Here is a 72,089-nt window from a genome sequence, read left to right on the forward strand (position 1 = left end):
TAATGAACCATTTGTAAATCTTTATATAAGAGCAAGAGCTGCTCTTCTCTGCGTGAATGAGAGAGAGAGAGGGAGTACCCATCATAGACATAGGTTAGTTTGACGGGACCACGCGTTAAATCTTGTGTGAGGTGTGTGCATGTGATTTTCTGAGTTACCTGATCCAAACAAATTTTCAGTTTTAAGTCAACACAAGTCCTAATCTGACTCGAATATGCATTTTAAGATCATATATTTCTTAATCAACCCTTGACTAGCTCCCAAATTGGTTTCACTCATCCCTTAAGTCATCCTTATCTTGGTACCCTCAACGGGATTTTATTGATGCAGGTTGTTTTGATCAAATCAGACTACACAGACTACATCATTCATTTTAGTGAAGAAAGACAATTAAATCGCCAAAATCTAATTCGTGTACTGGATTTTTTGGTGATTCAAAGGTTGACAAAACACAAAAAATTATGATTTAAGAAATCATATTTTTTAGTTGAAAAATACAATCCAAGCATGGGCAGAGCCATGTTATGGGGATGATGGTCACGTGCTCTCCCTGAACCACAAAAACCCCCAAGGGGGGCAACCCCCGATTCTCATGGTATATGGGCAGTGCCCACACCGACTGGTGCTCGACCCAAAAGGGGCCGACGACCCCCATCTCTCTCTCTCAACGACCCCCCACACACACTCTCGTCCTCCCTGCAACCCCACAACCTCCACATGCCCAAGTCGAGCAGCCTGACCATCTAATCGTCCGGTGGTACGAGTGGTGGTGCGTACACCTCTCTCTCCCCTCTCCCAAAACTCATTGAGATTGTGCTCCACAATCTGCCCTTTAGCGGCTTCTCCGGTGGACACCCCTGTGTTGCTGGATCTTCCTCCTACTCCTCTTCTTCTTTTTCTTAGATGGGTCCCAAAAATATTTGTTGGGCCATCCATTAGTTTTGATAGAGTTTTGATTCTGAGTTTTTTTTTATATTTAGCATAATGGATGATGTTTGTTAGGGTTTAAGTTATTTATCTATTTTTTTAATAGCATGAATGTTTAATTAGGGGTTTTGTTTTGTTTCTTAAAAATCATGAATGGTTTTTATTTTGGTTTTACAAATTTGCTGGGCTTTTGTTTGTTTTTTAGGAGCATATCTATGAAAGATGTTTGTTAGGATTTAGGGTTTTAATTTGTTTTTTTTATAATGATATAAATGTTTAGTTATGGTTTTAGCCTTTTAGGTTTTTTTTTTGTGTTTTGTTTTCTAATTACCATTAAGCATGAATTCATTAATAATGAATGATTTATTTTGGTTAAAATATTAAGATTTTTTTTATCAAATAGAAAAAGTGCATAATCCATGATGTTTTTAGGAATTAGGGTTTTGATTTGATTTTTTTTAAATGGCATGAATGTGATTATGGTTTTGGGATTTTTAAGTGTTTATTTTTTAATTAGTATTAGGAATGAATACATGAATAATGAATGTTTGATTTTGGTTAGAATATTAATATTTTTTATTAATTAACATAGATGATAGATTATGATTTTGGTTAGGATTTAGGTTTTTGATTTGCATTATTTTAAATGATATAAATGTCTAATTAGGGTTTTGATTATTTTCTCTATTTTTTTCTTTTCAATTATCAATAATAATCATTCCATATTTGATTTCTATTAGGTTTTTAGGGCTTTCTTTGTCTGTTTTTCAATTAGCATTAATCATAATTTCTTGTTTGATTTTTATTATAATTTAGGGTTTTTTGTGTGATTTTTTCTCTTTATTGTGCATTTGTGCCCACCCTAACTTAAATTCTGGGCTCCACCCTTGGATCCAAGAGTCGATTCTGATTAAATGGATCACGTTGAATCCATTCATAGGGACAGATTTTATCAAAACAACTTGCATCTTATTTAAGAGAGGTATGAAGATGAGTGGAACTGCTCCCAACATGAGAGAGAGAGAGAGCCAAACTATAACCATCAACATTACGATACGAAAACAGGTTCAACCAACATTGAACCTACCGGGAAACCAAACACGGGCCCAAGACATGCCAAGGAGCCCCAAAAAAAGAAAAAAAGAAAAGTAGAGATGCAAGGAGAAAAGGAAGAAAGAAACAAGAAGCAAATACAGTTAGGCGACGAGCATCACCCAGGATCATGAATGGTCCCTGGAGGCAGATGGTGTTGCAGATCAGGGATGTTGATGTGGAGAATGGCGTATACGTCCGCCAAAATAAGGTTCACCATTTTGTTGAACACTGCCGGAATATGCAGAAAAATAGCGTTGTTGCGAGTCATCCATACGGCCCACCATGACGAGAGAAGCCAAGTTCGCCAAATAATACGCCATTTGTTGCAATGACGAACTGGTTGAGGACCCCACAACAAATCATTGGCGAACGATTCCTGGCGCACGCTGACCCCCGGCTTATTTCAAGTCACCTTAAAGATGTTTTGAAAAACAGAGCACTCCCAAAAAAGGTGAAAGGCAGATTCTTCAGCCGCCTCACACAACACACATTTACTCGGCAGATGAAATCCGATGGATTTGAGGAAGTTGTCAGTCTGCACTCGATCGTGTAAGATTAGCCAAGCCAGGAAACATGATCTCGGAGTGGGACCCTTGCCCCAGATCAGGTTCGTCGGAAACCGGTCCACCCCCGACGGAAGGAGAGCGAGGTAGCCTTCTTTAGAGCGGAAAGATCCGTTCGGAGCAAGGTTACGACCAAAGAACTGAGACTGCGATTCAACATTGCCATTATGAGACAGAACTGCAGACCATGCTTGGATCCATGATCGCCGAAGCTTTGACATAGATCGCTGACGCACGCTTGTGGCCCCCACCAATGATTCCACACCACCGTATTTAGCTAGAAGCACGCTTGCACACGGAGACCCAGGTTGGTGTGCAAGTCAGCTCTGCTTCACGACAAGAATCATACTCCTCAACCGGGGGTCCTTGATTCCCAACCCCCCTATTTTGGGGTAGTCGAAGAGTGTCCCACCCTATTAGGTGGCGCTTGTTTTTGGGACCACGCCTAGACCACAGGAAGTGCGTCACTACCTGAGCTATCTTCTTACTAACCCCCATGGACATCAGGAACATAGACATAAAAAATTCTGGCATAGCAGAAAGAACGTGCTTGATGAGAGTTAGTCTACCCGCGATAGAAAGGTAGGACGCTTGCCAGCCCAAAATTTTTTCCTGAACCCTTTGGATAGTGGTGCTCCAGGCTGCCGTTGATACACGACTGATTTGAAGCGGCAGACCCAGATAAGAGAAAGAGTTATCCGAAACCGAGCATCCGAATATCCGCTGGCCCAAGTCCAACATTGAAGCAGGGGCGTTGACCATGGAAAGACAACACTTCTCGTAGTTCAAGGATAGACCTGACATCGATTGGAAAAAAAGAAGGACAAGCTTGAATCTTAACATTTGTTGGATGGAGGCCCTTCCGAAGATAATTATGTCATCAGCGTATGTCAGGATCTGACTACGACACTCTTGAATACCGAGAGATTCAATTAGATCACCCTCCACTGCCCTCTTAACCAAGACCACCAGGCCTTCAGAGATAACGTTAAAGAGTAACGGAGACAGAGGACATCCTTGTCGAAGACCACGACCAAGTTTGAACTGTTTTCCATTGACCCCATTGATCTGAAACTGTGATTGGGCATTGGTTACCAGCTCATGCACCCAGCTAGAGAAACACGTATCGAAGCCCAAGTTTGCCAACATGTTGAAAAGGAACGACCAATGAACCGAGTCGTAGGCTTTATGAAAGTCAAGCTTCAGAGTGAAAAAGACCCCCCCGCTGATCTTGAGAGAGTGCAACACTTCTGTGGCCAAAATGAAGGAATGTTGAAGTCTTCTGTTAGGAATGAAGGCGAACTGAGCCTCTGAGAAAATCCTAGGAGCAATTGACCGCATCCTGTTAGCTAAGACCTTGGCGATAATGCGATATAAACTCCCTAACACTGATATAGGTCTAAACTGCGAGATATCCGATGCGACTTTCTTCTTAGGAATAAGCGACACAATTGCTAGGTGAGAATGAACCGACAATCGGCCATTTCGATGAAACTCGGCGAAGACAGTAAGAATGTCACTCTTAACGCATTGCCAGAATATGCGAAAGAAATCCACAGGATACCCATCAAATCCTGGAGCTTTCCACCCAGACGACTCCCGCACCGCCGAGACGATTTCTTCTTCGGTGAACAACCCCTGAATCGAGTTGGCTAGCGCTTGATCCATGGACAAAAATAAAGTTAAACCCATATTGCCACCTACAGCTTGGTTGCAGGAATACAGGTTAGAAAAATAGTTGGAGACAACATTGATTACCTGGTCGCCCGAAAAGGAGACACCATTGATATACAGAGTGTGAATCGCATGTCTTCGATGCCTGTGAGATGCTAAAGAATGAAAGAACCTTGTATTCTCGTCACCCGCTTTAAGCCAATTCACCCTTGACCGCTGCTTCCAACGAATTTCATCCTTTAGACGCCACGATTGCACTAGAAGAGTCAACTCGGCCGATCTAGCATTGAGACATTCAATATCTGATTCATTCATATAGGATGTATCCAAGAGAGACTGATTGATAGAAGCCAGCTCTCGCTCTCAATCCCCCAGATTTTGGAATTTACTTATTCTATTGGAGATAAGCCAAGATTTGATATCGCGGGATAGACGAAAAAGCTTAACCATGCATCTTGTAGCCGCCCGTACTGCAAAGCAAGGTCTACTCCAAGAGAAAGAGAGAGAGAGAGAGAGGAATGCAGCCAAACTATACATATTTTAACTTTGCATATATACAAAGTATAACAGGTACACATATTTGTTCAATTTCATCCTTGCTTAGGATGTAAATTTTTACATAAGAATAAAGCCAGACTATGTACGATACAACTTCCTTGCAGTTTAACATACGTATAAACGAAACAAACACACACATCAATACCTACAAACATATCTTCAGGCACGCATGCGTGCATGCATGAAGAGGTAGATCATAGGTGGGAAATTGAACAAATTTACGCAGTTGGATAGGAAGCCATCATGGCTATACCACAAAGGCCACTCTTATCAGCGACATCACGCTTCATCCTTATGTATCCTCGCTCACCCCAGCTCGTGCCCCACGAGTTCTTCACCAGCCAGTACTTGGTGCCGTCGCTGGTGGTCCCGTAGCCCACTGCAGTCACCCCATGATCGAGGTTGGTGCTGCAAACGCCGGTGAAGACGCCACTGGAGTAGAACTGGAAGGCGTATCCGCCGGCGTCTATGGCGACGGACACCGGCTGGTTGGCTACCGCCTTCAGCAGCGCGCCCTCGTTGTTGGCCGGCACGTCTTCGTAACCACCGATCATCACTGCCCGCGATACCGCCTTTTTGGCATTGCATTTGCCGTCGATTCCGTTGTAAGGGTAGTTGGCCTCGGTCGTCAGGCCATGGTTGCTTCGGATGAACTGAAAGGCGTTGTCCATGAAACCGCCGCTGCAGCCTTGGTCCGTTCCATGGACGTCGCAATCCACCAGTTGTTGTTCGGATAGAGAGATCAGCTTCCCTGTCTTCAGTTTGTTGACACCCTCTATGGCTGCTACGGCTGAGAAAGCCCAACAACACCCTGTTTTGGGAGATATTTATGGATTAGCCAAAGAGATGCTAGCAAAACTCTGTGTGCAGTTCTGAGGAGAAGCTGCTGATCCCTTCGGCCCAGGTTCTACTCCCACCGGGTGTGCCAGTACCTTTAACTGGTGGGTTCCCTAAGGGCTTGACTGTCAGTGACCCCACCCGGTGTTTACCTCGCATGGGACAGGCACATTATGTGACTCAGTTCTAGTCAAGGGTTCCTTATCATCCAAAAAAAACTGTGTGCATGCTTGTGTCTATATGTTCATGCGTATGCGTGCATGTATGTAAGAATTATGTTTTGTTCAATCTACTGTACCTACTTCCCCTCTCTCTCCATGCGCGCACACACACAAATATTCAATATTTTGTTGATTTTTTTAAAAAAAAATCAAGACGAGACCAATATGATCTGCATGGTTTTTTTAGTAAAAAACATGTTTCAACATTCACAAAAAAATCAAACTTCATAAATATTGGAAAAATTATTTTCTGGGTCAAAGGTTAAATTCACTAGCTAGATAGCGCTTGCACCAGCGTTTTTTTTTTATCGAGAGCACGATACAATCGTTGTGTGTGTGTTTGTTATTGCACGCGTCTATGTACCTTTCACAGCCTGTTGGCTAAGATCAAACGTGCGTGTGCGTGTGTGTGTGCTACTGTCTACCGCATCTATAATCTAGTTCAAAAATCATAAGTTGCAAGTTGTATACACTATACACTCAATTTGACCTCATAGATAGTATTCGACATGGGTTTTTCCTATGTAATTCACCTTGCATCGTAAGTAAAAATATGATTTGGTGATGAATTTTTGCTATAGTGTAGGCTGTTGATTTTTGAAGCCCTTGAAAAACCGGCTTGCATGTTGTAAACATATCATCCAAAACCTGTTTCTCACTAAACAAATTACGTAGATCATATACGCAAGTTAGAAACACAAAAAATAAAATAAAATAAATGAAAAAAAACAGTGTTTTCTACTTATAAGATTACATGTACAAATTAAACAACCGTACCATAGCAACACAACTAGATGCAAGTCTCCCTAAGGCCTAGTCATTTTACATATTATGTAATCAAACATGACCAAAGTCAATGAAGATTTCTTCTCTAGAGTCAGAGCAAGACTTAAGGACAACATAGTTTACTTACCACAATGACCTTGGTCCTTAACTGGGGTGACTGCCCCTTTCTTCCTCCAGTCCACGCTAGGTGGAACCACGCTGACACCCTCATACATGAAAGAATCTTCACGTACCCTACCCTCTATTGGTTTGAGACCGTTTCGGACGGCCCTGAACTCCTCATTAGACAGGTCTGCAAATTCGTTGACACCTAATTTGTAAGACAGGTTCTTAGAATTGAAAGACTCGATGAAAGCAAGATTGCTCTTAAAGATGTTGAATCTCATCTCCCTCTCAACGTCATCAGCATACACACGACCGTGCTGTGCCATCCACTGCATGTGCTTGGCTGCCATGAATGTATCATCGAGCACTCTAGACACAGCTTGTGAAGCCATGAGAGCCAAGAGAAACATCAACAAGCAGTTGCACACAAGCATGGAGGCCATTGTGTGAAGGTCGTTTGAATTGTAGGCTGAGACACACATGGAGCAGTATTCTTTGTAGTATATATAGAGGCGGTCTTCGATGATGCATCCAGATCAATATAGTACGTGTCCCACTCGAGCAGGAGTGCTTGCCGTGGCAAATATATTGATTAATACATTTAACAATGAGTCACTTGGATGTTTAGAATACCTGATGATTCCGTGCACGTCCCTCCTAATACTACCTTTGCCTTTGTTTCTGTCAACATGGAGTTGGCCTATGCTGTTTTGTATTACATCGTTCGTTTACTGGAAATGTCACCATCGTAATGAATCATTGAGTGCTAAACCTTCATATGAAAATTAAATGCACTCATGATTCCAAACACAAGGGAGAATCGTAAATTATTAAGAGAGAGAGGATTAGTTCCAAGGAGAACCGTCCAAGGCAACTGGATGCTGTCCATCATGGAGATGAATGGCATCAAAACCCATCCAAAAGGTCGATTTTAACTTAGATGGACCCCACAAAAAATCTAATGTCGCTCACAATGACATATAAATGGACGGTTGAGAATCGTCCATAACAGATTGCTTTTGGTAGGTGTTCGGCAGTGGCGGAGCCAAGTAGGTGCCATGACCCAAAAACCCCCACAGGAGGGTTCGGGCCAGGTTAGGGTGGGTCAGATACATTTTAAGCATATATTTGGATTCGGATGTGAAACCTCTGATTGAATCTGAATTGGATTATTAATATGATGCTTCATTCTTTACCAGATTTGGATTCAGTTATACGCAAGTGTGGGCATTCGCATGCTCACACACACATCATATATGAGAATGAAAACCTACCCACTAGAAAACCTACTAAACCTATCCACTAAAAAACATTTTATCAGATTTTTGGTATTTTTTTTTTAAATTCTGACCTTACAGATGTGATCTATGTGCTTGTTTTTATAGAAATCAGTTCTTGGAGCATTTGATTCCAATGCATGTATAGGTTTTTATAAAGTTTCAAAAATCAATGACCTAAAATTTTCATAAATTGTTTAGGCTCCAGATACTGTTTTTTTCATCCAAAATGCATGATTGTATCAATTTCTAGGAAATTAATTATGTTGAACACACCTGTAAGGTCATAATTTAAAAAAAAAAACACAAAAAATCCCATAAAATATTTTTTAGTGGGTAGGTTTCCATTTTCATATATATATAATGAAAACCTCCCCAATGGAAAACCCTCCCAAACCTCCCCAATGAAAGTTTTATTACATTTTTTTTTAAATTATGACAGTATAGATGTGCTCTATATGTTTGTTTTTATATGAATCAGTTCTTGGAGTATTTGATTCGGATGTAGGGATAGGTTTTTATAAGTTTCAAAATCAACAACGATTAATTTTTATAAATTTTGGAGACTCCAAATACCATTTTTCTATCCAAAATTCATGATCCAAGTGTTGATTTATAGTAAATGAACACATTTGTATGGTCAGAATTTTGAAAAAAATACCAAAAAATTTCCATTGGAGAGGTTTAATTGGTTTTCTAGTGGGTAGGCTTTCATTTACACACACACACACACACACACACACACACACACACATATATATATATATATATATAAGAGACGATAGTAATGTCAGACAGGATTTAGTGTCGCAACCGTGTCCACTCGAAAGGGTTCTAGCGGTGATCTCTGCTACCGCTAAAAGCCCTGCAGTTATGTTACAATATAACTGCAGGGTCTTTAGCGACCCTGGCTCCATCCTGGTGTTGGGTGCCGTTCATTTCTACGATGAACTGCATCCAGGTGCCTTTAGACGATTGTTCTGCCCAAGGCTCCTTGAACCTGATCCTCTCTTGAAAACCAAAAAAGGGCTCCTGCCAAAAACTTGGCGTCAGGGTGTGTTTTGTGTGTCCCATAGGCTACTCTATCAGGGCAAGAAGAGGACAGAATCACACACAAAAGTGCCTAGCCAATTGAGGAGGCACAAATCTTGGTCATGTCGTTCGACTTGTTCAGTTGTGGGCGCTTAGCAGTTGAATAGATCCAAGCAGTAGAAGTAGGCCCGACCTTGGTCCTAGCCCACCGACTAGAATGCATGCATATAAGCATATTATCAGCTTTGATCATGACAATGGGTGTGCCACCAAGTTAAAGATTCTTAGTATCATTAGTCCAAAGGAAATATTCTTAAAATTTCTTTTCTTTCTTTTTTCTATGACGAGTAACCCTTGTTGAAGCAAGGAATACCCCGGGTGGGGCCCTATGATCACCTACTTTACGTGACCCACTTCTGAAAGCTACGAACACACCTGTGCACCAGTGGGGTTTGATCTGGTGCCGTCATCACACCAGTTTTCTTTTCTTCTCGTTCTTTTCCTCCTTTTTTTGGAAGGATCTTCTATTTCAAATAATGGAATCTTGGCCAGTCATATCAAACGTTGTAAAGCACCTGGCAGGGGCCAACTTTGTTACTACTGTACTATGTGGTTGTTGATAGTTGAACAGTGACTGGATGAGCACAGACAAAAAACTGAAAAACAAGATGTTAAGAGAATTCTCGATATTAAGAAAAGGCCAAACCGTAGAAGAGCTGTGAGAGAAGAAAAAAAATCTGTCACAACTCTACAATCACTCAAAACTCTCGTTCTTGGGAACAAATCTGCTGGGAAAATCACGCGATAAAATTTCTTTTTTTCAAAAAAAAAATTCAAGAACATATATGCATATATCAAAAAATCTTGTAACTATGAATTCTCTCAAAAAAATATCTTGTAACTATAAAAAACATATAAGTATTTTTTCGAGTTAATATTGTGATAAAAACATTATTTTTTTTTTAAAATAAGTATTTATTATATTTTCTGAGATGATGTCAGCTTTGAAAGCATGTGATAGAACCATAATATTTTCAAAAATTTGTGAGCGATATATTGTGCATGTCCTAAGTGTCTGTTCTACACTAAAAAGAGTTCTGAACAACCCTGCAACATGCACAGAGCAAATGGTAGTTTTTAATTAATGAAAAAGTATATAACATCTTCGGATTAATCAAGAGACCTTAATTTTGGAATAGGTGAAACCATAGCCTTGCGCCTTGTTTTGATCCCATCTGATGGTCAAACTGTCCTAGGTTCCAGAATTTGTACAAATAGAAATTCACATAATCTTTGGAGTTCTTGATTTGGAATGCAATTTACGTAACAATAATTGTCTTAAGGCATCGTAGTTCGAAACCATGCATCTGAAAGGAAAGAAAACGCTGAAGAGAATGAGTTGGGTGCTCAAACAAGGTGAAGCATTGCAGTAGCTACACTCTAGCGTAGGATGGCCATTGTAGCTAGAACACTTTATTTTGGTTCTTTTTCCTAAATATGATGGAAGCATATGTTATCATTTGGACTATTTCTTTAACAAGATTGTAAAAGGATTATGACTATTTGGACCGTGTGTTCAGCTTACCTTTCCTGGTAAAAGATGGGCCAGTAAAAATTTGCTATCGGCTGCCTTTGATCTAATTGCTAGCATTCCATCTTTATCAACATCATGGTCAAGCCTTATCCCAACTATATGGGGCTGGCCTTAAAGTCAAATTCGTTCATATTATTTCCCTATTTAAAGTTAAACTTCATGTCATCCCATGACTTTTATATTCCTTTTCCCAATCTCTAAATGGTCATAGTCTTTCATTTGCATCCACCAACCTTTTCATTGTTGCCGTGAAGGGTTTTAATGCAACACATGCCCTCAATCATTTTAGAGATGCTCCTTTTCTTTTTCTTTTTCTTTTTTTTGTTAACAATGATTTTGAATGTCTTCAATATGATTTTTTATTTTATCTTGCTTCGTTGTTCAATATATTAAGTCGTTCAACATTATTGGCACCCATTTTAACTTGGTATTCTTTTTTGTGATATTTTGTTGCAGTAGTGTCAGAGCAGAGATTAAAAGGTTAATTTCAAGAGGAATTGGCCCTTTTTTCCTTTATATTGCATCTCACAAAAATAGTATTTTCCATATAAAAAACTAACTGTTAGGCATGATAGACATTCTCCTTGTTCACTATTGTGTCTATCTTCGATCATCAAAATCCTGGCCATGCTACCATCTTAATAAGTCACAAATCCCTTGAACATTTGCTGCAGACGCGCCCTCAAATAAACACCTAAACATAACTGATAGCATTTAACAAAGTAAGAATTTTACTCAAGTTCCTGAGACCGACAAAGTCAGAGACAACCACACTGAATAGCTTCTTAGTCTTTAGATAATTCATTTTGGAACTGGGGCCCAAACTAAATCACGTGTTGAGGATATCCAATCTAGCAAGTAAACAGAATGCAGTTTGGGGACACTAGAAGATGGCAGGTTCATCACCCTTGCGAAAAGGATGTATGTGCATATCTAGGTTAGCCTTCCGTATGGGCTACCACTTATAGAATTTTGCAGCCTCGACCTCAGAAATAATTTAACAATGAAGAGAAGGGGTTCATATGTTTTTTGGCAAATCTGAATGCATTGACCTGATTTTGATGGCTGAAACATATGAATAAACTCTTGGGTTAATGCTTTTTGATGTATAAGATTTTTTATTTTTTGATAGGCAAGCTGGGTTATGCATAACCCCACCAATTATAAATCGTACGGGATTTGAACTTGCAATGTCCCAACACAACTGGCACTAACAGCTCCTACCAAACAATCAGAGCCCCCATTGGTATATAAGTAAGATTTTATAATGAAAAATGACTGTATTGTAGGGCTAATTTGACATGTTTTTCTAAATGCTTTACAATTTTTGCTATTCTCCCTATGTGCAAAATTACAAATATTTGATTTTAAAAAGTTTTTTTTACCCTTCGCACAAGCAAACTTCTTAAATATATGTGAATTTCTTTTCAAATATCTGACTATTTTCTGCAAAACAATATTTGTTCTCAGATCTATATCTTTTCGATCTGACATCAAAAACTTGAATTTTTATAGTCGTTGAAAAGCTGAGACATAGGTATATATTTTTTTTGTTTTGAGTCAGAACTAAAAACCCCGCTAGAGTTCTCATATTTAGTTTCAAAACTGAAATAAAAGCTTGCTCTGCAGACTATAACAACTACAATTACGCATTTTTGTTTGTTTTTATACTATTTTTTAACCACTTGTATTGAAAATAAAAAAAAAAAGAAAAAAAAAAGATAGATCGCGACATTAGTTTTCCAATGCCACCAAGATCACATTTATCTGATGATTGTTGGGGGAAAACATTTGTTAAAAGATAGACTATTCATCTATTCTAGTCTACATAGCATGCTTTTATTCCAGTTTTGAAACTCAAAAACAGGAACCCTATAAGAGTTTTGAAGCTAACTCAAAATAAAAAAATTATAAGTATGTGTCAACTTTTTAACGACTATAAAAATGTAGGTTTTTGACGTCGAATCAAAGAAATACAGATCTAAGAATAGAGATTATTATATATATGTGATCTTTCTCCTATATATATGTGAAGTTCCTTCTAAACATATAATTTTCTCCTAAATATATGCGAAGTTCTACCTATACATGTGATTTTCTCCTACATATATGTGAAGTTCTTCCTATATATATATGTGATTTTTCTACCAAATATGTGATTCCCTTTAAAATACATGCGATTTTCTAAGTCTAACAAGATGTTCTTACCTATTTTTAAGAGAACTTCTAAGCTATATGTAAACTTTGTTAGATATTTGCAAAGTTTTAAGGTTCAAGTTTAACTGGATGTTCACACTTATTTTTAAATGGACTTTCTCGTTTGATGCAGATATTTTGTATATACTTCATCATTTTATGTGAACTTCCTCATCTTCACGTGTATTTTATGAGAACTTTTTTATCCTCACATATATTTTATTCAGACTTTCTCAACATGGCATATATTTTATGTGAATTTTCTCATTCTCACATATATTTTATGCAAACTTTCTTATTGTATTCGGACTTCCTTATCCTTGCATATATTGAACAGTTTATCTTTCAGAGGATGCTTCTCTCAAACAACTCATTAGATAAAAGTGATCTTAGTGGGGTTGAAAAGTTAATGTCCTAATCTATCTTTTTTCTTTTTGCTAGTTTTTCAAAAATTTTGGTGAAGATGGCCAAAAAATATTATAGAACATACAAAAAAAGCATAGCTGCGCATGTTGATCTCTTATTTTAAGAACACTGTCGAGGTTGTATTTCAACATCCATTCGTTATTTTTCACCAAATCAGGTTTTGTTGAAAAGGTATTTCTTTCTAATTTTTTTATTTTTTTGTATTTTTTCAAAATCCTTCATTTTATGAGTCAAAACATCATCTGATCGTTCAATTGTTTTTATTTATAGTGTGTTTCTATTTCAGTTTTGAAACTCATAAATGAAAACCCTAGAGGTTTTTTTTTTTTGACTCAAAATATAAAAGTTATAGTTCTGTATCTCAATTTTTTTTCAGTTTTTTTTTCAACGACGATAAAAACAAAACTTTTTAATGTTAAATCAAAGAAATATTGATTCAAGAAGAAAAACTATTCTGCATAAAACAATCACGTATTTGAAAAAAAGCTCGCATGTGCAAAGAATAAAAAGGTCTTTTTAAATCCAAATATTTATATCCCAAAAATTATAAGACATTTTGATAAATGTGTCAAATTAATTATACATTATGGTCTTCATAAATTTCAAAAGAGTTGATTTTTGGGCCCTTGTAAAATCTTACCAACACATCAAAAAGTTTGAGTCTAATCACTATTTTTCAACCATGGAGATCACATCAACACGATCAGATTTGCTAAAAAAATATATGGAATAAACCAATTTTGAAGGGGAGGAAAGAGGGTGGACCATTTAGTGGGTGAACCATCACTTTTCTCAACAATGAAATATAAGCAACAAGCACGGAAGAGTAACAGTGCATCTGATGATTGTTCTTACGGAGAAGATAATCTGTGTGATAAAAAAGTAAAGTTGGTAGTTCAAATGGGAAAATTGGCACGGATTTAAGATCCCATTTCCATGCTTTGACCATTACCAAGCGCCCAAACAAGAGAGGACATTGACAATCCTGCAAATTGAAAATGGAAAATCTCACAAGAATCAGCACTGAGATAACAAAAAAGCGACATCTTTTTAGCTCCATTCTTCTGCTCATCATTTGGATGATTTGCCTCAAGGCCCAATAATCTTCTATCATATCAACCTCCTAATTTAGCTCTTAACAAAAAACATGCAAAAGATGTCCTATTTTTTCAAAACAAGGATACGAACATATTGTTGAATTTTGGATAGGATCAAATCCAACTTGGATGTGATATGGACACATCAAGAGACATGCATGAAAGCGGCTTTTGGGTTTTGGGGGGTTACATGACAGTTATGAAGACATTATGGGCCTCCCCCAATCTCACTATAAGTAGGAGAGATCCATGGTAGCTTAATTGAAACATTTTATGCGAACACATATTTCAACCTGGTAAACAACACTTGAAAATTTCTGTAGAAATTACAGTTCATTCGCTGCCTGTAGTGTACAACACTGAAATAAATAGACATCCTCAGGAAAATAGCACAAGCGTCTCAGGTGACAATACTCACCCACCAACAGTAGGCAGAATTTAAAACTTGCTAAAAGGCCAGTGGAACTGCTGCTTCAAACCCGAGGAAAACCTGGGTTTAGATGGACGCTTCTGTACAGCAAAGCAGACAGTCACAGGCATAATTCCCCTTTGGTGTTTCTTGGTCTAAACTCTAGCCTGCTGAGAAAACAAATACAGTGGTAAGCAGAAACCACAAAGAGGATTGAAGGCTTAAATATCCTGACAAATTGCCAAAAAACCCGCTGGTTTTCAGAGCCAACATTCATTTTAAATCAACAACCAACAAGATCCGAGATGTCTGCGAGCATAATCTCCTTGTTAATATGCAACAAAGGCATTTTTCTTTTTGGCTAGGCCAAGGAAAACCACACCCCGCCCCTGCCCCCACCCCCACCCGCTCTCTCCCCTCTCCAAATCACCTTTTGTGTTTCTTGGCCTAAACTCTAGCCTGCTGAGAAAAAAAATGCAGTCGTAAGCAGAAACCACATAAAGAGGATTGAAGGCTTAAATATCATGACAAATTGCCAAAAAAAAAACCGTTGGTTTTCAGAGCCAACATTCATTTTAAATCAACAACCAACAAGATCCGAGATGTCTGCCAGCATTCTCCTTGTTAATATGTAACAAGGCATTTTTCTTTTTGGCTAGGCCAAGGAAAACCACAACAACCCGCCCACCCCCCCCCCCCTCTCCAAATCACTGACTGCACATTTGCAGGCCTCCGCTTGGTAAAACCCTCGAGATCCCCCCTGAGTACACCCAGTTTCGATCTTGAGGCAAAGGATGCCCCCTGTGGGGACGCCCGTCAACTTCATAACATTCACAAGTTACCACTACCAGATGAGCAGAGCCCTTGTTGGCCAGGGTAAATCTTGTATTGTCCTACAAACAAACCAATAATAGAGTCATGGAATTAAAACGCATCCGACATCAAGACCAAATTATATCATTTTCAACTTCTTTCTTTCTCAATGCCAATATCAGCAATTATATCATATACATGGATTCATTTTAGACGAAATAAAATAGTCATGGACTATTATTCAGAAACTGTGATATCTTTTTCAGCATGCTGGATCCACCTCAACATAGGGAATGCCAACTTAAAAAATTCATTTATTAAAGCATACAAAAGTATAATATAGAGCAAATCTAAGAGTCGAAATACACTCAACACTTGAGCACAGCTCTAAAATATATACATCTAACCTCTGACATGTCATTATGTATCAACCAGCTCCCACACGTAAATCCTTTCCATAAACAACTTTGTCGGAGTAACCATCATTCCATTTGCAATGTCAAACACATTTGGGTTGAACTCACTGAAAAAAAGTTAAAAGACAAGAACAGGGCGAAAGGATAGACTAAAAGTTGAAGTTGGATGTTAAAGACAATGTGGAGATTGAACATTGAGAAGACGTCATAGTCATTTCGATTTACGAAAGAAACAGATCTTAATTGAAATGAATGACACCTGAACATGAAGTAACTTTCTTCTCCTTCCTCCAGGAAGCTAGCTGGCACGTATTTAAAAGTACTCATTTTGCTTAACAAACATTTGGAAGACCTTGCCCACGGGCTCCAATAATCTGGTGGGGGTGACTCATTAATATCACCATGTTAAGGACAGCATGACTTCGAAACCGAGAGGTGCATCCTTTGTTGCAAGGCTGAAGCTGGGTCCACTCTCTGGTGGGCAAGGGGGCCCAGGGTTTTACGTTAAAGAATGTGGTTAATAAGGCAAATTTTCCCAGTTATTAAAAAAATCATAAATATAAAAAAAAGTTTGAAAATCAGGAAAAAAATACAGAGGAACTGACTATCAAATCTCTTTTTTTCAATGATATATATCACAGAGAATACAAGTGTCACGGGCCTATTTCCTTCAATGGGCCAGCATGGCGCGACGGTCCTTCCTCACCGCCGCAAGCCTACTTGTCAGCTCACTTACCGATCGCAGAAGCTTGTAATCAGAGTGCAGGAGAGCAAGAGAGAATAGAGGGAGAGAAATTGCAATCACAAGAAGCAATCACAACGAGAGTGAACAAAAGAAAGCTCAACGCATTTACTTCATTCACAATTTTTCCCGCAGGCTATTACAGTTCAAGTATACGGGTTGCCCCTTCGGGGTATTGATTCACCTGAACCGGGTAACTTACATCAGACTCAACAAAAGCAAAACAGACTCTAAGCGCAATTGTACATTGTAAGTCACAAGGGAACATGCTCCCTCCTTCAAATCATGCGCCGTCCTCGGCGCCATCTGTTTCGTGGTAAGCCCTGACTTTAGCCGGGTAGCGGTTGTTCATTCGAAATGCAAACTCCCACGTTGGTTCTGTTGTTTCCTCCCACTGCACCAAGTATTTCTTCGCTTGCCCCAAATAGTTGACCTCATGGCGAAGGATCTGACTGAGGTGCTTCTCGGCCCGTTGCATGATGGGAGCGCGTTGTGGCACACTGCGTTCCGGGTCTCCATCATCTGGATGGAACTGCTTGAGGTTGCACACGTGGAACACCGGGTGCACCTTGAAGTCTGAGGGCAACTCCAGCTTGTATGCCAGCTTGCCCACCTTCTTTGTGATGGTGAAGGGTCCCTCATACTTTATGAGTAGTCCGCGGTGCCGCCCGCGGAAGAAGCTTGTGCGACCAGGATATAACTTCACCAACACTTGGTCCCCAACTTGGAACCCTGCGGACCGACGATGTTTGTCCGCCCACTTCTTCATTCTCTTTGCCGCTTTGTGTAAGAATGCCTTCGCCAACTCATTTTGCTTGTGCCAATCGCGAACAAACTGATAGGGGAAGGATGGACTTCCCTTTTCTTGTGCGGCAAAAGTGTGCGGGGTAAGTGGCTGCTGCCCCGTGGCTATCACAAACGGATTGTGGCCTGCAGACTCGTTCTTCTGCAGATTATAACAAAATTGTGCTACATCAAGGAGCTTCACCCAATTTTTATGATTGGCACTAACAAAGTGCCTAAGGTACTGCTCCAGTATCCCGTTGATGCGCTCTGTCTGCCCATCTGTCTGCGGATGAAAGCTTGTTGAAAACAGCAACTCAGAGTCAAGTAGCCGAAATACTTCACGTCAGAACTTGCCCGTGAAGCGAGCATCGCGATCACTCACAATGCTCTTTGGCATGCCCCAGTGCTTCAACACATGCTTTACGAACAATTCTGCAGGGGACTCCTTGGAAGCTGGGATGAAGGTGGCATACTTTGAGAAACGATCCACCACAACCAAAATAGAACTGAGGCCCTCTACCTTCGGCAGACTAACAATAAAGTTCATGAAGATGTTATCCCAAAGACGTTCTGGAATTGGTAAAGGCTCAAGGAGACCGGCAGCCTTCTGGTTTGTCCCCTTATCTTGCTGACAGATGAGGCATGCCCGCACATACCCCTCAACATCGCCTCTCATCTGCGGCCAATAGTAGCCGCGCTCAAGGAGTACTAAGGTCCGCTCCTGACCAGGATGGCCGACCCATAGTGTATCATGGCACTCCTTGAGTAGCTCTCGGTGAAGGCTTCCCCATCGTGGCACAAAGATGTGTACCCCTTTTGTTACAAAGAGGTCATCCTGTAGCCAAAATCGCCGAGTCTTCCCTGCCTGCGCCAGAGAAACAAGGTGTTGTGCGGTCGGATCCTGCTGCGTATCTCCGCGGATGCGGCTCAACAATGCACCCTCCAATTGCACTTCAGAAAGCTCCGCGTGCGCAACTGCCAGTTCAGCCTTACGGCTCAGAGCATCTGCCACAACATTGGTCTTTCCAACCTTGTACTCCAAGGCAAAGTCAAACTCAGCCAAAAACATATGCCATTGAGCTTGTTTAGGAGTCAACTTCTTCTGCGTCTGAATATAGCTCGTGGCCACATTGTCCGTCTTGACGACGAACTCGGCACCCAAAAGGTAGTGCTGTCAGGTCCTGAGGCAATACATAATGGCGGTTATCTCACGTTCATGCACTGTATAACGCCTCTCTGCATCTTTCAGCTTGCAACTCTCATATGCGATCGGATGACCATCTTGCATAATAACTCCGCCACTGGCAAAGTCTGAGGCATCCGTGTGGACTTCAAAGGGTCTCGAATGATCAAGCAGTCGCAACACTGGCTCCCTCACTAAGGCTTTCTTCAAGCCATCAAAGACATCTTGGCACGCTCCTGTCCAGAGTCATACCCGATTCTTCTTTAACAAATCTGTGAGGGGCGCAGCAATGAGGGAATAGCCATCGATGAAACGTCGATAATAGTTTGCCAAACCGAGGAATGACCGCAAATCTGACACTTTGCTTGGCGGAACCCATTCTTGGATGACCCTTATCTTTTGCCCATCCATACGCAGCACATCACGCCCCACAACGTGACCAAGGAAGTTGATCTCCTCCTGCCCGAAGAGGCACTTATCTCGTTTGACACAAAGGTCATTCTCCTTCAACACCTGAAACACTGTTCGCAAGTGCCCAACATGTTCCTCCATGTTGTTGTAGATCACGATATCATCCAGGTAGACTACCACAAACTTGTCTAAGTAAGGGTAGAAGATCTGGTTCATTAAAGTCGTGAACGTAGCTGGAGCATTTGTCAACCCGAATGGTATTACTAGAAGTTCGTAGGCACCATAGCGGGTGACGCAAGTTGTTTTCGGCTCATCACATTCGGCAATCCTCACCTGCCAGTAACCCGATCGCAGATCTAGCTTGAAAAAGATACGGACACTGCTTAGCTGATCGAACAAGTCCGCTATCAATGGCAATGAGTACTTGTTCTTCACTGTGACCTTGTTTAAAGCAAGATAATCCACACATAACCGTTTAGAGCCATCATGTTTTATCTGGAAAAAGACCGTGGCACCAAATGAGGATTTTAATGGACGAACAATGCCTACGTCCAACATCTCGTCTAGCTGCCTACGCAGCTCCTTCAGTTCAGCTGACCTCATACGGTATGGAACCATTGCGAGAGGCTTCACTCCGGGGGTCAACTCAATCTTGTGGTCGACCTCACGTCTTGGCGGAAGACGCTTTGGCAATTCTGGAGGCATCACCCCCCGAAACTCCTCCAATAGTGGGGCTAGGGTCGGCAACACTGCTGCTTCTACCTTCCCTTCATCTGCACGCACTGCAACTAAGAATGTCTGTTCCCCATGCTTGACACCCTTCTTCAGTTGCATTGCCGATAACACTGAAGACTTGCCTTTCTACGTAAGGCATTGTACTGTGTGAGACAGGTCTGACCCCATGATCGTCAACATGTTAAACTTTGGCAGCATCATAACATTCTGGCTTCGCAGAAACTCCATACCCAAAATCACCTTGAAATCGTCCAGGGAAACCACAGAGAAGTTGGCTTTGCCGATCCAACTCCCCACTTAAGTAGTCACATCTCTTGCTTCACCAAGGATGGGCTTGGCCTCAAAGTTTACTGTTTTGATAGTCCTCAGATTTGGCCCAGTTTTCAAGCCCAACCGCTCTGCCTCTTCCCGCGAGACAAAGTTGTGTGTGGCCCCGGAGTCTATCATTGCTGAAGTAGACTTTTCATTCATAATGACTTCTACGTACATAAGTTCCTTACTGGCCTGCATGTTCTTAGCTGCGCAACTTCTAGCTGTGTTGATCGATCGCATGACCCCATCCTTGGTTGCATGGTCTCAGTGTCACTGCATTCAAAATCGCTGCATTCTTCCTGTGCAGCATTGACTTGCTCGTCGTCCTTTACAAGGCGCTTTGGGCACTGCCTGACGATATGTCTATCGCCGCAGAACCAACATGTCACAACCGCACCCTTGTTGCTGTCAGTGTTGTTAAAAGCGTTGAGGCGTAGCGAGGCGCTCCACCAAAATTTGAGGCGAGGCGTAAGCCTCGAGGCGCAAAGCGTAAGCCTCAAAAAAAATTTTAAACTTAAAAAAAACTATAAAAATGATCTAAAATTATAAATAAATAAGAAATGCTTTATTGATGAAGCGCCAACCAACACGAAATAAAAAATCTCAAATAAATACGAAAAAAATATGAGATTAACATGTAAAAGTAGCATTAATGCAACAACTTGATCTATATAAGTATCTAATTGCATAAATATGAGCATTCATTCAATAAAAAACTAACATTAACAACAAAATGCATATTAGCACTAACAACATCATGTCATAATTAAAAAATGCATGTTAACATTAACAACCAAATGTTAATGTATTTGTCCAGAATTCTTTAAAATGAGTGTTAACATTCACAATTACAACTGAAAGTCCCAAAAAACATATAAATGGCCAATAGCTCTATGATATGAATTAGGGCCTAGGCTCTTGTTGTGTCTCGTCATCATCAATATTTAAGTCTTCAATATCATCATCTGAAGAATCCATATAAATAGGTTCTTCTTCATCTTCATTCTCTGACTCTTCATCATCTACACTTTCTTCATCCACGTCCTCAATTACTTCTTTTGCTTTTCTTTTTCCTTCAATAAAAAAACATGTATTAAATATTTAGGTTATGTAATTAAAAAAATACATTTATATTCATAGCTAGGTAAAAGGAATATAACTTTACCTCGATCTCTTGAAGACATGTCTTGCCTAGAACCACTTTGTGAAACATGAGATGAAGTCACTTTTTCAATAGGAACATGCTCAATGGCATTTATGTCGAAGTTCGGATCCAACCATGAATCCTTCAACCAATTGGGATCACTTGGCAACACTGGATCTTCCTTCTCCACAATCCACTCATCGTCTGAGTCTATATGATCTAGACATATAGGGTCTTTGGTAGCCCTCCTCTTCATATTTCTCTCTCTTAATTTCATATTGTACATTACAAAAACCAATGCATTCATCTTCTCTTGTTCAAGTCTATTCCTTCGTTTTGTATGCACCTATAATTTCAAATCATTGATAATCAAATATAAGATAATTAAAATATAAAAATGTATTTCAAAAATAAAATACAAAGTCACAAACCAATGAGAAAGTACTCCAATTCCTCTCACAGCCCGATGCACTGCATGTCAAACTTAAAATTCGAATTGCAAAATTCATCAACTCAGGATTTTCGTGCCCAAATGAACTCCACCAATCAGCTGCATTCAAATAAAATAATAAAAAATTGATAAAAACATTAAGAATGTTATAATTAACAAAAACATAAAAAAATATTGACAAATAACAACATAATTGCAAACTTACCAGGACTTTTTAATTTTCTTGTTGTAACAGCTGCCTCTCTGCCAAACAAGCCATTTGCCTTTTTAAATGCATCGATTTGTGTTGTAATTTTCAACCGAATATTTGCATCAGAAACTAATTTTTCAACACAATCATAAAAGCCACCCATAACTTCTCCATCAGGGTTGAAGTTGTCAGCATAATGAAAATGTGGATTTAAATAATAGGCAGCTGCATGCAAAGGCTTATGAAGTTGCAAGTCCCATCGTCTATCAATGATATCCCAAATAGGTTTATATTTTCTTTGGACATTGTCAAGGTTTGAAGCAATTTCCTCCTTCGCTCTATCCATTGCCTCATACAAAAATCCCATAGCAGGTTCATCTGCATCAACGAGTCGCAACACTTTGACGAGAGGTAGTATAGCTTTAATTGCATATGATATGGCAGCCCAAAACTTATGATCATTAAGAACAATACAAGAAATGTTCTTAGCATCAGATTTCTTATAGTAATTAGATGTTCTAAAATTTGAAGATAAGAACATCGACTTTAACTCTTTCTTATAACATCCAATACTATGAAGTGTAAGATATGTTGTGGCAAAACGAGTGACGGCTGGACGCAGAAGTTCTTTCTTCTTTGTGAATTTTCTCATTAAATTTAATACCCATGCATGACTATAAATGTATCTTGTAATTTTTTTTGCCTTTTCCACTGTATCTTTAAAAATTGATATCTTTCCAATATCTTCTAACATAAGATCCAAGCAGTGGGCTGCACATGGTGTCCAAAAACATGTTTTTCCTGCTGTTAACATATTTCCAGTTGCCACATAATTTGGTGCATTATCTGTAATGAATTGCACCACATTACTTTCACCAACTTCTTTAACAACTTCTTCAAACAACTGACACAAATTTGCACCAGTTTTTTCCATGTCGCTGATGTCAACAGACTTCAAAAATACTGTCCCAGATGAGCTGTTCACAAGAAAATTAATTAAGTTTCTTCCTTTCCCATCTGTCCAACCATCTGCCATAATACTGCAACCAACCTTTGGCCACTCTTTTTTGAATTCTTTCAAAATTTCATGAGTACAATCTACCTCGTCCTTCAAAATCCACGTTCTGATCTCATGATAAGAAGGTGGTTTGAACCCTCGCCCATAATTTGCAATAGCTTCTACCATTGCACCAAAATATGGACTGTTGCAAAGATTAAATGATAAGGCATTTGCATAAAAAATCTACCAATGGCACGACATGCATTTTTTCTTTCATCCCTTTTGAAAGCAGTGTTTATTGTGGTTTGCCGTGCTTCTTTGTTCACAAAAAGGTCCATAGGACCAGCTGCACTTGTTTTTGCATCACTACCTGATCTACTAGCTTCTTTATTCACATTATCACTGGTTGATGATCCAAAATAAACACTTCTCCCGATATCCAACTTGGTTTGCTCTAACTCTTCTTTCTTTAGCCTCTGATCCTTTAGATGATTCTGAAAAAATCTTTTCACGTCATGTGGAACCGCTTCGCACATGCTTACACCATGCTTTGTGCCAGCTAAGTGATGTTTTAGCCTATAGATGCCTCCTGTAGTCAGTTTATGACAGTAATTGCAAATTACATGTCCTACAAGTTTGGGATCTTTAGTAGGATTTGGAACTTTAACTCCATGATCCCATCCTACATCTTTTGCCATTTTTCAACTGCAAAAATACATAACACAAAATATATATTAACATCATGCATTCTGTTGACCACATTACATGAAAACAAATGCAAAATAAACAATCTTGGTGTATAAGCTATATACGAATCCTAGAAAAAAACATAATTGACAAGAAAAAAATAATAAATATAATTAGGTCAGTTTTTTAATTGGGTCTCAAAGTTCATTCAATAATGCACACTTATAGCCACACACACACATAGTAGAGATAGAGTGGAGGTGGTTTGGATCCTAGATTTCTTCTCAAAAACAAAAAGAAAACACCAACCAACTCCGGAGATCAACCCCAAGAAATTGTGAAAATGCCGAAAAAAAAAACATATATTGAATATGCTAAACAGAGGTCACCATTATGTTTGAATATTTCAATTGTGTGTTCTATCTCAGTTTACACAGTAGTGAAAAGAAACCTACAACCCCACAATCTGTTTTAGTTTGCTTCATTATCCTATTGTAAAAGCACTCCAAACTGAGACTGTTTTCATACTCAAAGATGTGACCCAATAAAAATCACAAATTAATTCAATTAAAATGGGTTATAGTGTAAAATATCCTATGGATCAACATCTAGATAGACCTAATAGCATCTTGAGAGATCCTTAAATAGTCAGTTTGAAGAAAAAGTTGCTTTTTATTGTTTCATTCAACAAATTTATTTCCAAAATGTAGGTCGGGTGGGCTCCTATACATCAGAAACTGATTGAAATAACCATACAACTGCTCCTTTATGTCCAACTTTTATCTTCAAGAGAAGTTGCGCTGAAGTGACCACCAACATGACAAGGGATACAAGTTCCATAAGAGCCTTTTCAGTTCCTTTCTTTTCAAAGCAGATTGATATTCGCCACCATGAAAAGCAAATGATGCTTTCCAAAAGAATAATAAAATATGCAAATTTAGCAGCAAGGAATTAATTTCTGGACTGTATTCTGCACAAGATGTCCAGACTCTCTCTCTCTCTCTCATATGCCTCAAGTAAGCAAGCATTATTGACGAAAAACCAAATCAATGCATGCTTAAACAATTCAGGACATCGCATATTTGATTGCACACCAATAAATCATCATCGCTACAGTTATATGGACAAAAAAGGAAAACAAGGGACCACAGTCATATGGATAAAAAATGACTACAATTATTAATAAAAATCTATTTCATATGGACAAATCAAACTATTTGCTGCAGTCAGGGCTGGGCTAGGACTGGGCTGAGCTACAAAAATGGATAAAAATCTATTTCATATGGAATCAGGGTTGGGGTAAGACTGGGCTTTTAAAAAAAAAAAATTAACTGTTTCGGGAGGCAGGACTGGGCTACAGCCCAATCCTGCCCCCCCTAGATAGGCCCCTGGTTAATAAAAAAAAACGAAAAAGCCATACCTGAAGGAAAACGATGATCGACGACGGGTGGTGGCCGGCGGCGAGTGGTGGCCGGCGACAGCAGTGCCGGCGGCGAGTGGTTGCACTGCGAGTGGTTGCACTGCGAGTGATCCCTTCTCAGCAGAGGCGGCGAGTGGTGGCCGGCGACAGCAGTGGCGGCGGCGAGTGGTCGCACGGCGAGTGGTTGCACTGCGAGTGATCCCTTCTCAGCAGAGGCGGTGATCGGCAAGTGGTGGCCGGCGGCGAGTGGTGGCCGGCGGCGAGCAGTGGCGGTGGACGAAAGGGGACGGAGTGGAGAGAGAAGGGGCGAGGGCTTTCCCTCGCCCCGAAGCACCTGTGTCTTTTTTAAAGACACAGGTTCTCGATCTTTCGAGAATACGGGCCCGGATCCGGGTCGAACTCGGGTCCGGGCCATCCGATGTTTAATGCGCGCCTCACTTTGAGGCGCGCCTCGCCTCAAGGCGTACGCCTCAAGGCGCATGAGGCGTACGCCTTGAGGCTATTGCGCTTTTTACGTGCGCCTCAAGGCGAAAAGGGTCTCGCCTCGAGGCGAGGCGCGCTTTTTGCGCGCTTTTAACAACACTGGTTGCTGTTGTTATACTTTGTGAAGTTCTGTTTCTTTTCGGATTGATGGTATCGACGCTTCACCTTTATCATTGCGCTGCTCATCCTTCTTGCCTCCGTGGTCAGGCTTCTTCCCAACTTTGGTTGATGGGGTGAAAGGCTTACGCTGAGTGTCAACTAAGCGCTCTGCCGCCACATATGCATCCTCCAAAATACGGGGGTTACTCCTTTCCACTTCAGACTGTGCCCATGGCTGAAGTCCCACAATGAATCAGTTGAGCATGTCGTCTTCTGGCATGTTAGGTATCTCCAACATAAGCTTCTGAAACGTTCTGACATAGTCTTGCAACGAACCAGTGTGTTTGAGCTCATGAACCATCCGATAAGCTTGCCTCTGCGCATTTCTTGGCATGAAGTAGTTGCGCAACTCCATTTTGAAATTATCAAAAGTGTCTATCACACATTGACCCATCTCCATGTCATTGCGCTTCCGCCTCCACCAAGCGATAGCATCTTCATTAAGTAAGGCTGCTGCAGCCTTAATCTTCAGATCTTCGAGGGTCACATTCTGGATATCCAAGTAATCTTCTACTTAGAACAAGAAGTTCTCAATGGCCTTGCTGTCACGAGAACCATTGAATTTTGCGGGTCTTGGCACATCAATCCTTGATGGCCTCTCACCATTTCCGCTATTTAGGGTCACTGTCCGCTGCAACGTACGATTCTTCAACTGAAGCTCCCCTACTTCAGTCTGCAAGTCGGCCACTGTAGTCGTCAACGAAGTGACCGACCCCATTAATAAGGTTACCTGCCCTTGCAGGCTCGCCATCACATCATTCAGTCCATTGAATGATTCACATGCGCATGAAATCGCTTCCTCATGCGAAGTCACCTCTTCCACCAGCTTGTTAACAGTTGCAGCCAACTCTTCTTGGCCCCGAGATGAACCCATCTCCTTGCCTTTGGTGTTGTGCAAGTTTTGATAAGACGCCACGATGTCTTGCTCACAAATCGTAGCATGTCGGCATGTCTGTCGACACCGACTTCGGAGTCCCTTCCCCAACACGAGAACGAGCTCTGGTACCACTTGTCACGGGCCAATTTCCTTCAATGGGCCAACGCGGCACGATGGTCCTTCCTCACCGCTGCAAGCCTACTTGTCAGCTCGCTTGCCGATCGCGGAAGCTTATAATCAGAGTGCAAGAGAGCAAGAGAGAATAGAGGAAGAGAAATTGCAATCATAAGAAGCAATCACAACGAGGGTGAACAAAAGAAAGCTCAACGCATTTACTTCATTCACAATTTTGCCTGCAGGCTATTACAGTTCAAGTATACGGGTTGTCCCTTCGGGGTATTGATTCACCTGAACCGGGCAACTTACGTCAGACTCAACAAAAGCAAAACAGACTTTAAGCGCAATTGTACACTGTAAGTCGCAAGGGAACAACAAGAGAGAATAAATTAAGTACAAGTCTTTTTTAAATGCAAAAATAATTAAAATAGCACTAAACACAGAAAATATGAGGGATAATAAAAGGTACCAATGTTGTCTATATCATACAAGAGATTGATACGATACACACCCATAACTCGATATAGGTGTGTATCGTCATGCCATATCGTACCATGTGGTACCTGCGAACTTAAAAATGAGCAAAATCATGCTTTTATGTTTTTGGGTTTTAAAGAGGTTTTGAGGGCCGAAACCCTCATTCATATAGAACATACCGGAGAGCTTCCCATGCACCCTAGGAGTCGTGAGACCATTTTGGGGGCAGATCTTTGTGTCGGGGAGAGGACTTCCGTGATTTCGTCAAGAGTGCATTTTCACTGTTTTTTCACCCAAAGAAGTGGGCTAAGGTAAAAAAAAAAAGTACATTTTCACCATTTTTCCACTCAAGAAAATGAGTTAAGGTAAGAAGTCAGGCTCCACACTCCTACAACAAAGATGGCATCAGATGATCCGGCATGACAATTGGATACTCAAGTAATGAGTGAAAGCCGATTGAAAATAGAGTGCAACTATTGCGATAATATATTTTTTTATTTAATATAAAAGTATGAGTCTTGTAGTTGTAGCATGTTTTTAATTGCAAGATATTTAATATTTTGTATTGTTCTTGTGAGATAGTTGATGTTCGATGATGTCTTATGCAGCTCATAGAGACATAAATGCATATGTGATTTTATGGTTGTATTTTGTGCATTTCATTATTGTTTGTTATGATTTTTTAGAATTTTTGCTATTTTTTCTGGTTTTTTTAGAATTTTTTAATTTTTTTCAAAATTTATGATTTTTTTACTATACGATAAGATACTTATTTTGGGCCCAACTGATACAGGTTACGATACGATACTTACAACCTTGATAGGTAAAAAATGTTAAAATGTAAACTGTAATATATATATATATATATATATTATTTAATATTATTATATTTTCTTTTATTATTTTCTTTTTCTATTTTTCTTTATTTTCTTTTTTAGCATCTAGTTCAATAGAAACTAGATATTTGATCCAGTGTTGGAACTTGACTGTGCAAATAGCTGTTGGACTGCAGCTATAATAAATGTTGTCGGACTATAGTCCAACAGCTATAATAATAAATGTTGTTGGACTGTAGTCCAACAGCTATATTAAGAGACGTTGGAATCCAACGTCTCTTTTGGAGAGCTCAAAATGAGCTCTCCTCTCTCTTCCACCTTTTTGTATATATAGGGGTGAACCCCTTCAATGTCAATAACCATGCTTCTTAAGCATTTTGTTCATGAATAAAGTATTATTTATTTTTCAAGTGTTCTTCCTTTTATACCCTTTCAAGGGTCATGCTTGTAGTGTCTCCAATAGACACTTGTTTGTGAGTTATTTGTGCATTTGTTGAAGACCACCATTTCATTACATGGTATCAGAGCTACGAAATCCTTAGATCTTGAAGTGCTTCTGCCTCGATTTCCGTGCCACATTTACAAAAGGTGTTTCATCACCTTGTTCTTGGCTCAAGAAGATTTGTTTGAAGAAAGGCGAACTTGTGCTACAAAAAAATTTTGTTTTGTATCCTCTCTTATTCCTTTGTCTACTCTTTTTCTTTTCTTTTTATTTTTCTCTCTCTCTCCTCCTATTTATTCCTCTCTTACCCTGGTAAAAGATGGATGACAATGATAAGATCACCATCATTCCTACGAAGCTAAATGATACTAACTATGTAATGTGGGCTTCGATTATGAATCACCACATTTGGGGAAAAGGTTTATGGGGTATAGTGGATGGTTCCGATTTGGAACCTAAACTATCTCTTACCAAGAAAGAGGGTGATAAAGAGATTCCTCTAACGGAAGAAGAGAAGAGTAAGGCGTTAGCCACTTATGAAAAGAAATGGAAAGAATGGAGGATAGGGCATGCAAAAATTATGTCATGGCTCATCAATAGCATAGACATTAAAAAATGTTCTAGTCTAGCTAAGTTTGAGCATGCCGATAAGGCTTGGGAATACCTCAAAAACATGTATTCCCTTAAAGATATTGCACATGTATGCAATTTACAAGATAAAGTTTGGACAATGACTCAAAAAGATAAAACTATTCGAGAATATTATAATGAGTTGTCCGAACTTTGGGAAGAGTTGGCTCTTCTTGAGCCCAAATGACATTGTGCCGAAGACATCGAGCTTCGCCAAAAGCAACTCGATATGGAACATTTCTATCAATTTGTGAATGGTCTAAGGCCGGAGTTTGAATCCACCAAATCAACCCATTACATCATGGAAAAATTCCTTCTATTGTTGATACTATAGAATAGCTCACTATGGAGGAAAATAGACTTAGAAAAAGTACTCCAAAAGTTGATGATGACTCCGTTTTAGCTGTATCTAGACCGAGGAATCATACTCATACTTACAAGCCGCCTCATTTTGGAAGGCAAAACGGCGACTTTGATAAAAGAAAAGTTATTTATCATCATTGTCATGAACCAGGGCACTATAGGCCTCAATGTCCAAAGTTAAAAAGAAGAGAAGAAAAAAGAGTTGCATCTGTTGAATCTGAGTCAAAAGATCAAGATGCACCTGTGTCTATGGCTCAACTGATGGAAATCCTTCAACCTCTTCTCAAAGGGGTATCCTCCTCAACCGAAGCCTCAACTGGAGCGGCAGTTGCATCTTTCTCTGGTCCAGGTAACTTTCCTTAGCTTTTAGATTCTGGTGCTTCTTTTCATATGACCCCAAATGTTAATAGTCTATCTGAATGTCTTAAAAATAACTCAAGTGTGTCAAAGGTTTTTACAGCCGATGGCACATCTCTTGAAGTAAAGGAATAGGATGTTTTGAAAATCTTCAAAAATCCAAAAGATTTTTTATCCTAGAAGTTAGATATATCCCTAAACTTAATTTGAATCTCTTATCTGTCTCGCAAATATCTGATTATGGATGTAATATCTCCTTCTCTTCTCATGGTTGTTGGGTACAAGATCGCAATTCAGGGAAGCTGATTGGGGAAGGCTATAGAGAAGGACTTTATTACATGGACTTTTTGGAATTACCCAAGAATGCATTTTGTTATAATATTTAGAAATTAGAATTGGATTTATGGCACAAAAGGCTTGGCCATCCTCATATGTCTAAAATTCAATATTTTCCAAGTTTGAAAAAATTTTGTAATTCTGAAAATTTTTCTTGTAAAGACTGCATTCTTGGCAAAATGAAAAGGTTACCATTTCTTAGTAGAACTTTTGTTTCCTCACGACCACTTGAGTTAATACATTCGGATGTTTGGGGCCCCGCACCAGTTATTTCCAAAGGTGGTTATACATATTATGTCATTTTTGTTGATGACTTTTCTAGACATACTTGGATTTATTTTCTTAAACATAAATCTGATGTCTTTGCTAACTTCCAAATATTTCATAAAATGGTTAAAAATAAGTTTCAAAATGATATTTCTGTTTTTCGCACTGATTCAGGGGGAGAATTTATGTCCAACGAATTCAAAGACTATCTCAATTTACATGGTATTACACATCAAAGATCATGTCCACACACTCCACAACAGAATGGCCTAGCCGAACACAAACATCGACACATTATGGAAACTACTAGGACATTGCTAATTGCAAATCAAGTTCCAAAAAGTTTTTGGGCTGAAGCGGTCCTAACTGCCACCTACCTCATTAATAGGATGCCATCTTCCTCATTAAAGAATACAACTCCAAAAGCTTGTTAATTTAACTCCAGATTATTCTAGATTAAGAGTCTTTGGATGCAAATGTTTTGTTTTCACCAACAAAAATGACAAACTCTCTCCTCGTGCAATCCCTTGTGCCTTTTTAGGATATGCTGATAATCAAAAAAGCTACAGGTGTTTCGATTTTCAAAATGACAAATTATATGTGTCAAGAAATGTATCTTTTTTGGAAAAAGAAAGCTTCTTTGAATTTGAAAAATCCAAGGATGTCACTGAATACTCGTTTTTAATTGATCCAACTTCAAAATCCAATGAATGTGATGTTGGATGTGACCTTGACAATGATCAAAGTCCTATTGTTGTTGAAAATGATGATAATAAAGAACAAATCCATAGGGATGTTAGTCTACAATATTCAAGACGTAGAGAGCAAAATCTTCCATGTGCATTACAAAAATACTCTGAAGTCTCACCTAGAAGAACGTCTAGAATCTCTAAACCTCCATAAAAATTTGTGTCTTATGAATCTTTTTCACCCACGTATAGGGCCGCCATTACATTAATACAATCATATGTTGAACCATCATCCTATTCTCAAGCAAAAAATCATATAGAATGGATAGAAGCCATGAAAATAGAATTGGATGCACTAGAAAAGGCCAATACTTGGACGATACAAGATATTCCTCTGGGTAAGAAACCTATAGGTTGTAGGTGGGTATACAAAGTCAAAACCAAAAGTGATGGGACCCTGGAAAGATATAAGGCCCGTTTAGTAGCAAAAAGATATGCCCAAGAGTATGGCATCGATTATGAAGAAAAATTTGCTCCTGTGGCCCGTATGACCACTGTTAGAACTTTAATAGACTTGGCCTCCATTAGCACATGGTCTATCTTTCAATTAGATGTCAAAAATGCTTTCCTGAATGGGAATCTCGTTGAAGAAGTATACATGGAAGCCCCACCTGGTATTAGTATCCCTAAGGGTAAAGCTCTTTATGGTCTTAAACAGGCTCCAAAAGCCTGGTATGACCGATTTAGTCATGTTATGCTTGATATTGGTTTTCAACCTTGTTTAACTGACACTGCTTTGTTTGTTAAGAAATATGATGCAGGCATCATTATTCTTCTTCTCTATGTGGACGATATGATTATCACCGGAGGCGACAAACAGGGAGTTGCAAATATCAAATCTCTTCTTAAAACTCACTTTGAAATGACTGACTTAGGTTTATTAAGATATTTTTTAGGCATTGAAGTTGCTTATTCCCCTCAGGGGTATTTGATATCTCAATCTAAATTTGCTCTTGATATCATTTCCAGGTCTGGAATTACAGATGATAAGAAAGTAGACACTCCAGAAGTTGTCAATGTTAAAATGAAAATTGATGATGGAGAACTTCTTGATGATCTTACTCCTTATAGACAGTTTGTTGGAGCTCTTTCTTATCTTTCCATTACTAGGCCAGATATAACTCATGCGGTTCATACAGTCAGTCAGTTTCAGCATGCTCCCACCTCCGTGCACATGGGAGCGATTTTGCGTATTATTAGATACTTAAAATCCTCTCTTTCACGAGGACTCTTCTTGTTTGCTTCATCTTCATTAAATTTAATTGCATATACTGATGCTGACTGGAGAGGTGATCCCAATAATAGACACTCAACTACTGGTTTTTGTGTGTTCCTAAGTGAAACCTTAATTTCGTGGAGGTGCAAGAAGCAGCAGAAAGTCTCTATTTCCTCCACCGAAGCTGAATACAGAGCCATGGCAACCACCACTATGGAAGTTGTTTGGCTCAGACGATTGATAGCGAATATGGGAGCTAAAGCAACGCAAGCTTCAAAGATGTGTTGTGACAACAAAAGTGCGATATACATTGCAAGCAACCGGACATTCCATGAGCGCACTAAACACATTGAGATGGACTGTCACTATGTCAGAGAGGAATACTTACATGGAACCATTGATCTGTCATATGTTACATCAGAATATCAATTAGAAGACTTCTTCACCAAGCCTCTCGCTGCTCCCAGATTTCACTTCCTCTTAGACAAACTTTCGCTCATTGTACCGTAAGTTTGAGGGGGAGTGTTAAAATGTAAACTGTAATATATATATATATATATATATATATATATAATTTAATATTATTATATTTTCTTTTATTATTTTCTTTTTCTATTTTTCTTTATTTTCTTTTTTAGCATCTAGTTCAATAGAAACTAGATATTTGATCCAGTCAAGTTCTTGTTGGAACTTGACTGTGCAAATAGTTGTTGGACTGTAGTCCAACAGCTATAATAAATGTTGTTGGACTATAGTCCATCAGCTATAATAATAAATGTTGTTGGACTGTAGTCCAACAGCTATATTAAGAGACGTTGGAGCGCTCATAGAGACATAAATGCATATGTGATTTTATGGTTGTATTTTGTGCATTTCATTATTGTTTGTTATGATTTTTTAGAATTTTTGCTATTTTTTCTGGGTTTTTTAGAATTTTTTAATTTTTTTTCAAAATTTATGATTTTTTTACCATACGATAAGATACTTATTTTGGGCCCAACTGATACAGGTTACGATACGATACTTACAACCTTGATAGGTAAAAAAGGCAATCATTGCAAAGGATAGATAAGCATAAACAAGTCGCACATAAAAGATGGCCTTTAAGGATATAATAAGTATCCCCGTGGACATGAAGTGAAATTCCTATATATATATATATATATAAAGGTTCACCATGCTCTGCATTACCCACAATCTACTAGTTATTACAGACTATATTGTGTCTTTAGAAGCATTCACTGCCATAGGGGTTGGCACAAGTGCAGGTGTTGTGAGGACTCACAAGACCATAGTAGATGTTCCTAAACATCTCATCCTTTGCTAGAGACATTAAAATCATATCCAGTTTCTGGCAAAAGAGTACCAGCAAAAGAACTGATTTAACACCATTACTTCAAAATGTCTTATGAAGATTACACATCAATATGTATTTTCTAGGTTGTAATGATATACTATACACACTAAGGTGGACAAAATGCTACAAAACAATAAAATTGTTCAAAAGCATAAAGAAATCAAAATGAAGAAACCCATCCTTACTTTTCAAAAAAGTGTATTACCTTCAGAATACACTATAACAATTACATGATTTTCAATTTTTGAGCTTTTTCCAGGTGAAATGCTAAAGCACCGCAAATGGCAACTTGTGGAGTAACAAAGCAGGCCAATTGTGACAAGACAAGACCCTAACATTTTCAACTTTCATACCCTATGTAGCTAGTGTCAGGAGCTGAAGTATCTGCTTTGATGTACCACTTACGGGCAAGAGAATAATTGGGAATATGACCTCTTATGGGTCAACACATGAAAACACAAAAACAAGCCAATTATGAGCTGAGAACACACATAAAAATTATTGAGGAATAATCCCTTGAAGAACACATACAATGGTTGGGGTTTAACCCCATATTTAAATACAAATGAGAGGCTCAAAGGAGCCATTGGGACCTACCCATCGGCTAGAAATGTAACGACTCTATTGGGGATATTCTCAATAAAACCCTTGAGGCTGGGAATATTTACAACAATAAAAAATGAAATAGAAAAATAGAAAAAGATAAAAATACATACGAATTTTGTATATGTGAAAAGACCAAAATGCCCCTAGGATATTTATATACAAAAATACATGTAAACACATATAATATATAATATACATATATGTTTACATTAATACTCCCCCTCAAACTTACGGTGACATCACCGAAAGTTTGCCCAATAAAAAATGAAACCTTGGAGAAGGCAAGGCTTTTATGAAGAAATCTACAAGCTAATATTCTGAAGTCACATGTGGCAGTGAAATGGTCATCTTAAAAAATTCTTCGCGGACACAATGACAGTTCATCTCAATATGTTTAGTGTGTTAAAATGTAAAACTGTACATATATGTATATATAATAATATTATATTATTATATATATAAATACATTTTTAATTTCTTTCTTTTCTGTATTTTTTTTCCTTTATTTTTATTTTTTGTCTTTATGTCATCTAGTTCAGTTTGAACTAGAATGACTGTTGCTAGTCAAGTCCTGTCCAGACTTGACTAGCAATAGAGCTGTTGGACTGACACATTCCAACAGCTCTAAATAGAGCTGTTGGACTGTGCCCAACAGCTCTATTGAGTCCTCTTTCAGCTGTGTATATAAAGGGGTGCAGCCCCTGTGTATATAAAGGGGTGCAGCCCCTCTTGTATTTCACTCCAATGCTTCTTAAGCAATTGGTTTTTCATATCAATAAAGAATACATTTTTATTTTTATTTTGTTTCCAGTTATACCCTTTTTAAGGGTTATGCTTTAGTGTCATTCTTGACACTTGCTCTTGTTAATCAAAGCTCGTGTTTCGAAGATCCCCATTTCATTTCATGGTATCAAAGCCGCGGAAGTACTAAATCTTGAGGAAAAGCTGCCTCGGTTTCCGTGCCCGTTTGCAAAAGTGTTCGCCACTTGAAGAGAAGTGTTTTATCACTTCATTGGAGAAGATTTCACATCTTGTTGTATTGTTGTTTTTTTTTTTTCTCATTTTCCTTCTTGTTTCTCTTCTATCCCTATTCTTTCTCTCCTTGTAATCGATGAATGACAATGATAAAGTCACCATCATGCCTATGAAACTAAGCGATACGAACTATGTAACATGGGCTTCAATCATGAAGCACCATATATGGGGAAAAGGCTTATGGGGGATTGTGGATGGTTCCGATTCGGAACCTAAGCTATCTCTTACTAAAAAGGAGGGAGATAAAGACGTCCCTCTATCGGAAGAAGAGAAAATCAAGGCTATTGCCTCATACGAGAAGAAATGGAAAGAATGGAGAATATCTCATGCGAAGATAATGTCATGGCTTATCAATAGCGTTGACATTAAAAAATGCTCAAGTCTTGCCAAATTTGATCATGCCGATAAGGCATGGGAATACCTTAAGAATATGTATTCCCTTAAAGATATTGCACACGTGTGCAACCTCCAAGAAAAAGTTCGAATGATGACACAAGGAGACAAAACTATTCGTGAATATTACAATGGGTTGTCCGAACTTTGGGAAGAACTTTCCCTTTTAGAACCAAAGTGGCATTGTGCCGAAGACATCGAGCTTCGTCAGAAACAACTCGATGTTGAACATTTTTACCAGTTTATCACTGGATTAAGGCCGGAATTTGAAACCACTAAATCGGCCCTACTTCACCGGGGAAAAATTCCTTCTATTGTGGAAACTATTGAAGAGTTAACAATGGAAGAAAATCGTCTTCGGAAAGGTTCTTTAAAAATTGAAGATGATTCCGTTTTAGCCGTGTCTAGACCAGGGAATCATGTTCGATCATATAGGCCTCCTCACTTTAACCGACAAAATGGTGACTATGATAAGAAGAAAGTTATTTGTCATCACTGTCATGAACCGGGACACTACAGGCCACAATGTCCCAAACTTAAGGAGCTGAGAGAAAAAAGAGCTGCAATTGCTGGATCAGAGCCTAAAGATCAGGATGCACCAGTTTCCCTGGCCCAACTAATGGAGATCCTTCAGCCTCTCATCAAAGGTGCCTCTTCCTCATCTGAAGCTTCAACCGACGCAGCAGCCTCATCTTTTTCTGATTTAGGTAAAATTTCTTGGCTTCTTGACTCTGGTGCATCTTTTCATATGACCCCAAATAATCAAAGTCTATCCAAATGTGTTAAAAATAAAACAAGTGTGTCAAAGGTCTTTACTGCTGATGGGACTTCTCTTGAAATAGAAGGAATAGGAGATTTTGAAAAAATTTATAAAACAAAAAATTTTTTTATTCCAGAAATTAGACATGTTCCCAAATTAAATTTAAATCTTTTATCTGTATCTCAAATTTCTGATTATGGGTGTAATATTTCTTTTTCTTCTCATGGTTGTTGGGTACAGGATCGCCAGTCAGGCAAGCTGATTGGGGAAGGCCATAGAGAAGGAGGACTCTATTACATGGATTTTTTGGAAATGCCGAAGAAAGCTTTTTGTTATAATATTCAAAAAATAGAGTTGGAACTGTGGCATAAGAGACTTGGTCACCCACATATAGCCAAAATCCAACATTTTCCAAATCTAGGGAAATTTTGTAACTCTGAATCATTTGATTGTAAAGATTGTATTCTCGGCAAAATGAAAAGATTACCATTTCAGAACAGAACCTTTTTCTCTTCAAGACCACTTGAATTAATACACTCGGATGTTTGGGGTCCTGCACCAGTAATTTCTAAAGGAGGATTTGTTTACTATGTTATTTTTGTCGATGATTTCTCCCGACATACGTGGATGTACTTTCTCAAACATAAGTCTGAAGTATTTTCATACTTTCAAACTTTTAATAATATGGTTAAAAACAAATTTCAAAATGATATTACTATTTTTCGCACAGATTCAGGGGGAGAGTTTTTATCCACAGATTTTCAAAATTATCTTAAATTGCATGGCATCACACATCAAAGATCTTGTCCTTATACACCTCAACAAAATGGACTGGCAGAACGAAAACATCGTCATATTATAGAAACCACTAGAACTTTATTAATAGCAAATCAAGTCCCTAAAGACTTTTGGGCAGAAGTTGCCTTAACTGCCACCTATCTCATTAATAGGATGCCATCTTCTTCGTTACAAAATATCACTCCCATTGAAAAACTTATGAACATTTCTCCAGACTACTCTAGATTAAGAATATTTGGGTGCAAATGTTTCATATTTACTGACAAAAATGATAAACTTTCCCCTCGTGCGATTCCCTGTGCCTTTTTAGGATATGCTGAAAACCAGAAAGGTTATAGATGTTTTGACTTCAAAAATAATAAACTATATGTGTCTAGAAATGTTTCCTTTCTTGAAAAGGAGAGCTTCTTTGATTTTAGAAAATTAAAAGACGTCACTGAGTACTCCTTTTTGCTAGATCTAACATCAACATCTGATGAATATGACCTTGATTGTAACTTTGATGATGATCCAAGAATTATTGATCTTAATGTTGAAAATGAAGAAGTTCATAGAGATACTAGTATTCAATATTCCAGGCGACAAGAGTCTAATACTCCATGTGCACTTGAGAAATATTCTAACATTCCAACTAGACAATCATCCCGAATCTCGAGGCCTCCAGAAAAGTTTGTATCATACGAGTCTTTCTCACCCACATATAGGGCAGTTATTGCATTAATTCACTCATATGAAGAACCATCCACATATTTTCAAGCAAAAAATGATATCAAATGGATAGAAGCCATGAAAGTTGAATTAGATGCACTTGAAAAGGCTTCTACATGGAATATTCAAGATCTTCCTCCAGGGAAGAAAACTATAGGATGTCGATGGGTTTATAAAATTAAAACCAAGAGTGATGGTACTCTTGAAAGATATAAAGCCCGTTTAGTAGCCAAAGGTTATGCCCAAGAATATGGGATTGATTATGAAGAAACCTTTGCTCCGGTGGCTCGTATGACTACTGTCCGAACCTTAATTGCCTTAGCTTCTATAAAAAAATGGTCTATTTTTCAAATGGATGTCAAAAATGCTTTTTTAAATGGAAAGCTAGTTGAAGAAGTATATATGGAACCCCCTCCTGGTCTAAGTATTCCTAAGGGTAAAGTCCTTCGCTTAGAAAAAGCTCTTTATGGACTTAAACAAGCACCAAAAGCTTGGTATGATAGGTTTAGTCGTGTTATGATTGATATTGGTTTTCAATTTTGTTTAACTGACACTGCTTTGTTTATTAAGAATTCTGATGCAGGAATCATTGTGCTTCTTCTTTATGTGGATGATATGATCATCACCGGAAGCGATAAACAGGGAGTTGAAACAATCAAAACACTTCTTAAATCTCATTTTGAAATGACTGATTTGGGCTTGTTGAGATATTTTTTAGGCATTGAAGTTGCTTATTCTCCTAGAGGATATTTATTATCTCAGACTAAATTTGCTTTTGATATTGTTTTCAGGTCTGGTATTACTGATGATAAGAAAGTTGACACTCCAGAAGTTGTTAATGTTAAAATGAAGATTGATGATGGAGAACTTCTTGCAGACCCTACTCCTTACAGACAGCTTGTCGGGGCACTTTCCTATCTATCCATTACCAGACCAGATATAGCACATGTTGTTCATACAGCAAGTCAATTTCAACATGCTCCTACTTCTGTTCATATGGGAGCAGTCATGCGTATTATCAGATACATCAAGTCCTCTCTTTCACGAGGACTTTTCTTATCTTCCTCCTCTTCTCTTGATTTAATTGCATATACTGATGCTGATTGGGGAGGTGATCCCAATAACAGACACTCAACCACTGGCTTTTGTGTCTTTTTAGGGGAATCATTAATCTCGTGGAGGTGTAAAAAGCAGCAGAAGGTATCTCTCTCATCCACCGAAGCTGAATACAGAGCCATGGCAACCACGACCATGGAAGTAGTTTGGCTCCGACGACTGCTTGCTGACATGGGAGTTGAAGCAACAAAGGCTTCACAAATGTGTTGTGACAACAAAAGTGCGATCTACATTGCCAGTAACAGAACATTCCACGAACGCACCAAACACATCGAAATGGATTGTCACTACGTCAGAGAGGAATATCTACACGGGATAATTGATCTGCCATATGTCACTTCAGAATATCAGTTAGCAGACCTCTTTACAAAGCCTCTCGCTGCTCCCCGATTTCACTTTCTCTTAGACAAACTTTCGCTCATTGTACCGTAAGTTTGAGGGGGAGTGTTAAAATGTAAAACTGTACATATATGTATATATAATAATATTATATTATTATATATATAAATACATTTTTAATTTCTTTCTTTTCTGTATTTTTTTTCCTTTATTTTTATTTTTTGTCTTTATGTCATCTAGTTCAGTTTGAACTAGAATGACTGTTGCTAGTCAAGTCCTGTCCAGACTTGACTAGCAATAGAGCTGTTGGACTGACACAGTCCAACAGCTCTTAATAGAGCTGTTGGACTGACACATTTCAACAGCTCTAAATAGAGCTGTTGGACCGTGCCCAACAGCTCTATTGAGTCCTCTTTCAGCTGTGTATATAAAGGGGTGCAGCCCCTCTTGTATTTCACTCTAATGCTTCTTAAGCAATTGGTTTTTCATATCAATAAAGAATACATTTTTATTTTTATTTTGTTTCCAGTTATACCCTTTTTAAGGGTTATGCTTTAGTGTCATTCTTGACACTTGCTCTTGTTAATCAAAGCTCGTGTTTCGAAGATCCCCATTTCATTTCATAGTGCACTCATGAAAAGTATGATTTACAATAATATAGATAGCACTATTGTTATCACAACATAGTCTTGATGGCTCTATCACGGTCACTCTCATGTTTTTGAGAAGACGCCTCAACCATACAATTTCAGTTGTAGTAGTTATCATAGCTCAATATTCAACTTCTGTGGATGAGAGAGATACTTTCTGTTGATTTTTACATTTTCATAAAACTAGAGAATCTCCTAAAAAAACACAGAAACTAGTAGTTGAGCGTTTGTCATTTGGATCCCACCAGTCAAAATCAGAATAAGCAATTAAATTAAAAGAAGACGATGATAAAAATAATCCTTTAAAAGCAAAAATTTTCAAATATCTACCGATATGGAGTAGGATCATCTATACGTTCTCCATCATCAATTTTCATCTTTGCATTTATCACTTCAGGAATATCTACTCTTTTGTCGTCAACAATTTCAGACCTATCAATAATTTCAATTACAAATTTGGATTAAGACAACAGGTACCCTTTAGGGGAATATGCAACTTCAATCCCTAAGAAAAATCCCAAAAAGCCAAGATCAATCATTTCAAAACTTTGCTTAAGAATAAATTTAACTTGATCTATTCCATGTTTATTTACTCCAGTTATGATCATATCATCAACATAAAGTAACAAAATAACAACACCTGCAGCGGAATTCTTAACAAAGTAGTGTCAGTATAATAGAAAGTATATCTAAGTTTAAGCATAACAGAACTAAATCAATCATACCAAGCTTTTGGAGCTTATTAAGACTATACAAAGTTTTTTTAAAGCGTAAAATATTTTTCTTAGGAACATTATATTCAGGAGGTGGATCCATGTAAACTTCTTTCTTTAAATCACCACTTAAAAACATTTTTAACATACATTTGATAAATTAACCACTTCTTAACAGAGGCAATGGCTATGAGAATTCTAACAGTAATCATACGTGCTACATAAGCAAATCTTTCATCATAGTCAATACCATGGTTGCCAGCTGAGGAAGCGGGAGCGGAAAACGATACAAGAAGCGGGAAGTGAGGCACTTTCAAAATTTTAGGAAGCGGAAAGCGTGGGACTACTTAGGAGTGAATCGGGAAGCGTCTCGGAAGCGACCTAGGAAGTGTCTCGGAAGCGAGGGGGAAGCGAAAAAAATAAAAAATAATAAAAATAATAAAAATACAAAAAAATGAAAAAAATGGGGGAAGCACGGTGACAGCGAGGGGGAAGCGTGATGGGAAGCGCACTTTTCCCATTAAAGGGAAGCGTGTTTTCCATACTGAAGCGCACTTCCCTCTTTTACCTAGGCGCTTCCGGTAACTCTGGTCAATACCATATTCTTGAGCATATCGTTTGACGATTAACCTAGCTTTATGTCTCTCTAGAGATTCATCACTTTTAATTTTGACTTTAAAACCCCACCTACATCCTATTGATTTCTTGTTGGTTGGTATATCAGATAATTTTCAAGTTTGAGATTTTTTTAAAGCTCTACGTTTTGTCATTCAGGATAGTCCCTTGCTTGATTATATGTGGAAGGTTTAAAGTATGAATATTTTTTTGCTAAAAAAAGCTCTATAGTGAGGTTCAAAAGATTCATATGACACAAATCTATCTCGGAATCTTCCTGGTCTCTTTAAGTGCCTAATTCTTGTGTTTTTTTGTTCTTTTATGTTTAAATATTTTACCAAAGCATTTAGTTGTTCATTATATTGTCTTCTTTGACATTGAATGACATTTGAATGATTGTGGGACTCACTAGCTTGAGATTTGTTGCAAGTTATCTCATTAATGTCTTTATTTAGTGGGGATATTTCTAAAAACTTGTATTCACTTTCATCTTTGGATGTGTCAGTGTCAAAACCATTTTCTTGTTCTACAAATGTGACATTCCTAGAAACATAAAGCATATTATTTTTAGTATCATTACACCTAAACCCTTTTTGGATTTTTCCATATCCTAAGAATATACATGAAATTGTTTTAGGAGATAATTTATCATTCTTATGGGTAAGAACAAAGTATTTACACCCAAAGATCCTTAGTCTATGATAATCAAGAGACATAAATTTTTTCATATGGTGAAAGATTTTGATGCACCTCAAGTAGGTTTAGATGATTCCATTAAGCATCAATTTTGGGAAGATTTAGATGGAGTAGTACAAGGGATATCTTATGGAGAAAAGCTTTTCATCGGCGGTGACCTTAATGGACATGTAGGCATTAGTAGGGATGGATTTGAGAGTATCCATGGAGGCTATGGTATAAGAGAAAGAAATGAAAGTGGAGAAAGGATTTTAGATTTTTGTTTGTCCTATGATATGATCTTAGCAAACACTTGGTTTAGGAAGAGGGAGTCTCACCTAGTAACATTTAAAAGTGGGGTTAATACGAGTCAGATAGATTTTTTCCTACTTAGAAAGAGAGATAGGGGTTGTTGCATCGATTGTAAGGTTATACCGGGAGAAAGTGTAGCTACACAACATAGAGTCTTAATTTTAGATCTTAGAATTAGACAATGCCGCACAAGGGATAGACATAGGATAGATCCTAGAATTAAGTGGTGGGCACTGAAAGGAGCTAAACAAGGAATGTTTGTAGAGCAAGTAGTTAAGGAAGTTGATTGGTGTCGCGAGGAGGATTCAGAATCAATGTGGAATAAGATAGCGGGTGGCATGAGAAAAGTGACTAAGGAGGTATTGGGTGAGTCTAAAGGCGGTGCACCACTAGGTAAGGATACATCATGGTGGAACGAGGATGTCAAATTAGCTATTAAGGTTAAAAGAGAGTGTTATAGAAATCTAAGTAAGAGTCGTGATAATGAGAGTTTGGAGAAGTATATGATAGCAAAGAAGAAAGCTAAAAAAGTAGTTCGAAACGCGAGGGCTAAGGTATATAAGGAGGTTTATGACAAGTTGGATACCAAAGAAGGCGAGAAAGATATTTATAGGCTTGCAAAGATGAGAGATAGGAAATCGAGGGATTTGGGTATGGTTAGATGCATCAAAGATGAAACGCAAAGGGTTTTAGTCAAAGATGAGGAGATTAAGGAGAGATGGAAAGATTATTTTGATAAGCTATTTAATGATAGTCATGCTCAAGATCTTGGAGACTTCTCCATTCCTTTTCATGAGATAAATCGTGACTTCATGCGCAAGATTCAAAAGAAAGAAATTGCAGAGGCTTTGAAGAAAATGAAATCAAGAAGGGCAGTTGGCCCAGATGGTATACCTATCGAGGCATAGAAATGCTTGGGAGAGAAAGGTTTAGAATGGTTGACAAATCTTTTTAACTTGATTTAGCGAACAAATAAGATGCCTAATGAGTGGAGGAAGAGTACTTTGGTGCCTTTATATAAGAATAAGGGTGATATACAAGATTGCACAAACTATCGTGGTATAAAACTCATGAGTCATACTATGAAACTTTGGGAGAGGGTGATTGAGTCTAGGTTGAGGAAGGTTGTCAGGATATCAGAGAATCAATTTGGTTTTATGCCTGGAAGATCAACTATGGAAGCTATACATCTTCTTAGACAACTTATTGAAAGATATAGAGAGAGGAACAAAGATTTGCATATGGTTTTTATTGATTTAGAGAAGGCATACGATAGAGTACCTAGGGATGTTCTCTGGTGGACAATGATGAAGAAAGGTGTTTCTTTCAAGTACATTAGTATAATTAAAGATATGTATGAAGGAGTAGTAACCAATGTCCGCACTTGTGGAGGGGTGACAACCAATTTTCCGATAACGGTTGGGTTACATCAAGGATCCGCTTTAAGCCCTTTTCTATTTGCGATAGTGATGGATGAGCTTACGAGATCAATTCAAGAAAATGTATCGTGGTGTATGTTGTTTGCTGATGATATTGTTTTGATTGATGAGTCTAGAGCTGGGGTTAATGCTAAGTTAGAATTATGGAGACAGACATTGGAAGCTAGAGGTTTTAAGTTGAGTAAGAGTAAGACTGAATATATGGAATGTCGGTTTAGTAAGCAACGAAGTAGTGATGGGAGTGTAGTGAAGCTTGGTGAGCAAGAAATACCGGTGAATGATTATTTCAAATATTTGGGATCCATCATTCAAAAGTATGGAGAAATTAATGGAGATGTAAATCATAGGATAAAGATTGGGTGGATGAAATGGAAAAGTGCAACTGGAGTGTTGTGCGGTCGTAGAATGCCATTGCGGTTGAAGGGAAAGTTTTATAGGACGACTATTAGGCCCGCTTTACTATATGGTACGGAATGTTGGGCTGCCAAGAGACATCATATTCAAAAAATGAGTGTAGCTGAGATGCGGATGCTCAGATGGATATGTGGAAATACAATAAAAGATAAGATTCGGAACGAGGAGATACGTAAGAAGGTAGGTGTTGCACCCATTGAAAATAAGATGCAAGAGAGTCGTTTACGGTGGTTTGGACATATTCGGCGAAGGCCTAATGATGCTCCAGTTAGAAGGTTGGAGAAATGGGAAAATATATTAGTTAAAAGAGGTGGGGGTAGGCCTAGGAAGACTTGGATGGAGATGATAGGAAAGGATATGAATGCTTTGAACCTCACCGAGGACATGGCATTGGATAGAAATGATTGGAGGAAAAGGATTCATGTGGAAGACCCAAAATGAATTTCTTTTTTTGGTTCATATCGCTGACCCCAATTGTTTTGGGATGAAGGCGTAGTTGTTGTCGTTGTTGTTGTTGAAAGATTTTGAATTTTTGAAGAAGGTAGTCATAAGATATACGAAGGTGAGAGTTGCTTCAGCCCAAAAATATTTGGAAACACTTTTAGACATGAGAAGAGTTCTAATCAAGATTGCCAGACTAAGAAGCGAAAGCAGGAAACGATATGGGAAGCAGAAGCGAGAAGCGATGTATCTTAAAATGTATAGGAAGTGGGAAGCGAGGAATATTAAAAAAGAAATATAAGAATTGAATGAGAATCAAAATGAAACACAAATAAAAACTAAAATAAAGTGACTAATAATAAATTTCATGATTTTTTTAGTGTAAGAATTAAAATTTTAACAAAATCTAAAAATGATGACTACCAATTTAGAGAAAATACATGAAAGTGAGTGAGAAGAGTGAAAGAAAACACATAAAAAAACATGAAAAGTTGAGTAGGAGAACATATAAGAAGAATAGATGAAGCATGTGGAAAGCATAGGAGAAGCGTGGGGGAATCGAGGTTTTCATCAAGTTTCGAAAGCGTGGAGTATCGTGCTTCCGAAGCGAGCTTCCCACCTATCTAAGAAGCTTCTGATAACTCTGGTTCTAATAGTCCTTATTATGTGCCGATGTTTTTTTTTTCGGTCAAACCATTTTATTATGGCGTATTAGCACATGACCTTTGATGAAGTATTTCATTTTCTCTTAGATATTGTTGAAAACATGTATTCATCCCCTGAGCCAGAACGAAAAATAGATATATTGGTCTTTAAGAAATGTCACTAGCTTATGAAAAATTTTAAAATTCTCAAATACTTCATATTTATGTTTGAGAAAATATATCTAAGTATAGCGGGAGTAATCCATAAAAAATAACATATTAAGTATATTCTTCCTTGGAGGAAATAGGGGCAAGACCCCAAACATCAGAATGGATTAATTCAAGAGGTTTAGTAGTAGAAAAAGACTCCTTTTGATATGAAATTGATTTCATTTTTACAAGAATACAATTAGTACATGAGATTTGTTCATTAGAAAAGATCCTTAGATGAGGAATATTGGATAGTTTATGCATACTAGGGTGTCCTAGCCTTTGATGTCACAAAACTTTATCCAATTTTTGAACAATAAGGTAAAAAGTTGTGAGAGGGATTTTCAATTGATCCATATAATACAAGTCTCTTTCTCAATGCCCTTCCTCAATCTGGCTCCCAGATTGAAGATCATGTATTAAGCATTGGTTATAAGTGAATGAGACTCCATATCCATGATCAGTAATTTGAAAAACATAAATTAAATTTAGATTTAGTTTTGGAACAAATCTTATTTGAGGAATATTAAAACTAGGACATTTTTCAAAATTTTCAATTTCACTAATACCAAGAGAGGTTTCATCGGCAGTGTAAACATTTCTTTTACTAGTAGAATTTCTACAATTGAAAAGTATAGATTTATCATATGTCATATAAAATGATGCACCCAAATCTAAAAGCCAAGAAGTCATACCTGGAGGAGAAGAGGAAGAGACGACGACACCAGTCATGAATTGCCCTTTGAGAAGAGGTTGCAATGCTTCCACGAGTTAAGAAAGAGACATGTTTGAAATTGTCTTGTTTAAAGAGTCTTGATCAACTTGTGAAGTTCCAACCAAAGCAACATTTTTTTCATCTTTATTATTGAATTCCGGACAAAATGGTTTGATATGACCTGGTTTCCCACAATTATGACAAAAAAATACATCTTTTCCTTCCATCTCCTTTACCCTCATACACAAGATTCTTACCATAGTTATTGTTCTTATAAAAGTGTGGGGGTTTGTATGTATGGGTGATGGCTCCCGATTTTGAAACGGCCAACACATTTTCCTTAACCTATTTTATTTCACTTTAAGACCTTAATCTAATCTCTTTCATGCATACTTGAACAAACTTCTCATTTGTTCAACCTCGGGTCACAATTCTCTCATAAATTGAAAAAATTGTTCATTGTTTATTTGCTTTTTTCAAAGTCGAGCAACTTTGGGAATCTCCCAAATGGGCTCTAACTTAGCCATTTGATCCCACGACTTCTTTAAAGAGACAAAGTACTCTCTAATACTCCTCTCACCTTGTTTATAATTGTGTATATTGTCTTCAAGCTCCCATCTAAATGCAATATCGCATTGAGTATAGGTTTATTTAACGAAGAGTCATGCTTCATTGGCTCTTTCGAACTTCAAAACAGTTTCACATATGTCTCCATTCATACTTCCCATAAATAAGGAAAGTACCTTGGCATGGGCAATTTCCCATTCTTTCAAAACTTTCTTATAACCTATAAAGGCTTTTTCCTTTTCTTCTCCTTTGAAGAATTCCTCCTTAATGGTTTCATCCTTTTTTTTAATAGATTTTGTGAGAGTGAGTTGTGGTTCTATTGCGGAACCATCAATAATCTTTTGCCAATAAGGATTCTTTTAACGGCGGTAGCCCATAAATTGTAGTTCTTTCCATCAAATTTGATTTGGACTACCGTCACCAATTCTTTGTTGGGCATGGAATCAAAAAATATAAAGCAAGAGAGAAGAGAGAATAGAGGAAAAGGAATAAATACTTAAGCAAACTTTCAATTCTTTTTGAAACACCATGTCTCTATGCATTCATAAAAAGATCAATCTTCAAGAAGGTTGGTAGATACGCTTCCCGAGGCATGCCCGATCTTCACGCCACTTCAAAATATGCTTGAGAAAGAGTTGAATATCACCAAGGAGTCGATAGGCTTTGATACCATGTTACAAGCTGAAGTATATGCCTTGATGTACCACTTATGGGCAAGAAAATACTGAATATGACTTCTTATAGGTCAACACATGAAAACACAAGAATGAGCCACTTATGGGCTGAGAAGACACATAAAAATGATCAATATTATTGGGGAATAATCCCTTGAAGAACACATACAATGGTTAGGGTTTAACCCCATATTTATACACAAATGAGAGGCTCAAAGGAGCCGTTGGGACCTACCCAACAGCTAGAAATGTAGCCATTGGGTAGAGTCCCAACGACTCTTTTGGGGATATTCTCGATAAGACCCTTGAGGTTGGGAATATTTACAACAATAAAAAATGAAATAGAAAAAGATAAAAATACATATGAATTTTGTACATGTGAAAAAACCAAAATGCACCTAGGATACTTACGTACAGAAATACATGTAAACATATATAAATATATAATATACATATATATTTACATTAACAGCCAGAAGCGGTAGTCGGTACCTAGTTGATGAACCCCCAAAAAGACCACTTAGAGACTAGGCGGACTATTCAATACTCCAATTAACACTTTAAAACTAAATAAAAATTTACAAATGCAGTGCTAAAAGCCTAAAACTAATAGCAAACACACATGCAATACAAGATTAATCAACAATGAAATACATAAAGTATAAAATATTGCTATTTGTCAAGCATAGAAACCTGTTATATTAAGCTGCACAAAAATTAAGAACAATTGAAAAAAAAATAAACAAAAGATAAATAAAAAATCTTAAAATGAAGCCTAGAAAATTCACAGAAATTTACACAAGTTGTAGCCTCGAATATGAGAACATGGACAGAAACACAATTTACATAAATTGGTACCCCAATTAAAAAAGTTATAAAATACACAATTTACAAGAAAATCCATAGAAAAATACACATGCATGCAAACAAACATCACACATTCAGTTTTAGCCTTTCACAGACAAATTTACAGAAGCAGAATAACACACACATGACATAATCAGTAATACAGAAAATCACACACTACTAATACTAAACATGGTTCAGATTTTTATAGAAAAAATCACAGAAACACACACAGAATCATCTCTCTCTGTCTCTCTCTTTCTCTGCCGATGAAGAAGCAGCAGAAGAAGAAGAAGGGGGACAAGGAGGAAGAAGGAGAAGGAGGAGAGGCAGAAGACAAAGAAAAAGAAGAGGGAGGAGGAGAGACAAGGGAAGAAGAAGAAGAAGAGGGAGGAGGAGGAAGAAGGTGGCGAAGGAGAGATAGGCGAAGAAGAAGAAGAGGAGGGAGGAGGAAGAAGGCAAAGAGAGAGGAAGGCGGGGTGCACCTTGACAAGAGCGAGAGGAGGCTCCTCCACCTCCATCTTCTTCTTCTTCTTCTTGATTGAGGGTGACAAGAGATAGAGAGAGAGAAAGACGGTGAAAAGTAAAAACAAGGGGGGTTAGGGTTTTTAACCCCCCACCCCCTTCTGTAAAAAAAAAAAGTAAAAAAAAAGACTAAACTACCCTCATGCCTAGGCGAGGGCAGTTTACTGTAATCACTGACTAGGCACCCTAGTCAGTGCCTAGTAAGAAAAATCGGTACCCTAGAAGGGGGTAAGAATCCCACCGATTCCTAGGTTTTTTGGCGACTAGCCCAACTAGGCACCTAGTCGGCGCTTTTGACTACATAGTCCATAGCTGACACAAGATCACGGTATAACCATGTATTAGTAGAAAACCATCACGTTATAGGACATGAGAGTCCTCAGTTAATGCTTCCAGAACACGTTACATGCACCAGGGCAAAGGATTTTCTATGATACCCAACTTCATTTCTATATTCAATTTTAATTCCTAGTGCTACAATAAGATGCCATAAGGATGCTTTTCATCATGTTGGTTATATCAATTCACTTAAGTTTAACGAAGCTGTGAACCTTGTATTTAAGAAAACAGAAATATCGTAGAATGAGTGCTTTTACCTACTAGCAACAAGAAACCACAGGCTAAATCCAAACTGTCTAACACATTACATATGATGATCCAGTGCCTAAGAGAAATTCCACAACAGCACACCCATATATAACCAATAACCTGGGAATGACAAAAGCATTCAGCAAGTCATCTAGAAGATCAATCATTTTATCCTGACAGGTAACTGATTGAGATTACCATGAATATAGCAACAGTTAACTAAAGCAAGGAAATATAATTACTTAATTAGCATGAAGCTCAAAAATAAAATAATGTACCTGTTGCCAATTGTTGGAAGCTTGTTATGTCAAGATCGTGCCCAAATGAATGTCGCTCATAACATCCAATAAACTACAAATTGGTTAAGATTTAGCAGACTTCTATCAACAACTTGGGCACCGGGACTGGTGAGCACTTCATGAGAAGTGAGCAACTTGATCAAACAGCTGCCAGAATTTCTGCAGATTTTCCTATCAAAGAACTTTTCTGAAAAAAATTTAAATCCAGGTCCAAGTCCTTAGCTGAAACTGTAAGAACAACTTGGTTTGCTTCGGCTGGCATCCCAGCCTTTAGAAGGCGTGAAACTAGAGATATCATAGTAATTTGATCGGGAATACAACCAACTGCCAACATCTTATGGAACAGTTTAATAGCTTCAGTCATCCTCCCTTTCATGCAATGGCCAATTATCAAGATGGTATATGTCAATTTATCAGGGGCACATCTCTTTTCCTCCATTTCAGAGACAATCACGTTTGCCTCATCCACATTGCCAGCCTTGCAGAACCCATCTATCACAGGGTTGTACATAAATGGCTGGGGGACAAGATCACTTAATCTTAATTGCCTCAAGAGATTGCGAGCCTGATCCAACCTATTTTCCTTGCACATGCCATTGAGAAGAATGGCAAAAGTGTACTCGTTTGGCGAAAGATTTTGGCAGCCCATTTCATGCAAAACACCCATAGCATCTTCTACTCGTCCACTACGGCAGTAACCATCTATCAAAGTCGAAAAAGTGACCACATCTGGAGGACATCCCTGAAAGATCATTTGCTCGTAGATCCTCTTCGCAGATGCCATATCACCGGCCTTTCCATATCCATCTATAAGCACATTGTAAGTTACTGTATTGGGTCTCTTCCCACAACCGACCATTTCGGTATATAAGTTGGCAGCCTCTTCCATCCTTCCCGCCTTGCAATAACCTGATATAACAGATGTATATGAAACCACATCCAAGCTACAAATCTTACTTGAGAAAGCTTCTCTTAGCAGAGCATGCCCTCTAACAACTTCATTAACTCGACATAACCCATCTATAAGAGTGTTAAAAGTAATAGTATCAGGTGAACAACTAAAAACTTTCATTTCACAGAGAAAATCAAATGCTTCATCAGTTTTTCCTATTCTACACAGCCCTCTGATGATGATATTAAATGTGCAAGTATCCGGACTAAAAACCGTTCCCAGACACTCTCTAAGTAGACGAACCGCCTCGCCCACCCGGTTCTTCCTGGTCAAAAGATTCAATAAAAGATTGAAAGTAACCACGCCCACCCTACACTTGCATTCCCGAGCTTCGGCAACCAAAGCGATCGCGGCATCAAGTTCACCCGACCGAGCCAAGCAAGAAACCAGAAAACCGAAATTGGACGCACCCAAGAAATGGCCTTTCCTTCTCATGCTGCGAAAAACCCTCTGTGTCGCATCGCAAAACCCTAAAGAACTAAATTTCCTTATAAGAAAATTATAAGCGTGCACAGAATGATCAAAATCAAGCTCCGCATCCGTGAATTCGAAGAACTCCAATGTCGAAATCGGATCGTTCATGCTCTTGATCACATCAAAAGCAACCTCCGGATTCAGCAGTTCACGCAGGAATCTCGCCCGGGCTTCGGGCGGAGAACGCCGGCTCGCGTGCGCAAAAAGAGAGCTGATGACCTTAACGATCCACGAGTTAGGGATCTCTGGAGTTACCTCGGGGGAGTTAGGATTGGAGACGTTCGCCGCCAGTTGGTGGAAAGGGGCAGCGCCGAGAAACCGTCTGTGTCTCAGTCGCAGAAGAAGCATTGAGGTATCGAAACCCTAGAGGAGAAGCGGAAGACGGGGACGTAGATCATCGAAAAGGCCGCGCTGCTCCTTTCATCGTCCGAGAAGTTCGGTAGCGCGTCTTCCGTGCGTCGCCGTAGCAACCATTCAATCTTCTTCATCGTGAGGAAGACGAAGGCATTGCAGAGAAAACAGAGAGAGGGTCAGGAGAGCTCACGGAAGCTCTCTCTCTCTCTCTCTCTCGGGGCGAGTAAGGGAAGCGAGGAGGATTTTAGTTAGGTCTGTCAGCGGGTCGGGTATCCGACCCATCAGGTTGCACCCAAACCCGTCACATTAGAGAAGACGATTTCCAGTTCGGGTTATCTCGGGTAAAAAGAAATAAAACCCCAACCCCGAAAATGCCATGCCTACCTTAGGAGGTTGTAAGACCGCTTAGTTGAATTTGAAACTTTCAAAAATTTGGCTAAGTATAAAAAAAAATCGGTAGAATCTTAATTAGGTCGAAGTCTTTTGACTTTGAGCTTAGCTCATGTGTCATCAACAAGGTCGAGATAAGCCAATCGAAAGGTGATAAAGAGTTTTATTTTCAACCTTTAAATTCAAGTAAAAATTAAGCAAAATTTAAATTATTTTTTAGCAAAATTCAGAAGCAAAATTAAAGTTACATATCATTGGATGCGTCTCAATATTCTAAGTGTAATGATATTTTATTTTTCTGAATTCGGGCTACGGCTAGCCCGAAAATCACATTTTTTTGAAAAAATTTGACTCAACGGGATAAGTCTTAATTTGGATTAGATTGGATCCAATGCTTTTGATCCAAATTAATATGGATCTGGACTCTATCCAAGACCCATATTAATTAGGATTTAATCCAACACAGGATCCAATTGAGGGTTGAATTTGGATCTTAAATATGAATTCAGATCCAAAACTCATACCCAACGAAAATTCAGCTTTAAATTTACTTTTTATATTTAAATTGAGGTTATTTTGAGTTAAAAAAGACTCTCAGAGGAATAAGGTACCCTCTGAAATTTTTTAAACATTTAATTATTATTAATTAATTAATTACTTTGAATTAATTCTGAATTGTAATTTTTAGAAACTAATTAGGTGTCCTTAGTAGAGTCCTTAATGGTCTTAAGGAATGCTAAAGAAGATTTGAGAAAGACTTTTAAAAAAAATAAAAACTTTGAAAAATCAAGAAAGAAAAGAATTTTAAAATTTTTGGAAAGTGAGAGTGTCCCAAAAAGAGAGAGCTCTATCTCTCCAACCCATCTAGAAGGGGCTGGAGAGGGGGGCGTCACACCCCCTAGTTGTCTATATAATGATAAAAAAATAGAGAGAGAGAGGGGGAGAAAGAGAAATAAAGAGAGAGAGAAAGAGGAAAAAAGAAAGAAAGAGAGGAAGAAGAGAAAGAAGAAGAAGGTTTTTTCTCTAAGCAACCCATTGTTTTTCGGTTTTCTTTTAATTTACGGTTAAGGTATGGGTTTTTCTCTTGTTTCGAATGAGAAAAAAGAGTATGAATTTGTATTTAATGCAAGATTTTAACAAAAACCTATGAGAAAGAGTAAATATGAATATTTACTCTAAGGTTTATGGTTAAAATTAAGGTGTTTTTCTTTTTTATCTAAATCTATTTTGAAATAAAAATACCTATAAGTATATACATATATGTTCTTATATATATATATATATATATATATATATATATATATATATATATATATATATATATATATATATATATATATATATATATATATATATATTCTAGTGTGCCATAGATCCATGGAACTGGACTGATCTGCCATGTATTTAACATGCACAGATCTGGTCCAGATCTAGTATTCTAAGGTTTGAAAAAGAAAAACATGACGTGATCTGCACGTAGTTAGAAAAAAAATTATGTATGTTCATAGTTAATCTAAGAACAAAAAGTTTGTTTTTATTATTGTTTATATTAGAATAGCATGTATTTGATAAGGATAATCAGAGTTCTATTATGAAGAGTTCACAATCTGTTGATGGTCACAGTTCACGCGATAAGGATGAGCAAAGTTCTATTATGAAGAATTCATGCATTATGAAGTTTCCTCTTAATAATCACAGTTCACGTGATAAGGATGAGTAGCAGAGTTCTATTGATGTTCAGAGATATATTGACAATCAGATACATCAAGGTTCATGTATAAAGAGTTCTATTGATAAAGGTTCATGTATTGATATGAAGAGTTCTATTGATAATCATAATTAGCGACCTAGTGATAAGGATCACAAGGAGGATCACGATAGTTCTAAAGAAGCCTACATTAAAGAGAGTTTAAAGATATTATCTATTTGTAAAAATCTATATAAAGGCTTAATGGAACCTACTCGGCTATCACGTTGAGTAAATACTTTCCACCGTGGACGTAGGTGTTCATAAACACCGAACCATGTATATTATATTTCTCCCTCTTTACTTTCTTTTGTTTTCATGGTATCAGAGCACGTTGCCTGATGAGGGATTTTCTTTGCCTTTCTTTCCTTTTTGTTATTATAGCTGCTATTCCAAATGAGTCGACCTCTTTGATGAAATGCCCATATCCCTTCAATCTAAATGTCACTAATTTTGTGACACTCAAACTTAACCATAATAATTTTTTGTTATGGCAAACTCAATTTCTTGGTCTTGTTGAAAGACAAGACATGGAAGGTTTTCTTGATGGTGAATACCCCATGCCTCCTCAATTCACGTAGTCTCCTACGGGTGTTGTCATAAATCTTGAATATATAGCATAGAGGAAATTTGATTGTCTACTAAGAGGATGGATTACTGATACTCTTGCTGAAGAAGTTCTTGGGATCGTTGTTGGCCTACAAACTTCTTGAGAGGTATGGAATGCCTTGATTACCGCCTTTGCCCATGTTTCTAAAGAACGAGAATTTCTACTCGTTCAAAAATTACAACTTCATCGAAAGAATGACATGCCCATAGTCGATTATATTAAAAGCTTCAAAAATATATGAGACGAGCTTGCAGCCATAGGCAAGTCTATTGATGATGACACCAAGGTGTTCTGGTTATTGAATGAGCTCAGAGCTGGTTATGAATCATTTGTTACAACCATGCTCAAACCTCCAATCCCGTCGTATAAACGAGTTGTCAGGTTGTTGCAAAGTCATCAAACCGGATGTGATTTGTATGAAGCAGTGAACAATCACTCAATGTTTTTTAGTCAGAGAACTAGGAACCAAAAAATCAATTCTACAATAAAAAACAACAATTTTCTTCAAAAAGTCGTGAGTTTACTCAAGCAGAACAAACTATAAATTGTGAAAATAATTTTATTCAAAAGAAGCCTTTCAATAGTCAGACAGGAAATCAGACTCAAGCAAAAAATAAAGAAAAGGGCATGATTTGTCAGATTTGTACTAAGCCAAATCATAGTGCTATAAATTGTTGGCACTGATTCAATCAAGCTTTTCAGGATGAAGATATTTCTCAAGCTCTTGCAGCGTTAAAACTTTCAGATGATCAGGATAATGTGTGGTTCCCAGACACAGGAGCTACTACCCATATCACATAAGACGTAGGTAAACTTGATAATCTTAGTAAGTATCATGAGTCAGAAAAAATTATGATTGGTGATGGATCCAAACTTGCCATTACTCATACAGAAATTGCAAATCTAAAAATTAGAATCACTAAAAAATGTTCTTGTTGTTCCTAAAATTAAGAAGAATTTGATTTCTGTTAGTCATTTAACTTCTGACATGCCTTATTTGTTTGAGTTCTCGTCTAATGGTTTTTTGGTGAAGGACAAAACCAACAACAAGGTGTTAGTGACGGGCAATAGGATCGGCGGTCTATACAAAGTCATGCCAGAAAATAAGCACCTCTTCTACTCTTCATGTTTTCGGACTGTTAGCAAGGATGTCTGGCATGCGAGAGTCGATCATCCCAATATGCAGTTGGTTGAATTTCTAATTAAAAATAAGTTCATTGAGGTAACTGCACATAGTAAGTTTTATTTTATTTGCCCAAGCTGTCAGATGGGCAAAATGTACAGGTTACCATTCCTTAAAGTTGTTGAACATTGTTATCAGTTGTTTGACAAGATTCATTGTGATTTGTGGAGACCAACACCTATATCTTATTTTCAACAGTTCAAGTTTTATGTTATTTTTATTGATGAATACTCTAGATTCACATGGTTTTATCCTTTAAAATCCAATTTTGAACTAACGAAAAAAATCATTGAATTTCACAATTTGGTGCTTACTCGGTTTAAGAAAAAAATCAAGGTTTTTCAAACCAATGAAGAGGGTGAGTTCCATAGTCTTGTGCTAGAAACCTTTTTAAAGAAAAAGGGCATTAAGCATGTTAAAGCCTGCTAAAAAACACCTGAACAAAATGGTATAGAAGAACGTAAGCACCGCTCCATTACTGAATTGGGATTAACTATGATCTTTCACAGTAATATCCCAACACGGTTTTGGGTGGAAGCTTTCTCTACAGTATTATGGCTAATTAACAAACTTCCAACCTCAAGTCTTCATATGAAGTCACCATTTGAGTTGTTAATAAGAGAATAATCATATTTTTCTTGACTTAGATTGTTCGGCTGCAGATGTTTTCCATATATTAGAGAATATAACAAGAATAAGTTTGAACCACAATCTCAACCATGTGTATTCTTGGGATACAACGAGTTTCATAAGGGATACAAGTGTCTCTATCCTCCCACTGGTCACGTTTTTATATCCATACATTTCATGTTTGATGAGCATGTTTTTTCCTACAGATCTCTTGGTAAATTGTTTGCATCCATATCTGACAACAAAGAATTAGTTGGCTTTATTGACTCCAACCATTGTCATCGGGATGATATTTTTAAGGAAGCAAGTGATGTTGATAACTGCCAAGTCAGTACTCCTCAAGATAACACATCCAGCCCACCTACCAAATATCTAAATGATTCTCAAAACCTATAAAATTATGAGACTCCTGAACATTCAACGTCACCTGAGTATAATCCTCAACCAGACGAAGATGTCATCCCAATCGCAGACTGTAATCCTGTTAGCATTGATATCCAAAACACTCATCCTATGGTCACTAGGGCAAAGGAAGGAATAATCAAACCTAATCCTAAATATTTTTTGACCCTAACCGTTCTCCTAAAACCAAAAACTGTTAGTGAGGCCCTGCAAAATCCAGATTAGCGTCAAGCTATGGAAGAAGAGTTGCTTGCTTTAAAATAAAATGACACATGGATCTTGGTTCCACACACACCTCATATGAACGTGATCGGGAGCCGATGGGTGTTTAAAACAAAAATCAAAAGTGATGGAAGTGTTGACCGTTTTAAAGTCTGTCTTGTGGCTAAAGGGTTTAGTCAAATACCAGGAGTCGATTTTGTTGAGACTTTTTCTCTGTCATAAAACCTCCATCTATTAGAATAGTTTTGACAGTTGCTCTTGCTTATAACTGGGATATTAGACCATTAGATGTCAAGAACGCGTTTTTACATGGGTTCTTGACTCAAGATGTCTATATTGATCAACCCCCTGGGTACCATGATAAAAATAATCATGATTTTGTGTGCAAGTTAAACAGAGCCCTGTATGGCTTAAAACAAGCTCCATGAGCATGGTATGACAGATTTGGTATATTTTTATTCTCTATGGGATTCTATTCCAGTGTTGTTGACTCCTCCCTATTTATCTATCAAAGTCATCATGGAATAATGTTGCTTCTACTCTATGCTGATGATATTATTCTCACAGGAAGTAATCTCACCATGATGAATGAGTTTGTTGCCAGAGTTAGCCATGAAAGATTTGAGCTATCTTCACTACTTTTTAGGAGTCAAAGTCCATCGTTTCTCTCAGGGGTTGTTTCTTAATAAAAAAATGTACACTTATGCCTTATTGGATCTTGATCAAATGCTTGGATCCAAACCCGTCTCTACATCGATGGTGTCTAATCTTCGTCCTACCCAAGGAATTGAAAAATTATTTCATGACTGCATATTGTACAAAAGCCTGGTTGGAGGTTTGCAATACTTGACGTTCATGTGACCATATATTTCATATAGTATACATTATGTCAGTCAATTTATGCAAAATCCCACTGAGCTTCACTTTCAGATGGTGAAAAGAATCCTACGATATATTCACAGGACTATTGAGTATGGTACCCGTCATTAGCCAACACTCTAATTCAATTATATGCATTCTCTGATGCAGACTGGGCAGGATGCCCTCTTACTAGATGGTCTACCATCAATTTTTGCACCTTTTTTGAAGCTAATTGCATATCATGAAGTGCCAAGAAATAACATATTGTTGCTCATTCCAGCACTAAGGTTAAATACAAGGTTTTGGCTTCGACATCACCTGAACTTACATGGTTATCATTTATTCTTTGGGATATCAGGATATATCTGTCTGAACCGCCCATCATTTTTGTGATAATCTTTCAGCTTTTTAAGTTACCATTAAATTGGTCTTTCACTCTCGCATGAAACATGTTGATATTGACTTCACTTTGTTCGAGAAAAAGTGGCTCATGGAAGTCTCATCACTAAGTTTGTATCATCATCTCAACAGATTGCATATTGAAGAGGTTTGGAAACATAAAAAGATAGAGTCTTGATCAAACTAGGACTCTGAAAATTTGAGAAATTCAGATGAAAGAAGTGATCCGGAAGTGACACCACCTGACTGGGTCTCATCCGATGTTTGAAATTAATTGAAAATGGGTTTAAAACGAATCCATATTATTTTTGTAAGAGAAATACTTTGAAATAAAGAAATGCAAAGCCCTGAGGGTTAGCAAAATGAAGAAATATTGGTTTAAGAACCTAGGTTTTTGAAGTTGATTTTGAAAGAAAGGTTTAAAACTCGAATCTGGATTGAAAGGTTTTGAAAAACAGGAGTGCTAGATCTCGAGAATGAGATGCAATGACATAAAATTCCATGGAATGACATGGGATGATATGCCAAATGCATGCCATGATATGCAGAATGCAAACCCCGGATGAGGGATTTAAAGTCCCAAACCCCTGGCTGTAACACCCCAACTTTTTATAGTAAAATTTTTAGAGTAAATACATATATATATATATATTTTTAAATAGCGGAAGTGCGAAAAACACAAGTCGGGTGCATTACAGGGTAAAAAAAAATAGAGAAGTAATAAAAGCATAGCATTCATTAATTAAAGCATTATTGTCAATAATTACATCTCATGACAAAAATGTTAATTCACTAATCAGAGTTCAAACAGAAAACACTGAATAACTGAGATTTCTTGACTACTTCCATACGCGATGCCCACGATACTCCGATTTAGTTGCTTCCTGAAAAACATTTAAAGCAGAAGGGTCAGACTCCCCTGTCTGCGTAAGAAGCATTATATTTATATGTGGTGCTCAGTGTCCTGTGTACAAGTATGTGCAACAACTATAGATATAACCAGCATAGAAATTATATCATTCTAAGAAAATGATTATACTTTCTAATTCATGATATAGTGCAAAAGATGACTGAACTAAAGATACAATTATTCACATTAGCAAACTCTGTAGATTCTACAAGTTTTACGAAAGACATATCAACAATTCACGATTCCTCAAGAATGAGTATTTCATTTAACTTAATATATTTAATGTTTATCTTACTCTTACCCTGTGGGTACGCACAGGCATAGACCTCGTAGCGGACCGAGACCATACGAGTGTCTTTTATTTAATAACCCGTATGACTAGCCGTACGGATATCCAAAGGGGACGGTCAGTGACCGAGAGAGAACTCCCCAGTGGCTAGAACAAAAATTAGGATGCACCCTGTACTTCTGCAGAAGACTTGGATCTACCACCTAGGACATACTGGTAGTCCTGGTCCCCTAACTTCGTGGACTGGGGACCCGGTGAGACGCCTAGCTCTCACGAAAACAAGAAATGTCCACGAAGCTTGTACCACCTACCCTCTCCAAGGTAGACCATGGGTCCAGTAACATACACCATCTTTCAGGTGTACCCAGAGCCCGGAGAATCCGGTAACATATACCGTCTTTCAGGTATACCCAGAGTCTCAAAGGTTTTAAGACGTTTTATATTTCATTTTATATTTTCTTTATAACCAAGTGCGAGCTATCGCACTACGAGGGGTCCGGTAACATATACCTTCCTTCAGGTATACCCAGAGCCTCGTAAATCTCATATTTGATGATTCACATTCCTCTATTTGTTTCTCTTGTGCAAGCCCTCGCACCACAGGGGATTTCCAAAATCCCAAACCCGACTCAGGGTTCACACCAATTATATGCATTTTTGAGCCGTGGTGCCTATAAGCACCATCATGAAGTAATATTTCTCAGAATCTTACTCGACTCAGAACACTTATTTTAATATTTGTTTTCGGATATGGCGTACACATTCGTACCCATAAAGTTTGCCATCTATGTGGTATATAGGCTTGGTCCTCTTACAAAAAAATATTTTTGAAAGGCCCATCCACGGTTTGGTGAAACCGAAAGCACATTCTCGGCACCCTGAGCTATTGACTCGATGTGGCCATGTAGCTGCCACCATGAGTGTGCGCGATTCAAAACCTGCGACTCACTTGTCGCCCACGGTTAGGGAGGAGCTGGACCACTCGGTTCGGTTATCATCCTTGCTCGGGTGAGGCTCCACTAACCTCCCGAAAGGAAGAGATTGACGGGCTGCACCTCAACTATGGGGTTCAGCATTTCCTTTCAGGCTCGATTGGCCACAATAGAACCTTATCAATCTGTTGTATGTTACAAGTAGTGGCCAGCATCCTGGTCACAGCATATACACCCAATAACAACGTTTCAATGCTGGTTACCAAGGCTACAGGTTAAAAATAAAAGCATTAAGAATAATCCAGCAATTTAGATGGTTGGGTTCACCCCATCAAGGAACAAGCAAACCAGCCTCAACACAGCCTTGCACTCATGTGTGGTTCAGCCTTAGCAACAATTATAAGTTACAAGAACAACATTATAAATAAAAAAAAACATTAAGAATAATCTAGCAATTTAGATGGTTGGGTTCACCCCATCAAAGAACGTTTAGCCTTAGCAACAACTATAAGTTACAAGAACAAGCAGTTTCCTTTATATATATAACTAAGGCCCATATCAAAACCGTCTAATGATAACGATCAGACATTTCAAATAACTGGACGCCCTCTAGTGTGGATTTGGGTGTTTCAAAACAAAAACCAATATCCCTCAATGGTTATGTCATTCTCTGTAACCACAGTATAATCCATTGATTGTTCCTGGGAAACACATCACTATGAAGGTGCAAATGCTATAAACATGCGTACATGTGAAACTATATATATTTGAACCCCTTAACCACTATAATTATTACCATTGAAATTAACCCATTATATATATATATATATATATGTATATATATATATATATCTTACACATGCTTATTAGTTCTTGTGTTTCATACATTTAATCTAAAAACCAGTACACCCAATTACATTACAGGATAAACCCCTTTCAAAACTTTTTACGTATCACTGTGATATTCCTGTGTGTTACCTACCACATACAATCGACATGTGCAGGAGTCCACGGTCATTTAATGATCCCACGCAAATCCCTTGTTCACAACACAACTCAGCGTTTTTTTTTTACACTGTTATGATATTGTATACCAATGATGATGTATTGGATGTTATCACATGAAAATTAACCCCACCGAAAACATCAACCAGGATGTGGTCTTGTGTATATTACTGAGCATATAACTTAAATTTTCTAACAGCTATTGGAAGGCGAAATGATCGTCTCATCTCTGTAGAGCCGTGTGTTACAAATGCCCATCCAATGTTTAGGATGAGTTCACATTTAGGACCAAACAGATGGCGCTGCAGCACATTTGTGCAAAAGAGCATTGAACACTCACAAATAGATAAAAATACTCCTTACCTCGTTCGAAGTTTTGACCGGCAACGATGGTGGTTTCTTCTTCACGTTGGAGCCCACTACGATGTCAATGGAGTCAAATCGTACAACAATAGAGTCTACACTCACGGTGGAAGAGAAGATGGATGGAGAGAGAGAGAGAGAGAGAGAGAGAGAGAGAGAGAGAGAGAGAGAGAGAGAGAGATGCTACACGTTTTTTCCCTTCTCTTTAACTACTTCCCTCCCCACTAAGGGGAGTATTGGTTTTTCAAAAACCTAACTTCCAACCCACCTTTTTAGTGGGACTAGAAATTCCAAATCTACCCACTCCTCTCCTTTGCACAAGTCCCTACAACCTCCATTTTTTTCTTCTTTATTGGTACCCTCCCCCATTTGGTGGGATTTTCCTTATTTCTTGAAAAAGTGGAGTTCAAACCAACTCCCACACGTTTTTGGTGGGAGGTGGTTATGAGATAGCAGTTTTTTTTCCCCTACATTATCCCCTTTTTGTGCAAAAAAGGAAGAATCCATGCACAAGGGGTTTTGAACCGGGGTCATCAACCTACGGGGTAACGAGCTCCACCACTTGTGCTATACTATTTTTCGTTGCAAAGTGTGTGAATTAAAGTGTATTTAACTCTTTAGTCTTGTTCCAGATTTTATGAAAAAAAATAATGTTTTTCATTTCTATGTAGGCACTCCGGGGCTTTGAACTTGTGTTGTGGCTCCCCACAACCGTGCATCCTACCACTACACCACACCATCACTTGGTGTTTACTTTTGCAAGAAAATTCTATTTATGTCATATTTGGATGTTTTTTTTTTTTGTCGATGGACTTCTTCCATTTTCAGGTGGATTTTTCACCCGTTGGTTCTAAACTTGCCCTCCCTTACCTTAAATGTGTTTCGGATCTCACGCTATTATCCCGAAACCATTTAATTTATCAATGGTTCCTGTGAACCGGGTCGGATTATCGGATCTTGCCAAGATCCGGATCCAAATACCACTTTTGAGAGTTTGTTACAGGTTTCGTTTTAGGAACCACAAGTCATAAAAAAATTTGTACTGCCTAAATTAAAATCTTACTATTTCACATAACTGCTCCCTTTTATTCATTTAGAATTTCATAAATTTCACGGATTTTACACTGGCCGAGACAAAGGATTGAAAATTTTCATTTGAAGATGAGAATTGATAATTGAAATTGAGTAAAAAAGAGGATTGAATTTTGATTGTAGGATAAAGTATTAAAGTTTTAGGTAAAATTTGGGCTCTGAATAGCCCTAGCCCAGGAGCCGACTAGCTGGTTCTCTGAAGGCTTCAAAGAGGTGGACCCTAGTGGCAAAAGAAGGAAAATTGTGAATGAAGGTGAAATTTTGGGGTGTTTACAGAGGGCCGACGGAGGCAAAGGTGCCACCGTCTGCTAAGGGGCCAACCGACAAAGACAAAGGCGGAGGGTTAGGGTTCTCTGACTGAGAACCCGATTTGGAGGAAATCAGATATATATATATATATATATATATATATATATAGAGAGAGAGAGAGAGAGAATTTCATGCCTTAGACGGGCTTATATAAAAAAATAGCAACATATTAATGACAAAAAAATTCCGTGTCAAAAGCCATCGCTAAGTAGCGACTTCCGTAGCAAAAAAAAAAAAATGTCGCTAATCCGTCACTAAGTTGCGACGGAGCTTGACACAACTTTTTTGTCACTAATCCATCGCTAATTAACGACAGAGTTTGAGACAGAATGTTTCCATTGCTAATTCTACAATAAGTTTCAATTTTAGCGATGATTACTTTTCTCTCGCTAATCTATTGCAACTTTGTGACAAAAATAATCCGTCGCCAATTTTTGTCGCTAATTAACATTTTTCTTGTAGTGTGGCTACATAATTTTGTCACAGGGCTACAAATTTTGGATAATTTTGAAAGACTGCTAAAGTTAGTTCATAACAATAATTCAACAGTACTGTATTCCAATAACAACAGGAGCTCAACAAAGTCAAAGCATATTGACATTAAGTTCCTTGTTATTAAAGAAATAGTGCTAAATGGTCAGATATCGATAGATCATATTGGCACAAACTCCATGATTGCGAATCTGCTTACTAAAGGTTTGCCACCCAACGTCTTTCACCAGCATACTGCTCACATGGGTGTTTTATCATTTTATGATATGCTAATTTAGTGAGAGTTTATATTTGGACGTTCTATGATATAATAAAATTCTTTTTGTCACTTTGGTATAAAATTAAGTTTCAGTTTCATTCTATACTCATTATGTTGTGATCTCACTAAAGTTTTCAGCAGGACCAGTTGGAAATAGGCATGTTTGATCACATTGCATGTAATTTCAATGCTTCACAACCATACTTGATCCATGCCATTTGGATGTGTCAATATATGTGATCATTGATGGATCCAATTACGCTATTTGTAATGAAGACCACTTTGGTTCTATGTTGACATAATCAATGGACCAGATTGATAGAGATATCAATTGATAAGACAATATTTTTATGCTCATAAGGTTATAACGTGTGATTATAAGGTTGCTTATGTGGCCCAAGTGGGAGATTGTTAGAAAATCATGTGGGCCTATATACGTTGAACCACACATTGTAAGGATGTCCTAGGTTAAGGTTTGGTTCATGTGATCTAATTCAGATGGGCCCTGTGGTATCTCGTATGGTATAGTACACTATGTGGAGAGACCCTGCCCTATCTACAATTCTGTAATGGGTTGAGTTGGAGACAGACTCTTAAATACATTAGGTTATGATATCTAAATCTTATATATAGGTCGACCCTCTTCAGACTTCTCATTGTCAGATAGAGATTCATTCCCTCTCATTAGGTTTAGAGAAAAGAAAATGGTCGCATATATAGGTTTTAGAAGATCATACGCGTCAATGATCTATGAGAGTGCCAATGGATTCAAGTACGCTTATGCTTCAAGTTTGGTTTCTATTTTGTTTCAATGATTTAACAAGAGCATGAAATCAGTCCTATTTGGTTTTCAGTGGATTAATAAATCCAATAGTTAGTGAACATCATCACGTGTTGGGACGTTGCAAGTTCAAAACCCAATGGTATGTTGTGTAATTGGTGGGGGTCTGCCTAACCCCAACTTGCTTATAAAAAACAAAAAGATACCATTGCCACCTTCACCCTGGGTGGTCATAGGAAACATGGAGACCTGGTCACTCTCTGAATTCCTAGAAACCTATCAGTCTCCCACTTAAATTTTGCATATATCAATTTAGCATATGCACTGAACAAGTTTCTGCAAGGAAGGTCTGGAAGATTGAATCAATGCATATGCTTTGGTAACTAGAATTTCCTTGCAAGAGTTTATGCTTTTTAAAACTTGTTTACAAGCATCCATAATAGGCGTCTGATGCCAAATGTGAGAAAAGAAACAATTAATCACAAGAACATGACTTCAGAGTGGCAAATTGGGAAAGCATCCTGCCATCATCCAGCTTCAAAAGGTCTTAGCTGATGCACATGGATGTATACATCCCTCTATTTGTGTTCCGGGCCAAGAATTGCAACCTACAAGAATGCAGACAGGTACCAAGCTAAGAGTAAAAAGCTGAATGCCCCCACATCGTGAGTTGCGACTTCAGTTCCTTTACCATGAGAAATGACTTGAACAAGTAAATCTGAAAACAGAGATGCTTATTATATCCCAACTATCAACTTGAATAATAAAGAAATTTACCATGTTATCAATGTTTTGTTCATTTCATCAGTGAAAGCTATTACACAACATCCTAGAGTTGAATTTTTTTCATTAATTTTATTAGCATTTATCTATGGCACTATTTGGTATGTAGTTCAGAATTTGCAGAAATCATGTTGATAAAAGACAAAGAACATCAAAATCTACTAAAATCTTTAAGTCCAATGGTTGTGATTCATAAATTGTGATCCCCTGTTTCATCCAATCCATTGTAAACTATTTCCTTTCTTGAAGTTGCAGTTGTAACCTGAAACCAAAAGATACAAACTTTATAGTTAAAGAAGAAAATTCTTATTTACACGCAAGAAACTGGTATTCTGTTACAAAGAACTGTATCATCATAAAAAAAAATTACATGTATAAAGAATGCATTATTAACAACAATGGAGAGAATGGGCAAATACATAGGGCACAATGTTTCACTCTACAATTATTTAAAAGAGAAAGCGTACATGTATCTGAAAGAGACCTTACTTCTACTAATATTGATAATATCACAAAGTTGAAATCGGGATTTAGCATCATGTTCTAGATGAGCTGCTATGTTGCAATAGCACATTATGAGATGCACCCTCTTGGTTGACTTGGGATGACATATTAACTGACAGCAGACACTCAATAGGTAGATGATAAAACAACAACAAAATCTCAAAAAAGTGGACTAGTTGGACATGTTCTTATTTTAGAGCTAAACCAGATGGACATACTATATGTTAAAAATCAATGTATCCAATGATGTTTTTGATATACTATGTGATGATTATGCATGCTTTTATGTTATGATGTTGTGCATGTGTTGATGATATACTGCATATGTTTATGATTAATAACATGTGTATGATATGCATATGATGTAATTAATGCATATAGTTTTATGACATGCAATATGTGTGCATATAAGGTTGTATATGCATAGAGTGTTGTGATATACAACATGTGAACATGTTATATTTATGACGTGATGATCTGCATATGCTAATAATTAAGTACAAGATACTATGATTGTGCATAAAATGATAATAAAGTATGTCATGTTTGTTGGTGCATAAGACTGAAAAATGATATGTATGTACTTGTTGATCATAAATTGCATGTTGAGCATTGGTTCTAGAAGATGAACCGAGAACACATTAAGTGGATTGTTTGCCCAGCTGGATTGACCTATGACCTTAATAAGATAACCTCACACTTTATGATTTCTAGGCGTTGATTGCTGAATTCATGAGATCATGGATCACATTTAGTGATTTGCGAGTGTTGACAGGCGAAATCGACGATTTTTGGGCGTTGACTATCGAAATCGTGAGATCATGGATCACACTTAGCGGTTCTGGGCATTGGTTGCCGAACTCACTTGATTGAAGATCTCATGTCTACCTTGGCGAGAGAGGGGGATACAATTTGCGTGGATATTATTTTTATGTTGTGGGCGGGAGGTCTCACTTGGTCCTCAGTCCATGGAGTTAAGGGGTCTGCCAATTTGTCTTACGTGGTATGTCCCTATCTCTGCAGAGTGTTAGGATTGATCATGTTTGCGACCACTGGGAGAGCTTCTCTCGGCGTTAGACCACCCTCAATGAGATTCTAGCTTAGTTAGTCATTCGGTTAAATTAAAATAAATAGTATAATAATCCTTGAGTGGTCTGGACTGAGTTATAATTGCTCTTTGTGTACCGGGTAAAGCTTTCAAACAAAAAAATTACTGAATTACTTGAGTATGTACACTTTATATTTATGAAGTTACTTTCATAATTATATATGCTGAAATTATGTTTTGGATGTTGATATTTAATTGTGACATGTTTTGGTACCATGTTTCTCTGAACTTAACTATTTTTGTTATTCAGTTGGATGATTATGATTATTGATTGCATGCATTTGTATGTTTAGTGTTGTGTATACATGCACTGCTGATGTGTTTTTCTACTGAGACTCATTGCAGTTTGAACCTTATATTTTATATCATACACATATAAAATGATTGAGCTAGAGCAGTTGCGGGATGCTGCGGTGGTACCATGAGAACCAATTATTGATTCTTGGAACACTTTTAATTTAAATGCTTATTGATTTAATTTAAATTAGTCTCAAATAATTTATTTATTGAATGAATGAACTAGAATTGTTTATGGTTTGGTAGAAATATTTTTATATATGTAAATCGCCTAGCATGTAAAATTAAATTAGTTTATTTTATTTGATTTTTTTTAGATTTTTTTGAGAATTTATTTAATTTTTTCTCAAGATTTTGCTGAAAAAAACTTGAGAAATATTCAAAAAGTTGAAAATCTCCTGAGAAATTCACTGTCGAGAAATTGCCGTTTTAAAGTTTTGTCACTATGAATCTGACTCCAAACACGATCAGACTTTGCTATTTAAAATTGAATACGACCCAAATCTGTAATGAGATTTAAAATTTCATACCAAACCCAATCAAACAGGTTCAGGTCGGATATCTGACTGAAACCCGTGCCTACATCAATAACAAAAAATGCTGAAACTCGTGAAATCGAAGCTAGTATAAATAGGAGTGTTTGCTTATAGGTAACTAACATATAGGACCTATTTGAAAATTTTCGAAACCATGGTGGACATGTTACTTTTAATAAAAACTTGGTCGTTGGTACTGAACCAGAGATAGATCGGGTTAGGGCTGTCACACCCTGCTGAAGCCCAACAAATATTGGATCTGAGCGTGGAGTGTAGATCCGGTACTAGGCTCAGTGCAAAGGATGCAAGCTCCGGGTAGCAATGAATGATTAAAGGGGCTCCCTGGGACCTGCCGTCGCTAATGATAAGATGCGTGGCATCCAGTGATTGGACCGAGCACCTTGCAATGTACTCGGCCCGATAATTGATCTCGTCCCTTAACCCAACCCCAACCAGTAAATGGATCTAGCTCGGGTATAGTAGCTATGAATGATCATCTCAATAGAACTTGACCTGATCCGTCTTGTTTACTACTCGGGTTTAAAGGGGCTGACCCGACTGAGTCTGAATCCAGCCCAATAAGACCCGACAAAGTATTCATGGTTTGTACCTCTGGGTCTTAGGTCTCAAGGCATTTGCCATTACTTGGTGCAAGGGTAAGTGATCGGGGTGTCATCGTGAAGATTGAATAATAAAATCATGATCTTCCATGTATTTGCCCCCAATTGTTTTGTGAAAAAGTGAGTGCACTTTGGCCAGTGAAAGCATGCTTACAATTTGGATTCTCACAAACTTAACTGCAGGAATAGATGCATATAAAGTATTATTATTTAACAGAGGTAGAAAACGAAGTATCTAGGACAAACACCACGAGTTGATGCCCACGTCTAAGGACACTGGCGTATAAGCCTTATTTTTTTTTTTATAGAGGGAGGGCACCATATTAAACACACTAACATAAACACTCTAACAGCATAATCTGAAAAGTCTCATGCAGCAGTGAACATCACGGCAGATTGCAGGAAGAGTTCGTAGGTGAAGGTGGCCGTGCCATAGCCGGAAGCCTCCTGTTCCTTGAACTTGTTAGTCAGACCCTGCATCGGTGGAAAAAACCAAATTGTGTTTATCATCTTTGCAAATGAGAAGCAGAAAAAATGTCCAATGCTTGATTGGAAACTTGACTTGACATTGATTGTGAAAAATGGAGTGTTGTTGGTCTAATAGAGAGTCTGACGGGTTAACCCGGCTTGTCAGACAGGCTTGAATCAGGCCCATTGTAGACTGATGGATTAAGGACTGACCAGCCATGTCCGATCTGGCTCTTATCAGGTTGAATATGTGTCCGTGCCTTAACAGGCCATGACTTAAGACCCAAGCCTATAGTTTAGAGATGGGGTTGGTCTGTCAACTTGGACACAGCTCATGCCCTCCCGTCATATACTTTGAAGGGAAACAAAATGTCAAGATACTTTAAAAAAAATAAAAATAGAAGTGTACTTTACAAATTTAAATTTTATAAACGGAAAGTAACCTTTTTTTTTATCTTAAAACATGATCATGTATTTTCAAATATATTATTATTTTAAGAGTATTTTGGTTATTTTAATCTGATAAGTGCAGTTGACACACACATGTTCGAGAAAACATTGACTATGCTCATGGGTACCATTCCCTAGTAGATTCCACTAGTTCCTTCACATTTTGTTGATTTTTCTTGTGGATCAAGCCCTACGGATACGATTTTATACTGTTTGTTTAGTCAAAAACATCCAATTTGTGTTGAATAAGCTGGTTTTTAAGGAGTACAAAACTGAATGGTTCACCTTGTGTAAAAAATTAGCAATAAAAAAAACCATACTTTTATGTTGAAAACACCCGATCGAAAGGAGTTGGGGGGTACAAAGATCACATAATTGCCTGCTTATGTGACACAACCCAATCACAGGACAACATTCCATGGGCCCCACATCAACAGAATGCACCCCCCACTCACAGAGTTCTCATATACGCAAACTAATTGTGTTAGGATCCTCATACCTGAACAATGAGGCAGCACCTGCAGAACAACATAATCCCCCATCAATTACCTTGCCCATCTATATTTTTGATAAATAATGTGACTTTGGATAACAAGAAACAAGTGCATCTTCTTTAAGCTAAGCCATATAAAGGTGTAGGAGTACGCACTCAACGAATTTGTCATAGCCGATGCCCGAGTTGCATTTTTCGCGACTGTATGAAGCTATCATAAGAGAGACGATTTTTGGAGAAACTGGGAAACCCAGATTGTTCAGAGCACATCTCAGCTCGTTGGTGTCAATGAACCCATCCCTGTTCCTGTCAGTCTTTCCGAAGGTCTCCTGCAAAAACATAAAGAAACGCAAATCTTGTAACTTAACTTACTAGAAATATTTATGTTCTCTCTCATTTTTATGCTGGAGAAAGAAAAAAGAGAAAAAAGGACTACACATGGTTATTGACGTACCTTCCACCGCTTAAGACAATTGTAAACATCAACGAAATCCTTGGGCCCTGAAAGTTGAATATTATCGTTTGAAGTAAGAAAAAAAAATGAACTTTGGGGAATGCATTGTTAGACATTGTGGTGCAATGAACTCAGAAAAATGATTTGCAACAATGTGACTTTGTTTGGGTGCCTTGAATATTGGAACGCGGTATCCCGCGCATACACTAGGTGTCCCACCGTGTTGCATTGCACCCTTACCCTAGAAGCAGCGGTGTCCGCAACACTTGGTTCATAAATTTGAAAAAAGCAAAAAAAAAAAGAAAAAAGAAAAAAGAAAATGCAGAACGGAACGCCCGAGACAAAAGCTAAACTTGTTCAGAACACCTTTGCACCCGATTAGCAGTGTCCAGATAGAACTGTTCTACACAATTCAACAGCCTCTCGAGTTGGTTTAAATATAAAAAGTATTAGCCAAAAAGAAAGCTAAAGAGTGGAAAATTAAACGACAAGAGATCCCATCAATTGCTATATGACAGAACCTGTCAAACAGCCAAAGATGACAGTTTAGTGGTCAAGCATGCAAGCTGAAAATGGCATATTCATACGGCAGGATTGTGAGAAAGAAAATGAGTGGATCGGGGAATGAGAAAGAGTGGTCACCGATTCTGGTGCCGTCTTTGGAGAAGGTGCACATGATGAAGCGGACGGTTCTGGTGCTGAAGGTCTGGTTGCACCTGGAGAGGGCGGTCCGCAGCTCGGACTCGTCGATGATGCCGCTGCCATCTTTGTCCACGCAATCGAAGACGTTAATGATTTGGGGGTCCGTCCCTGGTGGGAAGCAGCTGGGACGTTGGAAGACTGAGAAGGGGTTGTCCTCCTCCTCGCAGCGCTCTTGGGAAGAGCTCATCCTGCTGAAGCTGTGTGAGCGCTGGGTTTGCATGTCTAAGGCCTGATTGCTCTTAGTAATTAATCAGTAGCGGCTTGTGGGATGCATGGCCTAGAGAAGGCCCCTGCCCTTTAAATAAGGGGAGGGGGCGACCAATGCGTGTGCGTGTCATGAACGCCATTAGGATTATCTCCTGCTTCTTTTACCGAAAGGGCTACAGATAATCAAGAATCACAGACCAATAAAAAGAAATTTATCTTTTTCTATCTTGTCGTGTTTTTTCCTCTTTCTATCTTTTTCGAATTCCGTTGTCTTTCTTCACGTTTGTGATAAGCTCAAAAAGTTGCTTTATGCGTCCCTTGTCACACCAAACTGGGTGAACAGGGAAAACCTCAAGGGTTTTACTAACCGAAGGCCAGCCAATGTGCGGTAGGTGATTGGTTTTTTTTTTTCTCTTGGATTATCCAAAAAAAAAAAACTATTATTGAGAATGAAGTCTCACCGATGAATATTGTTATGACTGCCTTAGATTGCATTTGAAGAAGCTTCTATGTTTTTTCCTTGGTAGAAATTTATTTCTATGTCACCACTTTTAGCTTAGAGTTAGGTAATTGTGCTCGTAGATAAAGGGTTGTCCTTACTTACAAAGAGACGGGTTAAAAAAAGTTTTTGAAAAAGAAACAAGGAAAAAAAAATACTGCCTTTTAACCATTAGGGTGAGATAAGGAAAAGTCTAACGCACAACAATATCTGCATCTGAATGATTTGGCAATGCCACGTGGAGCGAAGGAGTGGACCCGACCCGATCTTAGGCACTTTGGGAACTGATGGGCCCAACCAACCTTGTCCTTAGTACTGGCTGGTTCAGGGTTTGTTGAGGTCTTATCGGCATGGGTTTAGAGTGTGTTCCGTATGAGTCGGGCCTTTTTAAACCGGAGTGGTGAATGGGCTGGACGAATCAATCTCCATGGAGACAATCTTTCGCTTCTTTTCCAACTCAGCCAGTTTGCTACTCGA

At 38.1% G+C, this 72,089-nt stretch overlaps 4 protein-coding genes across 6 annotated transcripts; all 4 read right to left on the reverse strand.

The window, feature by feature from the left end:
• Positions 1-5,035: 5,035 nt before the first annotated feature.
• On the reverse strand, positions 5,036-7,209 carry LOC149846022 (senescence-specific cysteine protease SAG39-like). Its single transcript, XM_089990237.1, has 2 exons — positions 6,789-7,209; positions 5,036-5,628 (listed from the first exon to the last, which is right to left on the reverse strand). Exons 1-2 carry the CDS (start codon positions 7,207-7,209, stop codon positions 5,036-5,038), a joined length of 1,014 nt encoding a protein of 337 aa, XP_089846363.1.
• A 7,463-nt stretch (positions 7,210-14,672) lies between these two features.
• On the reverse strand, positions 14,673-51,836 carry LOC149846023 (uncharacterized). 3 transcript variants are annotated; one of them, XM_089996121.1, is made up of 2 exons: positions 49,815-51,836; positions 14,673-14,964 (listed from the first exon to the last, which is right to left on the reverse strand). In XM_089996121.1, the coding sequence occupies exon 1, from the start codon at positions 51,607-51,609 to the stop codon at positions 49,975-49,977; it is 1,635 nt and encodes a 544-aa protein (XP_089852247.1). In that variant the 5' UTR covers positions 51,610-51,836; the 3' UTR covers positions 14,673-14,964; positions 49,815-49,974. The 3 variants fall into 3 exon arrangements, with proteins under 3 accessions (XP_089852247.1, XP_089852248.1, XP_089852249.1); XM_089996122.1 differs by having other exon boundaries at positions 14,673-14,967; positions 49,815-51,831; XM_089996123.1 differs by lacking the exon at positions 14,673-14,964 and adding an exon at positions 15,585-15,690 and having other exon boundaries at positions 49,815-51,777.
• Positions 20,700-24,782, reverse strand: LOC149846024 (uncharacterized). Its single transcript, XM_089997827.1, has 4 exons — positions 21,996-24,782; positions 21,771-21,889; positions 21,361-21,685; positions 20,700-21,268 (listed from the first exon to the last, which is right to left on the reverse strand). Exons 1-4 carry the CDS (start codon positions 23,164-23,166, stop codon positions 21,099-21,101), a joined length of 1,785 nt encoding a protein of 594 aa, XP_089853953.1. The 5' UTR covers positions 23,167-24,782; the 3' UTR covers positions 20,700-21,098.
• A 16,689-nt stretch (positions 51,837-68,525) lies between the features above and the next one.
• Positions 68,526-71,093, reverse strand: LOC149846025 (calcium-binding protein CBP-like). The gene is made up of 5 exons (XM_089990250.1): positions 70,847-71,093; positions 70,205-70,251; positions 69,907-70,079; positions 69,757-69,775; positions 68,526-68,813 (listed from the first exon to the last, which is right to left on the reverse strand). The coding sequence occupies exons 1-5, from the start codon at positions 71,091-71,093 to the stop codon at positions 68,709-68,711; spliced, it is 591 nt and encodes a 196-aa protein (XP_089846376.1). The 3' UTR covers positions 68,526-68,708.
• Between the last annotated feature and the right edge of the window lie 996 nt (positions 71,094-72,089).

This window comes from Nuphar pumila, chromosome 2 (assembly GCF_984573655.1).
Source record: "Nuphar pumila chromosome 2, dmNupPumi1.hap1.1, whole genome shotgun sequence".
Lineage (NCBI taxonomy): Eukaryota > Viridiplantae > Streptophyta > Magnoliopsida > Nymphaeales > Nymphaeaceae > Nuphar > Nuphar pumila.

Excerpts from the sequence above, each read along its gene's own strand:
- LOC149846022 (XM_089990237.1), bottom strand. The coding sequence starts at position 7,209 with ATGGCCTCCATGCTTGTGTGCAACTGCTTGTTGATGTTTCTCTTGGCT. Across the intron at positions 5,629-6,788 it reads TAAGGACCAAGGTCATTGTG|GGTGTTGTTGGGCTTTCTCA; the intron begins GTAAGTAAACTA and ends CTCCCAAAACAG.
- LOC149846024 (XM_089997827.1), bottom strand. The coding sequence starts at position 23,166 with ATGGTAGAAGCTATTGCAAATTATGGGCGAGGGTTCAAACCACCTTCT. Across the intron at positions 21,890-21,995 it reads AAGAAAATTAAAAAGTCCTG|CTGATTGGTGGAGTTCATTT; the intron begins GTAAGTTTGCAA and ends ATTTGAATGCAG. Across the intron at positions 21,686-21,770 it reads ATTGGAGTACTTTCTCATTG|GTGCATACAAAACGAAGGAA; the intron begins GTTTGTGACTTT and ends TTGAAATTATAG.
- LOC149846023 (XM_089996121.1), bottom strand. The coding sequence starts at position 51,609 with ATGCTTCTTCTGCGACTGAGACACAGACGGTTTCTCGGCGCTGCCCCT.
- LOC149846025 (XM_089990250.1), bottom strand. The coding sequence starts at position 71,093 with ATGAGCTCTTCCCAAGAGCGCTGCGAGGAGGAGGACAACCCCTTCTCA. Across the intron at positions 70,252-70,846 it reads CAAAGACGGCACCAGAATCG|GGCCCAAGGATTTCGTTGAT; the intron begins GTGACCACTCTT and ends TTCAACTTTCAG. Across the intron at positions 70,080-70,204 it reads ATTGTCTTAAGCGGTGGAAG|GAGACCTTCGGAAAGACTGA; the intron begins GTACGTCAATAA and ends ATGTTTTTGCAG.